The following is a 72,089-nucleotide window of genomic DNA, read 5'->3' as shown; positions in this document are numbered from 1 at the left end:
ATATGGGTCATCATGTTCTGCTGGTACAGGTATGGGACCTGTTATCCAGAATGCGCGGGACCTGGCGTTTTCCAGATAAGGGATCTTTCAGTAATTTGGATCTCCATAACTTAAATCTGCTAAACATCATTTAAATATTAAATAATAAACACAATAGGCTTGTTTTGGCTCCAATAAGGATTAATTATACCTTAGTTGGGATCAAGTACAAGGTACTGTTTTATTACTACAGAGAAAAAGAAAATAATTTATGGGTTTCCAGATAAGGGATCCCATACCTGTAATTGTTTCTCCTAGCATTTGCCAGTCTATCCTCTCCTGTCTCCCTACTTGTTGGCAGTTCAGCCATGGTTTGTTCTAATTAAAGCTTGTTCCACCATCAGCTGCTGTGAACCTCTTTTAAAATACAGAGTCCAGAATATAATAACAAAACCCTCAATAAAACTGAATTCCTAGTGGAATAAAAGAGGTACAAATCCCCAGTCCTTCAGGTTACCATATTACAGATTTAGTGGCAGATTTGTAATACCTCCCGGCCTTGGCAGGTTTTTTACCAGCTAGGCCAGTAAAATATCGGCCGCGTGGTAACCCTATTCAAGAGGAAATAGTGCATGTGAATTTATACTAAAACTCATCTGTTTTAACAATATTGGTAATAGCTGTTCTCTGGAATTGTTATTTCACTTTTATTACATGAAACTATTTTCATTGTTGGCTCCTCACTAACATTCCATTCTAAACCATTGTTTCTATTTTAATGTAAGCCTCTATAAGGATTGCAGGGCTTTTGTTTCTGGATAATTCCTCTGCAGATGCTATACATACAAGCAGTCAGCTTCCTTCTCATATTAAGAGGAGGAATGATCACATTTCTTGATAATTGTAGTTGTTCTTAGGTGCCGCGGATACAGTGCTACTGCCATCTAGGGACAGATGGGAATTAGTTTCCTCAGTACAGGACATTGTCTGGATATGTAACCTGGAAACCTTGTAACCTGTGGTTTTATAGACAATCTATATCCATATATATATATATATATATATATATATATATATATATATATACATATATACATATATATATTTCTTTTGTATCAAGTCCCTGTGTGTGCGGCACCCTTTCTATTATATATATATATATATACAGGATATAGTCATCAAAAGGAATTTACTGTATGCTGAAGTGGTTTACAGAAAATACTAGTATGCTTAATTTATAGCAGAAACATAGCACAGCAGCTTACAATCTAAGTTGCCTATAACGAGGCATAACTATAGAGGAGCAGACCCCGGGACACAGGGTCAGCTTCATTTATAGTTGCAGACATATCCCCTCCCTAGCCACTCTCCTCCTAAAAGTGAGCAAAGTGTAAAAAACAGGTGCAATTCTCCATGATTTTTGCACGTTTTACTCTCTTCAATCTGTTTTGGACTGTGCTATAACACTGAGGGTAGGAGGAATGCATTTAGGTATCCCTCCTCCTTCATCCTGAGTCTTCCCTTATCTGCCCTTCACGCAGAGGCACATATTAGAGAAAATTACCCTGATGAAGTAGCCAGAGCGAAATGCGTGTTGATCATGTTGATGAATGGAAAAGGAGCATAATGAGTGCCCAGCAATGAATGGAAGGAGCGGTAGGAAGGTGGAAAGGTTGTGATAAATCATCACCATCACGATAAGGACAGCACTGGCACCTACAAGCTTGTGTGTGACTGGATGTGGAATGGTGTGGAACAGGGCTGGAACTAGGGGTAGGCAAAAGAGGCACCTGCCTAGGGCACAATGATTGGGGGTGCCAGGCAGAAACCTCTCCTCCTGCCTACTCCTAGCCCATGCTCCCTTCTCTTGCCTCCGCCGGTTTGCAATGACTCCATCCGTCTGCCCCCCCCCACTCCCCCCCTTCCCGCTCAATGGAACTGCACATGCGTGCACACGTGAGTGAAAGTGCAGGCCCGAGGTGCCCTAGGCAAGCCGGTTGGCTTGGCTGGCCTCTGGTGTGGCAAGTATATTGCACACATTGACTTTGAAAGCACAACTTTGGGGTTAAAAGTGTGCATAGGAATATTATGATTTATGCAGCACGCATGGCCACATGGCCACACAGCAGGGGCGGAAGGCGTACTTGGTACTGTTGATTTATGCTGACAGTGGTATGTGAGAATATAGGACCTAGCTCCAATCAAGTTAAACTGGAGACCAAGTAAGGGGTCTGTTTCTGCACAGGGCACCCATTGATGCACTCAAATATTGTTAACTACTGGACACGGTTAAAAAAGGAGTCTCAGGGTGTTATCTCCTATTTCAACTTCAAGAACTTTGGCAACACATAGTTTGCAACATCTCATCTCTGCAGGGGTGCCTTATGCCTACTGATGCTGTGCTCTGTACCTCGCACTGGATATTTCTATCTGGCACAAGGTGCAGGGTACAGCCAGATGGGAATTCTGCTTGAATGCACCTTTTAGTGTTCTTGCTCTTCTGTCAGGGGTCTAGGTAACTGATCCATAATGTCTTAAGTTAAAAAAAAATTCTCATAAAAAGCACACTTACAAACAGCTTTCTTCTCTAGGTCCTATTTATATCCCATATGTATACACTGCTTCAAGATAACATATTCTACTTTAAGACCATTATGTCACCTCTCACGTCTAAGTTATGGCCATAGGCTTTGTATTTCTGTTTATGTAGAACTTTGGCAGAACTTTCTGGATTAGTTCCAGATCTATACCTAACGTAACAAAACACAAGAGTTTCTCGATGTTAAGCCCCATATAATGAAGGCAAGGAGACACAAAATCTTTCATGTATATATATATTTTTGGATTACTTCCAGATCTATAGCTAACATAAAATAACACCAAGGTTTGTCGGTGTTAAGCCCCATATAATGAAGACAAGGAGACGCAAATGCTTTCATGTATATATACAAATTTAGTTTAGAACATATTCCGAGCTTAATTTAATTTATATAGCAGAGTCTGTATATTTCCACCAAAAAGTGTAAAAAGAAAAATGCACCTATATGACTGTCTATTAATATAAAACCAGTTTTAATGATTGTACAACACAGTTGTCTATCTTTGTTACTGGAGATAATAATGACTATTTTTGAGCAATATAACTAAACTTACAAAGGAAAAACGCAGCTGTATGGTGTTTTTTTTTTTTTTGTTGAATCGTCAGATATGGAGGTAGAAACAATAGGATTTCTACCTCCTTCTGCTGATTCAGCCCTGGACATAGATTTTCAATGTTGCCCGATCAAAAGCTTTTAACCCGGCCGATTGGCGAGTCGTCTGATATCAGCAGCCTTCTGCAATATTGGTTGTCTCGCCGAGTTGCCATACACGCACCGAATATCGTACGAAATGAGGTTTCTTATGATATTATTGGTGCGTGTATAGCCAGCTTCAAGCACTAGTAAAGCAACAAACTTGTCACCTGATAACCAGGTTTTCTATCTTGAGATTCCCAGTGTCAGGCAGATATGTGATAAGTTTTGTGGCTGCCTTGCAACTGGCTGTAATAGAAAAGTGTATAATCAAACAATTTCATGTTAGTCTTTATAACCCATGACCAATTGGATTTAAGCCATGGGAGCTGAAGGAGTATAGGACTTTGAGAATAGACTCTGAATTAGGCATAAGGTGGGGGCAGGTTACCTGTAATTATTCCAGCCTGAGATACTGGATAAGGAGAAAAGTCAAATTGCTGTACAACATTTGTTTTGCCAGTTGAAAAAGTTCAGCATTTTGATGGAACAGCACACCCTGGGCCAGTGCAGTTTTCAGCAACCAGGGGTATCAAGCAAGCAACAACCTAGCATTTTTGCACCCTTCTTAATGATTTCACTTTCCTTCTCTATTAGGCTAATGCCACATGGGGCCCCTACACTTGCACCAGCCTTCTTCCTTGCCTGCACACATTGACCCATTGAGTTGGCCTGGTTGCAGGCACACAAAGCAGATTTCAGAGCACAAATGCACCCTGGCCGATTCAGTGGTTCAATGGGTGCAGGCAAGAAAGAAGGCTGATATCAGTGTATGGGCTGATTATCTGCCTGCATTTTTCTGCAGGCCAAAAATCAGCCCTGTGTGACATAAGCCTTAATGTAACTTTCAAAGGTGTTCAAAAGAGCACTCTGAGCAATTTTACTGTGTTACACTAGTGGGTATTAGTGACAAGCAAATTTTTTCGTCAGACATGGATTCTCAGTGAATTTCTGCGAAAATTTTGCAAAACTTCCGTGAAAATTCGCTGCTGAAAAGTTTGTTGCACATCAAATTGGGCGCAGTCACGTAAAACAGGCGCGGTCGTGTCAAAAAAGCACGGGCAACAAAAAATATACACGGGCGACAAATGCATTTCGATAATTTTACGCCAGATTCGGGACAGATTCGCTCATCACCAGTGGGTATATATCTCCTTTAATGTCATTCTGTGGCCACATTTACATGATTACTTCTTCAAACTTCTGCCTTCTTTCCAACACGTACATCCTTTTAATGAGGTTTTTCATTACCTGCCCTGTTAATTAGAAGGAGCATTTCTCACACACTGTAAAACCCTGTGTTCTTATACATTTAATAAGCCATGAACCAGTAAACTTGTGCAAGAATAGGATCTTTCTATTGAATGCAAAATATAAAAGGAACTCTACAAGCACTTAAATAATCAGGGAGCATTCTGTCTACTTATACGGCATGCATTTGCTTAATGTGTGCATTTGTTTGGAGCAGAATTATGTTAACAGCAGAACGTGGGACGGTGACTGATGAGTGATTAGCGTGGCTGAATATTAGACATCATGCTGCTCTGAAAGTTTCTTTATCGGTCTGAGAGAAAAGAAACCATTTCGTTTTGTGCCTGTCATCTAATTGCTATGTACAAAGCAGGGTTACAGTAAATTCAAAGCTATCTTCTATGGAAATATGTGCACTCTTTGCCAATTAGTGTGTTTTTTTTCTTTGCAGCTTTTGTGTTGGAAGGTGAAGGTGTTGGAGAGGCTGGTTGACTGTAATTTCTCCTTTATTTGACTAGTGCAGAATGCTAGTCCTTAATACCCTGGCACGTGGCTGTAGGAACATGTGATACAGAAAGTTTCTGTTGAAAATATGCAACTCTACTGGCAGAATTTGTTTCATTTAAAACTTTGCATTTTATCAGTATTTTATGAGAAAATAGTCCATAAGGAAGGTCCTTTGGCGTCCCCCTCAATGGACAGGCAACTAGAGATGTGCTTAATGGCAAGATTAAATGTATAAATGCCTATATATATATATAGATATACTGTATGTTTGAAATGGTTTATTTGCACTGCAACATCAAAACAGAATAATTGAACAACACACAATTCAAAATATTTTGGAGATTATTATATTATGGAGAAAATATGATTTTTTTACCATCTTAAGGGAATTATTAAATGGAATGTGGTTCTTTGTACATTGTTCAATACCACCTCCACAACCAAAAACATCTAAAATCTCCCTATTATAGTTTCCTAAATGTAATTGATATTATAGTGCACAGATCACACAAAAAACATCATGCTATAGCACAAGGTAATCATGTTACCTGCACTTTCCCCACCAATAATAACATTTCCCATAGTCAGTGGCATAACAATAGAGAAAGTAGAGCCCACGGTCATGGGGGGCCCGGGGGACACATTATTGCTTCCTCCAGTGTTGTATTTCAATCTCTGCTTACCGCTGGCTCTCAATTAGGAGATCAGCAGGAAAGGGGACTTAAATGAGAATGGGTCTGCGTGATGTGTCGGGGCAGGAAGATGCATCAGCGCAGGGAGAGGAGGGAGGTGGGAAGGGGTGTGGGTTTGCTACTCTGCTCTGGGTCCTTTCCAAAGATTTTTTTGCAGGGGGCCCGGTGCAGAGTAGTTACACCACTGCCTATAATGTTCCCAAAAGAGAAGAGCACTGTGCTGGCCAATGTACTCTACAGGACCTTGCATTGGCATCAGTGTGTTATGTTGATACTAGTGATGAGCAAATCTGTCCCGTTTGGCTTCGGCGAAAAATTCGCGAATCTTTCAAAAGATTTGCGAAACGGCGAAAATGTTGCGCGTCAAAAAAAAATGTCGCCCACGGCTATTCTTTTGTCGCACAGCTATTCTTTTGTCGTCCGCGGCTATTCTTTTTTGATGCGCGACTATTCTTTTGACGAGGGGGACAATTTTTGGATGCGTGGCAAATTTTTCCGCTGCAAATTCGCCAATGGCGAAATGAGGAAATTCACCGCAAATCCATGTCTGACAAAACGTTTCGCCCATCACTACTTGATACACGTACTAGTGCTAATACGTGTACTAGTGCTCCTTCTCTTGTGAAAACCCATTCTTACAGCATTCCTCAGCCTGCTCATCTATTAGCATTGTGCTTGATTTATATAGCTGAGAATACACATCATCCACATTACACTCCCTATCACATTCACTTAGACATTATGGTTAACTTTATCAGTTAACCAGCCTGTCTGTTTATCAAAAATGGGAGAAAACCAGAGTACTAAGAGAAAATCTACATAGACATGGGGAGAACATACATAGCACAGAGGTGTGTTTGCTGGAATCAAACCTAGAACCCCACAACAGCAATGCTATCCCTGTGCCGCCGTGCTGCTCAGCTACAATAGTAGAGGGATGTTGGTTGTTGAATTTCTATAAATAACATTTGGAGTTCTATAGGTAAGTGACCCTATTTCTGATTTTCTTTATTACTGGCTGTTTTCTTAGGAAAGCAGTAAGCAGCTTAATGTATATCACTGTATACTCCACAGCTTCTAATGGCTCCCAATAAATCCAGATCAGATATAAATGAATACTACAGATAAAACCTAAAGGAAATGTTTACAACCCTATATATTCTTGTTCCAGTTATTGCCTGCTGTTATAATATGAACCATCTCATTTTATCAACATTACTGCAGAGGGTATGGGGAAACTGTCCTTTTTTTACTTTTATAAAAGCATTCATTGTTTATGATTATCATTTACTGTATAAAAGGAAGATGAATTGCTTCTACTTCTACATAGCTCGCTAGAAAGATACCCATTGTTTCCTTTAGAATACCTGCCTGCAGAAACCAATTCCGTTTCTATTCGGCTCCAATAGCAGCTACTAATTTACCAGCATGGCTACAGCCTTTGGGAACATATTGGTTAAGAAGTGGATTGAAAGTGATAAGAAATGAATTTAATGGCTACATAAAACGTTATGTTCTGTCTTCTGTCTGAGATTCCTCCATATAAACTGCAAGGATCACGTTCAATCTGGTTTTTACTGAAATTACAAGATTACGTTTTTGTCTCCAGTTATTTGACAGTATTTATCAGATTGGCACAGTATAGTTACAAGGTCTGCAGGCAGGCACATTTATTTAGCTTCTGTGTAGAAAGCAATCGTTTCTCTTCTGTTGGATAAGAATCTACGCAAAGCACTAAATATGAGATACTGTATAGTTAGTGAATTCATAAAAAATAATGCAAACTTCCTTCTATTTTTGGCTTTATTCTAATTCTGTTGGATTGCACATATAAATAAGCATGACATACAGTACGCTAACATGTAAGGTCAGGAGATGCAGTCTTTTTATTGGATACAATATTAAAAAGAAAATGAAAGCTGAACCCTTTTATAGAACAAGCAGTATCATAGACCTCTCAAATATAACTGATGTTTTAAAATGTCATATTTCAGTAAAATTAGCTTTTTTTAACCTCCATTGCACTTTACATAAGGACTGAATTATACGCTTGAGTCCATTTGCTTTCAAAAGTTCGTAGCAAACAGTCTTCTGGTCCCAAAAGTCATCAGTCCATCAGTCCTCTGCCCCCAGTACATATCTGATCTGCCCCAATCTGCCCAAATCCCCTGCCTGAGCTTCCTTTAACACCCTTCACTCAGGGTCGAACTGGGCCACTGGGACACTGGGAAAAAACAGTGACTGGGCCCAGTCTTGATCCCTGCCCCCACTTCCCCTGATGCGTTTCACTGACGGGCTCAGGGGAGGGCATCGGGTGGGGGCACCTGCGGGCGGTTAAGGGGGACGTGGCTGGGGCTCCTAGGGGGGTATGGGGGACATGCCCGGAGGGGGCACCATTGTCCAACCCTGCCTTTCCTCACACAATTCTCTTCCAATTAGGCTGGTTATGTCATGGCTCTGCCCCATTTGAGTCATTATTCCAAACCTTACGTCATGAACCCACCCCCTCACAGACCCACCCCAGGAGGTATTGTACTTGGCAATTCTACATCGCCCATGCCGTGTAGTAGCGCAGTGAATGATGAAAGATTATATTGTGCATACGAGACCTAGAGAACTAGCAAGGAGCCTATATCTTGGTAAGATAATATCATCCATCTTCACTTCACATCACATCATCTTCACTACCATACAGCAGACCCAACAGTCACAGGGGACACCAGGGGATCTGTATGTATGTATAACTATTTATATCAGTGCTACAAGGAAACACAGTGCTGTATAATCTTATATACACAATATAATATACGCAATTACACACAGGGAGGGCAGTGTTATAATAAATACAATAAATAAGTATAAAGACACAGACATTAAGTACCATGAGGTATGAAACACAGTAGGAAGGAGGTCCCTGCCCCATGGAGCTTACAATCTAAGTGGTCGAGTAACATAGAGGCATAAATTGGGTAAGAGTGCACAAGGTATGGGCCCTTAGTCACAAGTCTAGACAAAATAATGTTTAAGTGCTCCAGAAGGTAGCATCTGCCTAGCCTCTCCTACCCCTTAAACTGCGCTGCCCATTGCAAATTGCGCTGTGTTTCTCAAACCCCTCTGAAGATTTTCTTTTTTTTGGGGGGGGGGGCATTATATTTACATTACACCACTGAGGATTCAAACACTGTCAGAACCTGCAATGAATGGACCCCTTGAACACACTTCAGTTGATGGCCCTTCTGTATTGCAGCCGCTGTATAAGCATATTCTGTGCAATGTATCATATATGGGTCTGGGTACACCTGTGTGTGTGTGTGTGTGGCCGTGCTCCCCCATCTAGTTTTGAAATAGCATTTATTTTCTCACCAACTGTTTTCTTACTGTTTTTCTAGGCAGCAATGAAGAACAGAAGTTGTGTTTCCTAATGAAATGCTCAAAACCTACAGTGAGGTCATTTCTCACAGCAAAAGCAAACTGTTAGTAAAGATTATACTATCCGTAACATCATGTTTTCATTACAAGACAAGCACAGACTTAGTTGTTAATCAGTTTGCTAGATGGCTGGTTACTGGGAATTCATGGATCTTGTGTATCAAAACAAAGATATTGCGATATTCGCCTCTGTGAAGAAAGCAGGCAGGATGAATAAAACACTTATTAGTAGGGTTCAAAAAGATGATAGATACCACAAAAAACTGCATGCTTTTTATCATAGGCAGCATTAGATGTCCTCATTTACTGAGAAATAACATTTTCTCAAAAGCCACTTGAACCAGTGGCTTGTGAGCAACATGTTGCTCACCAAACCCTCGGATGTTACATAGTTACATAGTTAAATAGTTACATAGGGTTGAAAAAAGACCAGAGTCCATCAAGTTCAACCCTCCCAAGTAAACCCAGCACCCACAGCCCACACCTACCAATCCATACACCCACATACATAAACTACAGTATATATACAACCACTAATACTAACTGTAGATATTAGTATCACAATAGCCTTGGATATTATGATTGTTCAAGAACTTATCCAGGCCCCTCTTAAAGGCATTAACAGAATCTGCCATTACCACATCTCTAGGAAGGGCATTCCACAACCTCACTGCCCTCACCGTGAAAAACCACCTACGCTGCTTCAAATGGAAGCTCCATTCCTCTAATCTAAAGGGGTGACCTCTGGTGCGTTGATTGTTTTTATGGGAAAAAAGAACATCCCCCATCTGCCTATAATCCCCTCTAATGTACTTGTACAGAGTAATCATGTCCCCTCGCAAGCGCCTCTTTTCCAGAGAAAACAACCTCAACCTCGACAGTCTAACCTCATAGTTTAAATCTTCCATCCCCTTAACCAGTTTAGTTGCAGTCTCTGCACTCTCTCCAGCTCATTAATATCCTTCTTAAGGACTGGAGCCCAAAACTGCACCGCATACTCAAGGTGAGGCCTTACCAGGGACCTATAAAGGGGCAAAATTATGTTCTCATCCCTTGAGTCAATGCCCTTTTTTATACAGCACTTTATTTGCTTTAGTAGCTACAGAATGACACTGCCTGGAATTAGACAACTTGTTATCTACAAAAAAACCCTAGATCCTTCTCCATTAAGGATGCCCCCAACACACTACCATTCAGTAGATAGTTTGCGTTTATATTATTTCTACCAAAATGTAGAAATGTTGCAAATGTTGCACCCAGTGGCCTCAAAGCAGGTGGTTATTTTTTAATTTCTGGTAATAAGGCAAGTTTTGGTTGCATAAAACCCCAATATAATGCCAAACAGAGCCTTCTGTAGGCTGCCAGTCCACATAGAGGCTATTAAATAGCCAATTATAGCTCTTATTGGCACAATCAGGAACTATTTTCATGCTTGTGTTGCTTCCCAAAATTTTTCCATTTGAATGTGGCTCACGGTTATGAAAGGTTGGGGATCCCTAATCTAAAGGAATTTATGAGGTTGAAAAGGACTTACAAACAGTAGAGGAGTGTACTAGACACAGAGTGATCAGTAGCAAGCAGGCCCTGACTGGCAATCTATGGATTCTAGCAAATGCCAGAGAGGCTGCAGATTTGGGCTGGCGGGGGCCTCTGTGAACTTGAAATGCCAGGCCTATTTTGAACCCCAGCCTAGACCTGGTAGTTAGTGATAGGTGAAATAATTTGGTAGGCATGGATTTGCGGCGAATTTCCACATTGGCGGATTTTTTCACGAAACAGGCAACGAAAATTTGCTGTGCATCAATATTGTTGCATGTGTCAAAAAAATTGTGGGGTGCATAAAAAAAATTGTCACGTGCATCAAAAAAATGATGAGCGCAACAAATTTTTTTTGACCCACAACATTTTTGCCGTTTCGCAAATCTTTTAAAAGATTTGCACATTTTTCGTCGAAGCTAAATGAGAGATTGGCTCATCACTACTGGTAGTAAGATTTCTCTAGAAATTGGCCATATTCACCAGTGACAGTAGACCATTTGGTGGTGCATTGATAACTGATGTTCCAGTTAGTGGTATTGGTTTTTTATTTTCTATTTTATGAAAAATGATTTTTTTTGCACAGACATGAGTATGACCAGTTAAAAGGTAAGACAATATTATTTTTTTACAATAGTACTAATTATATACAAAATGCACTAAAGCACTAGGAGATTAAGCTCCTCACCCAAAATCAGTAGAAGGTGACACAGGAATCAAAGCCAAGAATCTACTAATTAGTGTCAAGTGAATTAACCCTTCATCTGCTCCTCCTTATTTTGATTTGCTCAGACAGTGAAATAGTTCTTATGTATATAATGCCATCTGATTCTTGGAAATGCCTTAAGACTCCTTAGTTCAAAAAACAGAGCTGTACAAATCTCCGAGTTGGATTTTTACAGCTAACAGACATCATATGCATTTGCTTTTTTAGATTTTTATTGTTTTGTGAACCATTATCTCTGCAGGATAAAATCATAAAAGACACATCATAAATTCCATATGGTATATTAACCAGGCCTCTAGCTCTACACACATTACATCACTTGCACATATCAGATTAACATAAGAAGGCTTTATTTTATGATAACAGTCTGTTTTATAAAGCATCTTAGGGCTGTTTACTAATGCAAACGCAAAACAGTAGGCACAAGGAAGCATGCGCACTGGCATGTCTCTTAAAGGAGAACTAAAGCCTAACTAGGGCAGAAATGTACAATATGTTTTGGGCTTCTGTACCAGCCCAATACAACACAGCACTTTAGCAGGGAAGATCTGTGCCCCCAATATACCCCCAGTAGCTCCCCATCTTCTTTTCTGCTGATTCACTTGCTCTGTGCTCGTCATTGTTCAATTAATTATCAATGTGTATGGCCACATTTATCAACAATGCAGTGTTTCCATCTTAATAGTGTTCAATTGCAAAACAGCAGGCACTGCAACTTGGCCACAACTGACCACAGTGTGTGCCATACTCTGCCTGCCCTATGCTGCCTGTGTGCGCCATACTCTGCCTGCCCTATGCTGCCTGTGTGTGCCATACTTTGCCTGCCCCATGCTGCCTATGTGTTCCATACTCTACCTGCCCTATGCTGCCTGTGAGCCATACTCTACCTGCCCTATGCTGTCTGTGTGTGCCATACTCTGCCTGCCCTATGCTGCCTGTGTGTGCCATACTCTGCCTGCCCTATGCTGCCTGTGTGTGCCATACTCTGACTGCCTATGCTGCCCTGTGTGTGCAATATTCTGCCTGCCCTATGCTCCCTGTGTGTTCCACACTATGCCTGTCCTATGCTGCCTGTGTGTGCCATACTCTGCTTGCTCTATGCTGCCTGTGTGTGCCATACTCTGCCTTCCTGCCTGTGGAGGGTGAACCTGGTGGAGGTTTGTTCTGGGAGTTTGTTAGCATTTGGAAATAGTTGTTAGGGGGACACCAAGGGGACTGGTCAAAACTGTCCTCCATTATCGTGCCACCACCACGTAGGCCAGAAATATTCCACACACAGAAGTTCGAAAGCATTGGTCTTTTTATGCCATTTGTTTTAGCATGAAATATTCCAAAATGTTGCACTAATTCTATGATGTATGCTTTAGCAGTAGCTGCTGAAAATTAGTTATTTAATTATAAATGTGTTAAATGTGGGCTGGTTCATGGTTCATGTTTTAATGTGTATAGAACCCTATCTTGGTGTTAAAGTGATTTTTCAGCTAGTAATAAAAGAACATGGGTCTCAAATGCAACAAAAGTAGTATTATTAAAACCACACCACAGGGTTATTACTCTGAGAGCACCCCTTTAAAGCTAACAGCTAGTGGTCTGGAGCAATGTTCAAGGAGCAATATGCTAAGCTGAATCCCTTCAGCACTGACGCCCCTTCGCTTTATTCCTAAGGAGACCTACCTTCAGCTAAAATACATTAGTGGAGCATAAAGCTACTCTGTCTAGCTTACCAGATTTACATCCCTAGAATTTAATCCTGACAAAGTTAGTTCTATATCTCATTGGTCCCTCTTCCCTGATTTTCTCTAGAGGAGTTGTCCGTCTATGGCAGAATCTAGTCGACATCATGCTCCCCAGACACAATCCACCTGGGTCAAGAGATGGAGGTCAAAGAAGAAGAACCACCCCCTTCCCATCACTATATTAAGGTGTGGTAGAAAGTGGTTATTAACATATGGGACATTAACAAAAATATGTATATAAGATATTTCAGGCACAGAGGCTTCTGACCTCTGAATAGAATAATAGGGGAGTTCCATTCATGGGGCATAGGGACTGTTAACCTTATGGGTCCCTACATGTGTGTTCTAACTGCTTTACTAAAGCTGGCTCTATCTACATACTGTAGTCCTAGCTTGTACTCTTCGACTGCTGATAATTCTGGGCAATAACCCACTGACACAGTAAATTGATATTATTATATTTCACAGCTCATTCAAATATCAATTACACACAAACATACCTAAACATATGATTTAGTCATATACAGCCATATATAAATAATGAATATTTGATAATTTGATTTGAACACAATAATAGAAGCAGATACATTTCAGCTTATATACTTTATGATGTTGTGCAGCTGTCATTGGGATTACTGCCCTGTACAGGCATTTGTTTTGCTTTACGCACCACTGAATGCCTAGTGCAAAGGTGCTTAGTGCTCAGTAATCTCTAAAGTTAATCTGCAGTTTCAGTTCTATTTTTATATACACAACTTTGTGAGCTGCTTGGTTGGTTGCTTAGCGCCTCACATATCTTAATTATCTTAATTTAGTATCCACAGTTTTATGTTTTGGAAAGAATTTAAATTATTCCAATGAATATCATAGTTGTCAAGGTGTTAATCTAGAGCAGTGCTGTCCAAAAAATCTGAACTGAAAAAGCATGTGTGAGAAAAGTCACATAAGCTTAAATTTGTTGACTTGGCACATGATAACTGCAACTTTTTGGAATTATCACTCAAAAACCAGTTTGAAAAATCTGAAAACCTCTAAAGTTTTGAACCAAAGGAAGATCTTCCAGGGAAGGAACAGGACATCTTCCATTGACTTCTACATGATCTTGACAAGTTTTAGATGGCGAATTGTCAGATTCGGAATTTTCACAGTATTGTTGCTTAGTAAATCTCTGCATAGTAAATGCTCCCCTAAGACTTTACAGGTTTACTGGGGTAATTTTTGAGGTGGAAGGCAGTGGAATTACATTGTTTTTGCACTTTGTTCCCTGCTTTCCAGTCTAAATGAATTGCTGGAGGTCTCTGATGAGTGATGAGCTAAATTTTTTGCCAGGTATGGATTCGCTGTGAAATTACGAATTTTGTTTTTGGCGAAATTACAAAAATTTTGTCTTCTGAAAAAAAGTCATGGTGTCATCGAAAAAGAAAGTCACGGTGGCATCAAAAAATATTGCAGTAACCTCACAAAAGTCACATGCATCAAAAAAAGTCACACAGTAGTCACATTTTGCAATACTTTTGCAGTTTCATGAAATTTTCGTAAATGAAAGTTTCGCAAAATCTTCGGTGAAGTAAAACGGGACAGATTCACTCATCACTAATCTCTGTGCTCCAATTGGGGACCTCTTCCCTGATTTTCTCTAGAGGAGTTGTCCGTCTATGGCAGAATCTAGTCGACATCATGCTCCCCAGACACAATCCACCTGGGTCAAGAGATGGAGGTCAAAGAAGAAGAACCACCCCCTTCCCATCACTATATTAAGGTGTGGTAGAAAGTGGTTATTAACATATGGGACATTAACAAAAATATGTATATAAGATATTTCAGGCACAGAGGCTTCTGACCTCTGAATAGAATAATAGGGGAGTTCCATTCATGGGGCATAGGGACTGTTAACCTTATGGGTCCCTACATGTGTGTTCTAACTGCTTTACTAAAGCTGGCTCTATCTACATACTGTAGTCCTAGCTTGTACTCTTCGACTGCTGATAATTCTGGGCAATAACCCACTGACACAGTAAATTGATATTATTATATTTCACAGCTCATTCAAATATCAATTACACACAAACATACCTAAACATATGATTTAGTCATATACAGCCATATATAAATAATGAATATTTGATAATTTGATTTGAACACAATAATAGAAGCAGATACATTTCAGCTTATATACTTTATGATGTTGTGCAGCTGTCATTGGGATTACTGCCCTGTACAGGCATTTGTTTTGCTTTACGCACCACTGAATGCCTAGTGCAAAGGTGCTTAGTGCTCAGTAATCTCTAAAGTTAATCTGCAGTTTCAGTTCTATTTTTATATACACAACTTTGTGAGCTGCTTGGTTGGTTGCTTAGCGCCTCACATATCTTAATTATCTTAATTTAGTATCCACAGTTTTATGTTTTGGAAAGAATTTAAATTATTCCAATGAATATCATAGTTGTCAAGGTGTTAATCTAGAGCAGTGCTGTCCAAAAAATCTGAACTGAAAAAGCATGTGTGAGAAAAGTCACATAAGCTTAAATTTGTTGACTTGGCACATGATAACTGCAACTTTTTGGAATTATCACTCAAAAACCAGTTTGAAAAATCTGAAAACCTCTAAAGTTTTGAACCAAAGGAAGATCTTCCAGGGAAGGAACAGGACATCTTCCATTGACTTCTACATGATCTTGACAAGTTTTAGATGGCGAATTGTCAGATTCGGAATTTTCACAGTATTGTTGCTTAGTAAATCTCTGCATAGTAAATGCTCCCCTAAGACTTTACAGGTTTACTGGGGTAATTTTTGAGGTGGAAGGCAGTGGAATTACATTGTTTTTGCACTTTGTTCCCTGCTTTCCAGTCTAAATGAATTGCTGGAGGTCTCTGATGAGTGATGAGCTAAATTTTTTGCCAGGTATGGATTCGCTGTGAAATTACGAATTTTGTTTTTGGCGAAATTACAAAAATTTTGTCTTCTGAAAAAAAGTCATGGTGTCATCGAAAAAGAAAGTCACGGTGGCATCAAAAAATATTGCAGTAACCTCACAAAAGTCACATGCATCAAAAAAAGTCACACAGTAGTCACATTTTGCAATACTTTTGCAGTTTCATGAAATTTTCGTAAATGAAAGTTTCGCAAAATCTTCGGTGAAGTAAAACGGGACAGATTCACTCATCACTAATCTCTGTGCTCCAATTGGGGACTGCATTAGGCAGCACTGTATTAATAAGTGAAACATAGGACATCCAGCACACCGGACTCGTAGAACTGCTAAAAACCAAAGTTTATTTCTTCATGTTTAAAACAAATAAACGCCTGACGCGTTTCGTGTCCTTTAGGACACTTAATCATAGGCTATGATTAAGTGTCCTAAAGGACACGAAACGCGTCAGGCGTTTATTTGTTTTAAACATGAAGAAATAAACTTTGGTTTTTAGCAGTTCTACGAGTCCGGTGTGCTGGATGTCCTATGTTTCACTTTGGAGAATTTTCCCTTTAGCTGCGGGTTCGGGGCCTCGAGCACCCGGACCACCACGGACTTTTGGTGAGCTATTTGGATTTCCTTAACCCCATATGATTGAGTGATCGTTTTGAACCTTGTGCCGGGCTCGGGGTTTGAACACCCGGGCCAAGTTTGATATTGGGTATATATATATAACCTTTATTGTGTTAACATATAATGGGGAATAAGTTCTGAGTTAATTATTGAATATATTCTAATTACCCTTTGAGCCAGCTAGGATAATTGAATTACCGAATTCATTGAATTCACTTATTTTTGGAATCCATGTGAGGTTTGTTTAAACTACATTCCTCCCTTATTTCTTTCTTTTTTATATACTGTATTAATAAGGGAAGGAAGGGGAAGGCATGAAGGCACAGGTAGGCCCGGAACAGAAGTCCTCTCTGTATGAGCGCCATGGGTCTCACTTTTGCACCCCTTAGTGCTCTTGCACTTTTTCGCCTTACTTCTTAAAACGTAACAGATTTAAAGAAATGAAATGATGCATATCAAACAAAATATATCATTAATAATTTAAAATGATTAATTGGCTGATGAGCACCAAGATGTTCACCCTAACTTTGCACCCAATACCACTGCTGCCAGTAAATCACCCTTGCAACTCTGCAATGTGTCATGGGGTTTCAGACTAAACATAAACTACTTTTAGGATAGTTTTTCTTTCTTTTTTTTTCATTAAAGCTACATAAAGTACTGGGATAGCAAGCATTAGGCTGATTCCAAACAGCGATATCCTCTAGATAAAACAAAGGCATTCAACGAGATCTGTGCCTAGTACTTGCACCCTGCAACTATCACTAAACAGCCCAAGCTGGCCGTGCTTCTCATTAGTAGCAGACACTTTTATCTCTTCTTTGTGCTTTTCCTTTAGGTGTCTGGATTCCACCATTTGTATTTGTACGATTCACTCAGAATCTGCTGTCTCTGATAATCAAAAGAATGGAGCCAGGCAGTTGGCTAGGCTTTCTTCCTTTCTGGTGCCAAGTTGTTATCTAACAACTGACATAATATCTGCTGTTTCAAAGTCTATTTAAGTCAGATGCTGTTATATAGTTAACCCATTTGGTTTCATAGAGGTCCCTAAGACATTTCTCTGTGAAATTTGTGTGCTATATGTAGTATAAACACCATTGCCAGCATTTCTTTAAAATCTGCCTATGGTAAAATTAATTTATAATTAATAATACATATACATAAGTAAGTAATGTGAGACCTACTAAAGGTTAAAAAATAATTTAGAAAATATACTTTCTGTTGTGCTATTGATTATATGAACAGCAAAAATAATTAAAAATTGCCACTGACACATCTTGAGCAATATGATCTTGCCTATGTATTGTTTATGGCGGCTAAACATCAGCAGGGTTCCTTCGCCCGCTGCATGGCAAAATATGGACCCTACTTTACATATTAAAATTTGAACAAAAAACAGAATGTTGTATTATGTGAAATAAGTTCGACATCAGTCACATGACTGTATGGGGTTGTGCTTCAGGTTACACGAACACCAAGGATTTAGGCACATCTAAATCTTTCAATAAGTACAGGTATGGGATCCCTTATCCGGAAACCCATTATCCAGAAAGCTCCGAATTAGCCTGTCTCCCATAGCCTCCATTTTAATCAAATAATTCAGATTAAGATTGATTTCCTTTTACTCTGTAATAATAAAACAGTACCTGTACTTGATCCCAAATTAGATATAATTACCCCTTATTGGAGACAAAACAGTCCTATTGGGTTTGATTAATGGTTTATTGATTTTTTAGTAGACTTAAGGTATGGAGATCCAAATTACGGAAACATCCCTTATCCGGAATACCCTTGGTCCCAAGCATTCTGGATAATGGGTCCTATACCTGTATTAGTATTTGGCTAAATATTCAACAGAATTCTGGTCCACTGACCCTTAAGCATTTGTACAGAAAAGGAAGATGGAACCGGGACACAGAGAGGACAGTGCTTAAAAAGATGATACATGTTTTATTATTAGTACAAAGAGGTAAAGAAAGCCATCTTTGAACAAGCAGGATAAAAGAAGTAAAACTGGTAGGCAGTGACAGGGGTAAACAGGTTAAAAGTCCAAGTCCTGGCAAATCGTCAGGAATCAGAATCAGGCCAAAAGTCTAAACCAACCGATCAGCATCAATAATAGAGCAAGTACTCACACCAAGCAGGAGAACCTAACATATTCAAGGCTACCAACTATTGTCATTGGTGTCAGTGAGCCTTTAACTTACTTAGAATATTACAGTACTTCAATGCTGCACTTGTCATACCATATAACCAGTTTTGCCCAGAGTTGCATCCCCTAAGGTAGTGATCCCCAACCTTTTATACCCGTGAGGCACATTCAAATGGAAAAAGTGTTGGGGAGCAACACAAGCATGAAAAAGGTACCTGGGGGTGCCAATAAGAGCTATAATTGGCTACTTAATAGCCCCTTTGTGGACTGGCAGCCTACAGAAGGCTTTGTTTGGTATTATTCTTAGTTTTTATGCAACCAAAACTTGCCTCCTTACCAGAAATTAAAAAATAAGCACCTGGTTTGAGGCCACTGGGAGCAACATCCATAGGGGCTGAAGAACAACATGTTGCTCACGAGACACTGGTTGGGGATCACTGCTCTAAGGTTTGTTTTCGGCCTCTAAATTACATTTTCCCCTCCTCTCCTTCTCTTCTCTCATTCCTTCTATAATTCTTTTAGTGATCAATTTCTGTTTATTTTTTATTATTTTCTCTGTTTTTAATTACATTCTACAGACCTTGAAAATATATGTATAAGGGTGTATGTATAAGGGCAACTCAGAATTGCTGTAACTCTTTCCCAGGCAGGAATATTTGGCAGTTGTAGCACATGACACGGTTTATTCTAGAATCAGTACTGATTAAAGATACACAGTGGAAAATACTGAGTAGAAAGAGGAAAAAGATAATGAGGGAAGAGCTTATCAGCTCTTTGTAATGGAAATAAGTCTCAGTTCATGTGGTTAGTTACTGTTTAGATCCAGTTCAAAACATGAAAGAAATATGAAGACCAAGTAGCTGTTTTTCCTATTTTGTGATTAAAAAGCTAACATTCAAGAAATGGTCTTAATTTTATGTCTCAGGGCACTAAGTCCAAGGATTTGGTTAGGTAAAATAATCTTCTTTAGAAAATTCCAGGGAAAAGAAGTTTAGTTAGAAAATCGGAATGCAGTAACATTTGTAAACTGCATGCACTGCCAAAAACACAGAAACAATTAATCTAAGATGTGCAAATCCAAAAGTAGAATATAAAATACTGTTGCAACAGTTTGGGAAAAAAAGAAAAGAAAAAAAAGCTGTATCTTCAGCTGTAACTTAGAGGGTTTAAACTGGAGCAAGCCATATGCTAGGCCACCATGTTACTGAGCATTATAGACAGGCATGGGTAGAGAGTGGAGTAGGGGGGAATGCTACTTTAGATGATCTCCCCTCAGGACATAACTATTGTGAGACTGCAGCCATTTCCTAATGCTAGGAGTGCAAGCACTGTACATTTATAACAAGGTGGAGCTCTGTGCCAGTTACTTACTACATATTCCACGGCTTTTGTAAATAAATCATTAATATTGATGAAACAATATATTACATATATAGGTAACATTAATCATTAATTCATTTCTCTTTTATTATATAATAAAACAAGTCAAAGTAACCAGAATGTCAAATATGACCCATAAATGACTGGAATGCACTGTCTACACAATACGTTATACCCTAAAACATTCCATTTGAATTGAAGATATTTTAAAAGAGTAAGAAGACTAAAGACTAAAATGAGGGGCATGGGGTTGGTCACCATGCTGACTGACCCCAAGCTTAATTAAATGCCCAGACAGCCTGGCTGCATTTTGTGCAAACTGGTTACCATATCTGGGCTTGTATTACATTAATAACTCTTCACTACCTTGGTCGACGGACAGACGAACGGACAGACAGAACAATAAAAAGGGTCCATACCGATGAATATGTGCCAGTGTATGGCTGCCTTTAGTCTTGTGTAAAAAGGCTTTCCACAGTTAACTGATGACCTAGGTGTATGGTTCCATAGCTTGCTGGGGTTTAAGATCACTTTACCACTACAGTAAAAGGAGTAGTTCACCTTTACATTAACTTTTAGTATGTTATAAAATGCCCTGTTCCTAGCAACTTTTCAATTGGTCTTCATTATTTATTTTTATAGTTTTTATATTATTTGCCTTCTACATCTTCCCAGCTTTCAAATGGGGGTCACTGGCCCTGGCAGCCAAAAAAAGCTATTGTTCTCTGAGCTTACAATTTATTTTATTATTTGCATTATTATTGTTACTTATGTTTCTAATTAGTCCCTCTCCTATTTATATTCCAGTCTCTCATTTAAACTAACACCTGGTTGCTAAGGTAAACAAGACAGCAACCAGCTAAAACTGAACAAAAAGCTAAATAACTAAAAAAAATAAAATAAAACCAATTGCCAATTGTCTCAGAATATTAATTTCTATGTCATACTAAACATTAATTTAAGGCCAAACAACCCACATTAATTAATGTTTTTTCTACATACAAATACATTTTCATGTAATATAAAGATTTGAGTGACTTTCATGAAAATGTTATTTTGTACATGATTTGCATTCAGTCTGTGTTTTTGTTTAGGTTAGGGGTCCATAAACAGCTGGTAAATCTTGGATTGTACATTCTTTTCCCAAGTGTATAGTGTATTTAAACCATATAAACTGTTCTAAACACAGAAACATGTTCAGCTTACCAAGCTCAGAAATAACGAGTTACGCAAGAGCTCCCTATGTTTTGAATATGACTTTATTTGTTCCACTAACCATGTCCACAGATTTGACGAATGCAAAGAAGCAACCTGCAGAATAAGCCTTGTATTGTACAGAATGGCATTATGGGCTGTGTAGGTTTGTTATAGTGCTTTCACCAGTTACTTTTAACACCAAACCATAAACAAATAAACGTATTTATCATAGGGCAAAAGTGATAGAAAGAATGCAGTGCATTCAGTGAGTGTTGCATGGTTCGCAGTGACATACTCCATAGCCTGGTGGCTGTGCCTGTATGGTGAAGTGCCTCATAACTATGTGTATATAACATAGCTTATTGGCTTGCGCAAGGTAAGGGGCAGACAAGGGAGGACTGCAGTACTTGCCTCTCCGCCCACCCCTCAATAATACAGCATTGACTAACACAGTGCAGAGGAGGTCCACACAGGCAGCATAGGGCAGGCAGAGTATGGCACACACAGGCAGCATGGGTCAGGCAGAGTATGGCAGACACAGGCAGCATAGGGCAGGCAGAGTATGGCATACACAGGCGGCATAGGGCAGGCAGGGTATGGCATATAGGCACTGTAGGGCAGGCAGAGTATGGCACACACAGGCAGCATGGGTCAGGCAAAGTATGGCACACACAGGCAGCATAGGGTAGGCAGAGTATGGCACACACAGGCAGCATGGGTCAGGCAAAGTATGGCACACACAGGCAGCATAGGGCAGGCAGAGTGTGGCACACACAGGCGGCATAGGGCAGGCAGGGTATGGCATATAGGCACTGTAGGGCAGGCAGAGTATGGCACACACAGGAAACATAGGGCAGACAGAGTATGGCACACACAGGCAGCATAGGCCAGGCAGAGTATGGCACACAGGCAGGGTAGAGCAGGCAGCGTATGGCACACACAGGCAGCATAGGGCAGGCAGAGTATGGCATATAGGCACTGTAGGGCAGGCAGGGTATGGCACACACAGGCAGCATAGGGCAGGCAGAGTATGGCACACACAAGCAAGGTAGGGCAGGCAGGGTATGGCACACACAGGCAGGATAGGGCAGGCAGAGTATGGCACACACAAGCAGGGTAGGGCAGGCAGGGTATGGCACACACAGGCAGGATAGGGCAGGCAGATTATGACACCCACAGGCGGCATAGGACAGACAGAGTATTGGACACACAGGCAGATTAGAGCAGGGCAGACAAAGTAGGGAAAGAGACAGGCAAACCTTTCATGACTACGCAAGTAACTGATCCTGACCACGCCAATATGTTTAATGTTAATGACCAACATGATTTGGACTATAAATTTTGAGACATAGAGGTGTGCAATAACATGGAAGTGGAGACCTGCTATGAAAAAACAATGAATTATAATAAAAATAGTAAAATCTGTTTCTGAACTTTTTTTCCCATCTTTGTCTTTTTCTCCTTTAAAAGCAGGCAGAGCACATATCCCAATATAATGAAGTGCTAAAATCCTGCAACACTCAGACAAGATTTACTGGTTAGTCAGGTCCAGCTCATACTTCCCTAGAAGAAATATATTTACTGCTTTATGGGTTATTTTGGTTTTCTTTGGTTTTAGGACTCAGATGCCAAGAGGTTCTGTAGAAATGTAGTCACACTGGAATATGTTCTTGACTGCTCATTCTTATTTCTCTTCTATTATCACATCTTCATAATATCATTATTCCCATGGTATCCTTGTTTTAACTTATCTGGCCTTCCACCAAAGAAAATATTACCTTATCTTTCCTGTACTTGTCATTTTATTTAGAAAAGAGCCTGGGAGCTGAATAAATATTGTGTTTGTGGTTTATTGCTTACCTCCCCTCTCACATTCCTAGTTTAGCAGTTCTCCGAATTACTTTCCAACAGACTATAAACATGCACAGTAGCTGCAAAACACAATATACTATATGCAGATATGTTGTGGCAAGATTTAGAGAACCAACTGCATTTAAGACCATAGTTTTAGGAGCAATGTCATGACACATCTGTTTGCAGCTATTTTTTTTAAACATAAAGTGGCTATAAATCTTAAGACATTTGAAATAGAATATTTTCTATTGCATTTGATACATTCTTAGTCTAATTCAATTTTTGTTTTAGATTTCAGGTATGCATTACTGATTTAATAGATCAGTCAAATGTAATTATGGCTATGTGACGGTATGCAGGATCTGTACCAGAAATAAATAGAGAACCAGAGGATAGACTGCACCAATGGTATAGTCTATAATATGTATAATATTATACATCTAGTGGATCACTGTTAGGGAAAACTAGCAATTTGGTTATTAAATGTTGTTTTGACATGTATCTTTATGGCATATGTCCCACAAGCTAAATTTGAATAAACATTTAGAGGTAGTGATGAGCGAATCTGTTCCGTTTCGCTTCGCCGAAAAATTTGCGAATCTTTCAAAAGATCTGCGAAACGGCGAAAATGTCGTGCGGCAAAAAAGTTGTCGCCCGCTGCTTTTATTTTGTTGCACGGCTATTCTCTTGTTGTCCGCAGCTATTATTTCGTTGCCCGTGGCTATTATTTAGTCGCGCGGCTATTATTTCATCGCACGGCTATTATTTTGTTGCCCGCGGCTATTATTTCGTCGCCTGGCTATTCTTTTGACGCCCGCGACTATTCTTTTTTGACGCTGGCGACAATTTTTGGACGTGCGGCAAATTTTTCCGCTGCAAATTCATGCCAGGCGAAACATTTCACCCATCACTGTTTAGGGGAGGAGATGTGTGAGCTATTGACTGTAACTGTATAACCCTGGTGGTAAAAAATATTTACAGTCTGATCTATGGTCTGGAGACATATTAGGCCCATTTATGTCCGTAAGTGCAGTGAGAAACTTTTTCTTGCAGTGAATTGTGAGCAACACCACTTTCATTAAAGATTCTTGCATTAAAATGCACTCCTTGCACTTCCATATAATTGTGTTCTGTGTCACTTAGTGCTTCCTGCCTTCCGTTCCAAATCAGGCGCTGCTGTGGTTATTGACGCTTGGACACTATGGAACTATTGTCATCTCCAGACCAGGCTAAAACTAAAACCCATTGACAGAAACCTCACACATTTGTTTTTAACACCATATCCTATTACTATTATTTACAAATACTTCTAGTGAATCTTTCATCAGTACATGTTGGACAAACTGAGATGGACATAGGTAAATTAAATTGGTTTCTTCTACATAGAGTGAATATAAAAAAAAATGGCAATGTCTGGATATATGATGCTCATGAAAATATGGTACGTGCAACTATGCATGCCATTTGTGGAGATGTTGTATCTATACAAAAAGGGGCAAAGTGGGAAATAAACAGGCCCATAGTGCCACATTTTTGCCCATAAATCCCTTTTCTGCCCCCTGTTTGCACCTTCTGTTGTCCAGAATCAGGGACAAAGATGTGTGACTGGCCTTAAATGATGCACAAATGGACACAAGTTAATCCAGCTACATGAGAAATGAGAATAGAAAAGGACAGGCAAACACTACTTTTAATAGCAATTATATATACAAATAAGTAAAAAACCATTGTAAATTTGTAATGAATGCATATTGTAAAGTTGCTTAGAATTGGAATATTCAGCAGTCCTTTGTGCAGGTGAGTTTTCGGCACAAGAGAGCAGAACTTCATTGCACAGCTTTGCGTGACTTTGGCAATGACCTTCGCCCACTGATGATAAAAATAATACACATGTGATGCTAGTAAATTTGCTATCTAGCACAATATGATGGGAGACGCACCATGGAATCCAATTATTTGCAGCCAAATTCTGATCATCTGAATCTGATCATAATGAATTCTGATCTTTATTGTGTGGATAATTTAATGAAGAATCACTCACAGGCTCTGGCTTTTTAAAATAATAAGAAATGTTTTGGTTTAGAATTTGGTCATTGTTCATGTGAATGGATGAATACTTAAATTATACATTTGTAAAAAAAAGCAAGATCATTTTATTTGGCTAAGGCCGCTCCTTAGCATTTGTTTCCATTGCTTTAAAGAACAGTTGGGGACAAATACTATTATTCTATATTCCTGCATTGTGTATTTTAAGTGTTTTTAAAAAGCAAAAGAAAAATTGTATCATTTTGCCAGTGCTTTGGTAAGTACACGGCACAACTTGCCGTATCACTTCCTAGGTGCCGAACCCTTGTGCTACCCAAGATACTCCTTCCCTTCTCTCCAGCCATGTTCCTTATACATAGGATCACAAGGTTTCTGTAATGGGCAAACAGACATTGTACAACAGGGTCTAAGTCTATCTTTATCTAGATATTTGCAAGGTTTTACATGTTTAGTGTACACAAGTCAGGGTATTGATGTATTTGGGGAAGTCTGGAAAGACCAAAGTCAGTATGAAAATACCATGTTCCTGTTTTAACTGCACAAACATGAAGTGGCTTTTATGATGATTCATTAAACTAATATCTTGCATTTCCACAGTAGTCAAGCCTTGTTGGATTAGAGCACTTGAAAGCACAGCATCTAACCTAAAAGCTACAAGAATAGAGGTGACTTCACTGTAATGCTTTATGGGCAGCAGGCAACTAAATAAGCACAGAACAGGATGCCACATTCTTTGTATGAAGTTCAGTTAAGATGAACAGAAACACTTGAATATACATTTTGAGAAGTGAAACACGAGAGTGGTATGTGGATGTATTTGTATACTTAGGTCAAATCAGGTCTTTCAATAATCTCAGTGTAGGTTCTGTTTGTACATTTATTTAGTACTTAATGCTTTATAAAGTGAACATATGTGAAGGGGATGAACAACAGCCTGCAAAATAGTGTAAAAATATATTAACCAAATATCAGGTTAAGTTATTGCCCCAAACATCTTATAATCTGACTTATTGTGTACTTATCTTTTCCACATGCTGCTGGTAGACCCTTACGCTACCATATTAACTGCAGTGCCTATTGGCTATGTCACTTGGAAACATGCATTTCAATCATTCCAAATAACAATCACTTGCAGCAATTGCACTGGCACTTGCAAGTGTCATTGGGTGGGGGACAGTTTAGTATGTTTTATCCCAGACGCCAAGCTGTTAATCACATCACATGACCCTTGTGCCATTACACTTAAAATGACATTTAAATCTTTTATAATAAAACCTCTCCCTAATTCTCATCTATGATCTCTGAAAACACCCCCTTTTACTCCCTATGTTCTTCTTCTGACTTTTGCCTCACTTCTTCATTCTTTACCTCATCCTTGGATGAGGACTTCTCTCCAACTACTGCCTGACTGTAGAAGTCTCCATCAATCAATAGTTTTTGGATAAGGAATTTTTCTGTAAGATGGATATCATGCCCAAAGGCTGCTAAAACATTTTTTTGCAAATCGTATGCAATTGGGTAGAAGTCCATCTGGCATAATTTTTGGTGTTCATGCACATTTGTCATCTGTGACTAGTTCTTTAGGCACAAATGTGCTGTGCCTATTGACACAGGGCATAAAGTGAACCCTGAATCTACTGCCTGGTTAGGAGTTGGCTCCATGGTCCCCATGCGGAAGGCCAGAAGGATTTGAGCAAAACTACATGGAAGCACAAGAAGTGAATTTTGATGCAAGAGTATTTAATTTAAAACACAAGTTTTCCACAATGAATGTAAATGAGCCCTAATGTGTTTACAGGCAATAGATCAATACATCTAATGAAAGAGATGCATAACTTATTGGTACTATAAAAATAAATGGAAACGATAAACACATTGCTGGAAGAGAGCTGGTTTATATACTCATGGGATCAAACAAATTGAAAGCACTAAAGATAGAGATGATCATTCCCACTGCTTTGGCAGTTGTTCAGTTTTATAACATGAGGGGGATAACATTTTTATAGGCATTTTCTAAAAAATTCTCCGCAAAGCCTCAATAGTAGTGATGAGCATATTGCTTGAACACATCATTAATGTTCTTGGATATGTTGGTTTATGTAAAATAACTAGTAAGGTAACAAACTGGTCTGTTATCTCATGGTTTACGTGAAAACTCATGGACAAGATTCAATTCAAGAAGAAAAAACGTTTCTCCTAATTCAGTTTTTTCCCATAGACTTCAATTGTGTTTTAAGTGATACACTCTGAGATACAATTTTTTAAATTGAATTATATCTCAAATTGCATCTCGTCCACGAGTTTTCACATGATAAACCTTTTCCTCACTGAATTGAATCTCTCCTATTGTGTGCTAAGTTTCATAACTTGCTAATGTCATGTATCGCAATTGCAGATATTGTAGTCTATGTACTCCCTCACAAGTATGGATTTCATATCCGGGCGCCCCTAGGCCTCCCTTAGTCATCGCCACCCCCCCTCCCCCGCGTGAGTGCGCATGCGCGACCCATCCACCCCCCCAACCCGCGCTGGCGTGAGTGCACATGGGGGCATTTAAACTTACATACAGATCAGTGAGGAGAAGTCCCAATTGCTCCGTATTTGAGGTAAATTTCAACATTTTGTTGCGGCGGGGAGGCATGCCCTAGGCCCGGGCCTTTGTGGCCTCACCACAAATCCGGGCCTGCTTTCATCATTCTTTGCCAAGTGAGCAACCAAACACGTTTCAAGTTCTAGTTATTGATTCATTTTGATCTTAGACATAGACACTACTGACAAATTGTTACAGTTTACAGAAACTGAGTTAAACATGAGTAACATTTGAACATTAGTAAGTGATCCCAAGAAGAGATTCAAGCATCTTTGAACTCCTTAATTAGTAGCAAATTGGGAATAAGGAAAGAGAAAAACATTCAGTTTTGTTTAGATTTAGAGATTTTGGAAGGAGCTCTTAATGAGCTTCCTGTCAACATTTATTTGTTGGTGTCTTAAACTAGAAACCTTTTACAAATGTGCATCATCTGGTGGGTAAAAGATAACAATAAATGTTTCCTAAGAACATGTGATGATAATCTCACTAAGACTTGCATGTAAAGACATTTCCACATACTTTTCAGCCTGTGGTCTCAAGAATGGAAAACAAGATTAAGCTGAAGAAGTCCTGTTGGAACTGGACTGAAACTTTTTTCAGTTGTGGATTGTTAAACCAAAATAATTTATGGCCCGAGCATTACATTCTATTGAGAAAATTCAGCTTTAGCTACTTTGACTAGACATTCCACTCTATAGTGCTTATGTGGGACCTGTTATCCAAAATGCTCAGGACCTGGGTTTTCTGGATAAGGGATCTTTCCATAATTTGGATCTATATACCTAAAGTATGCTAAAAATTATTTAAAGATTATGGTAGAATTTATTAACATTTGGATTTCCATGGTTTTATATTAACTCATTTCCACAAATGGCAGTCATTTACTAAAAAATCAAAACTGAAAAAGCACAAAGGAAAAAAAAAATGCTCAGAAAAGTTGTGAAAACCTGCAACTTGTTGCATGAAACCGCAACTTTTTGAATTGCCGAACAAAAGCCAGTGGCAAAACCCCTAGAAAACCTCTAAAACCACCAAGCAAAGAAAAATCTTCCAACTATAAAAGGGCACCTGCCATTAACCTCTACATGATCTCGACAGGTTTTAGCTGGTGTATTTTGGCATTCAGAATTGTCATAGTTTAATCGAATAATAAATCACACAAAAAAAATTTCTGCGACAAAAGTGAGTTTTCGCCAACAAAACAACCCAAACCAAAAAAATCATGTAAATGCCCCCTTAAATTGTTTTGCCTCCTATAAGGATTTATTATATTTTAGTTGGGATCAAGTACAAGGTACAGTTTTATTATTACAGTATACAAAATGTAAATTGTTTGATTAAAGAACACACACAAACACACACACAATATTTGGTGGTGTGTCCCTTTGTGATAATCAGTGTGTTGTGTATTTTTGGAATAATAAAGCATGGGTGCTAGTCCCCATTTTGGAAGAGCTTTGTGTGCTGGTAACTTTCAATAATTGGTTGTATGCTTGGGAGTCTCCCTTGTTACCAAGCACCAGACTATGAAGGCCTGGGTTTGCTTGTGGGAAAGTTGAATGCACCATGTTACCCAAGAACAAAGAAATGTTTTGAGAAAATCTTAGCTCCTCGCACTTTTTTCAATGATGGTGACCAAAAACACAACCTTTTACGACAACAGCACGAGAAAGTTGTCTTACCTGGAGTAAAAGGAAAGGACAAGTGAATCTGAAGAATAAGAGGCATATGCCAATGAGACAGTAAGGTCATTTTGCTGGAAGTATACTGACATTAGCATTGATGACACTACCTATAGTTTGTGTTGAACCAACCTGGAAGCTGGGAAATCTAGATTACTCTGTTTGAGAGACACTGAGTCAACAACTGTGATGAACCAGATTCTTTTTGTTCAAGCTGGTGCAATGCAAATAATTACACTTGATCATCTGTTATTTTATTAAATATCCATCACAGCATCAGGGCATCCACTAGCAAGGCTGCTTTTACTGACTCAAGGGATTTTATTTGGAAGTTGTAGATCCTTCCAAGGTGACCTGATGCAGAAGCAAAATTTGGCCTGTTGCAGGCCCCTAAGAACAAGGGTTGAAATATCTAAATGACTCCCAAAAGACAGTTGAAACACTGACAAGTCTTCCAGATACTAGATCTTGATGACTATCCTTTGGAAAAATGGAAAGGGAATTATAGGTTGATGGTGGTCCTCATTCCTCAGATACAGAGACAGCTAGATCTGATTGATTCACAACAAATTCCCCCTTGGGCAAGCACAAATTAACTGACCTTGCTTAGACATGGAGGCTCCATTCAATACTTTAGGCATATCCTCCTTATCCTGCTAAATCTAGGTTTGGCTATCTGAATTTAGATTTCTGAATCATGAGGGAAAATGACTGCTGAGAGACCAAACTGGCACAGGTTATTATCTGTCAACATGAGTTCCGCACAACCAATGCAGACCTCCTTAGCATCCTATAAAGTTGTTTTTCTAGACGCTTTTTTCCCTTAACCAGGGGATGTACATGCTTTGGGAATGGCATCTAGGAACACTCAGGTACAATATAAATGTACAATACAATTCTATAGAGGAAGCCTTATTTATCAATATGTCTGTTTAATCAGTAGGACGAACTTACCAAATGTTATCTTTTAGACACAGAAGTGTTCTTGTTATATACAGAAATAGAAGCGAAACATTTAGAAGTGGTTAATATAATGTCCCTGTAACCAATGCTTAGTCAGAGGTATGAAAGTACTTCTTGACTTTCATCTTGATCTGAATTGTTTTGTTATTAGATTACTCCCCATGAATGAATATGGCCCCATATGCCTTGCATTTTACAAGGAATTTTTATTCCACATAATTTACATTATCCACATTTTACTCTACTTTGCTTAACGGATAAGAAATGCAAACATTTAGAATTCAGTCTAGCGCAAAGTATTTTTTCTGTATATTCAATGCTATTGAGTGAGCTAAATTTATAAAACAGCCAAATATGTAGTGTAGCATAGCAAACGTTTGCATGCAGTCCTCTAATTGTGTAAATAGGCATTTAAATGTAATCACTTTTCCCTAAATTTGTTTTATTATTATGACCGTTACATAAGATTACATCTGGGCAGTGCATAGTTAAAGGTAAGCTATTATTTTTAAAAATGTCCTTTTCAGAAAATATTTCAGTTTCATTTTTAATCTTTTCTAATTAGTACTTACAGGTTTCTGGTACTACAGTAACTATATGGCGTTCCTAAAATGACACAGAATCATAGGCAACTGTGGTCCAAATGCTGTTATTGGGATACTGAGTCCTGGCATTTGTGCACCATATAAAAAAGATAGGAAGGAATGCACATTCACAGTTTTAAGTATATTCTCATTTGTATGCAAGTTTACTAGAGAGATTATTTTATAGGCATGACAGTTTCCAGTTTCTTTGTGAAAGATTTGTGATTAGTTTGGAAGGGCTTGACGCTTGGGTCTGGATTTCTTTGGGGAAAAAACTACAGACAAATGAAGCATTACAAGAGATGAAGAAGGCAACAAACAATCCCCATAGTAGCCTCTGTTTACAACTGTTCACATTGGCCAGTTTTATCTAAATGTTTGTCCTTGAATCAATGCCCTTGCAAATGTAAGAGAAAGGTAGGGGAGCTAAGATGGAAAAGGAAGGTGAGAGTCTTTCAGGCAGGGACTGGTATTGTACAGACAGGAAAAGGACTGACGAAAGAACAGGAGTAAGATCTGGGTGACCAGGGAGAAGAATCAATAAATGACAAGAGCTGGGTGAAGTGAATGAAGAAATGGTGACTGGATAGAGAGGGTGAAGAATCAGTGATGGACTGGAGCAGGACTAAAGAAGGACTGGACTAAGGCAGCAACAAGGACAGAAGCAAGAACAGGATAGATCAAGAACAGGAAATAGAACAAGCAGGAACAGGGACGAGAACAAGGGCAGCACAAAGGCAGGAACATGATTCAAAGCAAGGGATAGAGAGTTAGGGTCATGCCACAGTGCTCAGCACATAAGCCAATGCTCAGGCACATGATGTGAGGAGGGCTGGGATTATATAGGACAGAGTCAGCCCTGATTGGCTACTCTACTCAACCAATAAGGCAGCTGTGGTGGTAAAACATAGGCAGGGCAGAGCCTTACAGCAACACAGAGAAGGTATTCCATAAAATAACCTTATTAAAGGAAAACTATACCCCCAAACAGTGTAGGTTTCTAAAAATATATTTCATAAACCAGCTCATATGTAAAACCCTGCTTAATCTAAATAAACCATTTTCATAAAAATATACTTTTTTAGTAGCATGTGATATTGGGTAATCCTAAATAGGAAATTGCCATTTTAAGAATTAAGGGCCCCTCCTGGGATCATAGGATTCATAGTGCACACAAACAAGCCAAGGCACACATACATGCTAGGCCCCATCAGCCAATGAATGGACAGAGTTCTGCCTTTGTCTTTCACACTACTTCCTGCTACTTCCTGCATTATTTCTGGTCATGTGATCTCTGAGGCTGCGCACAGCCCATCAAATGGTGGCTCAAGGGAATGGATGTAAAAGGGCAATATTTACTGATATATATATATTCCAGTTTGGCGAGATTCTTTAATAGGGCACTTAACATAATATAAAGTATCTGTTGGTTAAGTATTCATTCTGGGGGTATAGTTCTCCTTGAATGATTCCTATATCTTCTCTTATTGCTTCAGCTGAATAATTCTTGATGCATTAAGTAAACTTGTTGAATCTGTAAGTTATCTGTGTTCTTTTCCTTCACGTTGGCTGAATGGAAATATGATATTTGATATTTAATTAAACATTTGCAGTCTGATATTCAGAATAATATGCCTATTATTATATGTTTAATAGACCTTATAGGAAAATATAGGAATATTTAATCGATGTTTGTATGTTCACTTTAGTTACTAAAGTATTTCTGTAACTTTCTGATATGCAGGCCTAGCGCTAGGACATGTGCACAATACGGCACGTGGAGGGAGAATTCTTTTGTGCTGTGCTTCAGCTTACAGAACGTTATAGCCATTTAATGAAAAAAGAAAACAAACAAAAGCCCAATTTGCCCTCCTGAGATACCAGTCATTATATAGTTTGATTGATAACGTACCTTCCTGTGGTCAGAGAACAATGCTTCTCAACCTCTGCTACTGGTGAAAAGACACATTGTATTTACAAGCAGCTCTTCGGCTGCAAAAAACCCCAACAACACTGAAAGTCTATGTATGTTATAGCTGTCGGCATTCCTTCACAACATGTTTTATTTTCAATCAATAACAACTATTCACCAGAAAATGAATGCTGTGCTGCTTGGCTGTGGAGATGGGTGTTTTGCAGGTTCTTACATTGCAGGTGAATTCACACTTTGTAAAAACTTTTATTGTATTTATTAAACATATGATTATGCAAACAATTATTAACTATATGAGACGAGTTTCCCCAAATGGTGTACAGTTATAGTTATATAGTAAATAATGTACAAGAAAAAAACATACAGATCAAATGCAGCCTCCCAGCATGCAGATCATTCAAAAAAATTCCACGACTGATATACTGTATACAGTATGTGTGCTAGGCATTTACTCTATCAAATCCATCTTTATGGTGATATTATATTGGGAGAGAAGGAAAGGCGGGAACCACACAGCTCATATTTAGTATGAATTTTGTGCATATTTATATAGCTGGTTCAGAGTATTGTGATAATTACACCAAAAATTAATAAATGTCTTTTTAGATTTTCATCCATGTCATGCCATACAGAATTTACTATAAATAAGTTTAAAGCAACTGGAATTTCTGAGTATTCTTGAAAACATTTCACCACTCATACAAGTGGCTTCTTTAGTTCAACTGGGTGGCAGGAAATTCCCTAGCACTAAACCCTTAGAGCAGTGATCCCCCCAAGAAATGGCTTGTAAGCAATGGGAGCTTTTGAGCAGCCAAAGTAGGTGCCCTTTCATAAAATTCTGTCTTGAAAGCAAATTGTGGAAGCATAAAGATGCTGTTTTACTCCAAGCAGGAGAGCCTCCTGCAGGCCAGCAGTTCACATGGGGCTACCAAATAGCCAATCACAGACCTTAATTGGCATCCCCAAAGAACTGTTTTCATGCTTGTGTAACTCATGATTAAAAAAAAAGGTTTGAGATAAAGTCATAAGAACATTGTGAATGGTGCACACTTTCACACCTCTGTGAGTTTTAGCTAACACTTAGGGGCTGATTTACTAACCCACGAATCCGACCCGAATTGGAAAAGTTCCGACTTGAAAACGAACATTTTGCGACTTTTTCGTATGTTTTGCGATTTTTTCGGATTCTGTACGAATTTTTCGTTACCAATACGATTTTTGCGTAAAAACGCGAGTTTTTCGTATCCATTACGAAAGTTGCGTAAAAAGTTGCGCATTTTGCGTAGCGTTAAAACTTACGCGAAAAGTTGCGCATTTTTCGTAGCGTTAAAACTTAACGCTACGAAAAATGCGCAACTTTTCGCGTAAGTTTTAACGCTACGCAAAATGCGCAACTTTTTACGCAACTTTCGTAATGGATAGGAAAACTCGCGTTTTTACGCAAAAATCGTATTGGATCCGAAAAATTCGTAAAGAATCCGAAAAAATCGCAAAACATACGAAAAAATCGCAAAGTACCGATCATTACGAAAAAAACGCAATCGGACTCCATTCGACCCGTTCGTGGGTAAGTAAATCAGCCCCTTATCTGAATAGTTCAATGAAACCATTATGATTGGATGTTGGTGACTGGCTTACCCTAAGGCAGGGATCCCCAACCTTGTCACATTTAAATGGAAAAAGTGTTGGGGAGCAACACAAGCATGAAAAAGGTTCCTGGGGGTGCCAATAAGAGCTATAATTGGCTACTTAATAGCCCCTATGTGGACTGGCAGCCTACAGAAGGCTCTGTTTGGCATTATACTTGGTATTTATGCAACCAAAACTTGCCTCCTAACCAGAGACTCAAAATGAGCACCTGCTTTGAGGCCACTGGGAGCAACATCAAAGGGGTTGGGGAGCAACATGTTGCTCACGAGACACTGGTTGGGGATCACTGCTAGGAAATTCCTTGAACTGAAAAAGCTGCTTAGATGCATTGTAAAACGTAAAAGTCCAGTTGCTTTAGACTTGATTCAACTCAATACCAATAATAAAAAAAATATGAAAACAGTACCTGTACTTTATATACTTTTGAGATCATACAGTGGAGATTTTACTTAAGGGTAGTAAGAATAAATGCAAGAATTAAAAAAAAAAAATAGGACACTGTAAGATAAAAAAAAAAAAGAAAAAGATTTTTTGGTTTTTGATACTATAATAATAATAATAATAAAGTAAGAACATTTGCAAAAATATTAACTTTTTTTTATTTTACTAGATGATACTTAAACTGACTTATTCTTAGTGGTAACATTTATATTTTATCATGTAAATTGCTCACAATGTTTTGGTAAACATTGGAAGCCAAAAATCGTGGGTATGAATCTCTTTCCATGTGTCGTAAAACGATTATCTGGGCTTCGTCAAAACTCTTTGGAGTTGGCTGCTGAATTTCTTTTTCCAGTGCTTCTCTTGTTGGGCTGTCTATGTTGATCTGTAACATAATTCAGAAAGGAATCTGTAATATTACTATTAAAGAAATGCTTTCATGGGAAAACATGTTTTTTGTTTTAGTGCATCATTTAATAGTGATGCTTCTGTAGAACTCTGAACTAAAATCCATTATTTAAAAAAGCTAACAGATTTTTTTATATTTAATTTTGAAATTTGGAATGGCACTAGACATATTCTTACTTTCCCAGGTGCCCTCAGCCATGTGACTTGTGCTCTGATAAGCTAAAGTCACTCTTTACTGCTACACTGCAAGTTGAAGTGATATTATCCCCCTCCCTCCGCCCTAGCAGCTGATCAGTAGAAGAATGAGAAGGTAGCACAATAGCAACTCCCTGACACATGCCTTGCTAAAAATGCTCCCATGCCCCACCTAGTGATAGATACAGTATGAGAATAGCACTTAGTAAAAATACAAGTCCAGCCATGACTTGTCCAGTTACACTGAGTATGAGAAACAATAGGTTATCTGAAATCAGTTCTATTGTGTAGTGTGGCTCCTTCTGAAAGCTCAGACTCAAGCACAATGCACTGAGAAGGCGCCTACACACCATATTACAACTAAAAAAATAGATTTGTTGGTTTAAGAATAAATCTTATATGGCATGTCCACATTTTATTAGACATCTATATAGGACTACTAGTCTGGACAAAGAAAAGAAAGATCACAAGCAGCACAAGCACAGGTAAATCTATAATTATTCACACCTCCCTGGGAGAATTTGGTTTGATGTATGTTTTATAGAGCTTCTTGGCCTTTAATGTTCGTCTCCACCTGGAAGTGATATTTTTATATCTCTCACAAGCAAACCAAAATTCAATGTTCTCATCACTGAACTCAGTTTTTAGGTAGGCAGCATAAACAGCTGGTCCATCTGCAATACAGAAGAAAGATAATATGAACACGTTTAAAGAGAATTTTTCAAATATGAAAAAACAGACTTTAAAAGCTTTAATTTGCTTAGCCTAATATTTGGGCCCGAATCAATTCAATGAGAAAAACGTATGGTTTATCTCATGATAACTCACTAGACATCTATGAGGAAATTTAAAACTGAATTAGGAGATGTTTTTTCTCATCAAATTGAGCCTGGCCCATTATATTCTAGACAAAAGGAAAAAAGAAAGAAAGATGTCAAAATGTCTCCACAACTTTAGAGGCTAAAAGTAATTTTATAATTAGTGATGAGCAAAATTTTTTTAATTTTTATTAACAGAGGTGCAGTCCACTGGAGGAAACCCATTCAGCAACTCCAAAAATGAACACAAAAACAAGAAAGTGTCTGCACACTCAAAAAATACAAAATAATTTTTTTTTTATTAAATACAAAACATAAAAATTACAGCCCAACATGTTTCAACCCTACAAGAGGGTCTTCATCAGGGAAAAAAAAAGTTAAAAAGGGGCAGGGCCTTTTTTGTTCTTATAAACACAACCTTTTTTACTCATGAGCCACACGCAGAGCCACACAACCATAACAAAAAGTTATTGGGGATGCTAAATAAGGGCTGTGATTGACTATTTGATAGCCCCATGTGGACTGCCAGCCTGCAGAAGGCTCTGCTTGGAGTAAAACTGTCTGTGTTCTTCCAAAACTTGCCTCCAAGCCAGAAATGGGCACCTGCTTTGAGGCCAGTGGGAGCAACATGTTGCTTACGAGCCACTGGTTGGGGATCACTGCTATAGATAGTGTGCGTGAATATGGGACTTATAATTAAAGCTTTAATGAATAATGTATAATCTCTGTAAAGTGATGCAGAATATGTTGGTACTATATAAATAAATAGTAATACTAAATAACAACAATCAATATTATATACTATATTGTAATAACTGCAGAAATATATAACCTTATTTTGTACAAGCACTGTGCTTCCCCTATATAGCTCAGTATTTTAGTCTGCTTTTTATATTCTGAAACTTAGTAGCACTGCAGTGTATATTACATGGTACATCTAAATGCTATATGGCATCAAACATCTGGAAGTGGTGAACATAAGTTAGGAATATACAGATTCACAAATATTGTTCTGTTTAGTAGAAATTCCATTAGCAGACACCGGCAGTCTGGAGTCTAAAAATGTAGTGTGTGTGTGTGATTAAATAGGGAGATGTTTTCCAGCTGTTTGTAACCTTGGAGGGAATAGAGTCCCTACTATTCTATTTAGTCTACCTTATGCAACACACCTAAGATGATTGGCCAGTCATTTTAAACTAACTGCCAACCAATATGTTAGAAATTTTGGAGAAGCTGGTACATCATCTAATTGCAGTAGGCAATGGCCCTTATTAGCACAAGTGGGAGGCCAGTGGCTGGCAGTAAGTGCAAGAGGGTCACCTCTGGCCCCTGTACAAAACAAATGGATGTAAGTGTGTACTGGAAAAGTGAAATTGGCCTGTGCTATCAGAATATTCCACAATTTTACTACTATATAGAATAGCTATATGTCCTTCTGTAACAGCTGCAAGGTACTGTTTTGCTTAGGCCAGAAATCCAGCGAATCACCTGCAGATAGACAGCTAGTAAAGATCTGAGCATTGCTCCCTTGTGAAGGGAAAGTAACAATAAATTCAGTAATACAGTTTTTTATGTTCTTTAGGATTTACATATTTGTGGTAAATCTTAATCTGTAAAGAATCTTCATTTTTAGCAATAATTTTCAGATGTTTATGGAATAAAAATGGCTGCATTATTATGCTCAGTAATTTGGCATTCTATGTTATTTATGTTATTTAGGCTTCACATATTTTGTGGTGAATCTTAAACTGTAAAGAATTTTCATTTTCTAGCAATATGCTCTGTAATATTATGCTCTGTAATGTGGTATTCTATTTCAGTTTCTTCCATCTGCAGTGCATTATTAAACAGATGTACCATCAAACCTGCATTCCAATGAAGCAAGAGACTTTGGTAAAAATATATCAGTCTATAAACATGGACTAAGCTAAGAAAAATGTCTTCATAAAACCATGGAAGTCTTTGGGTAGAAGATCTTTTGAAAGCAACTAAATCTAGCTAATGTTTTTTTTATGCTGCTGTGCCTTTGAGAGGCACTTTTACCTGGTGGCACTGATAAAGTACAGCAGAAAATATTTAACCCTGTTAATAAAATCAGATTTTACCTATATAAACCTTCCTTTTTACTTAGTAATGGCTGTAGAGATGCATTGAGTTTCAAACATATCCTAACTCCTGTTCTCTAGATCTAAGGGGCACATTTACTAAAATTTCTCCCATAGGGCTCAATGGCACTCTGCAGCTGCAACCTGGCCCAAGGTAAGTCTCCTATAGGGCTCAATGGCACTCTGCAGCTCCAACCTGGCCCAAGGAAAGTCTCCCATAGGGCTCAATGGCACTCTGCAGCTCCAACCCGGCCCAAGGAAAGTCTCCCATAGGGCTCAATGGCACTCTGCAGCTTCAACCTGGCCCAAGGAAAGTCTCCCATAGGGCTCAATGGCACTCTGCAGCTCCAACCTGGCCCAAGGAAAGTCTCCCATAGGGCTCAATGGCACTCTGCAGCTCCAACCCGGCCCAAGGAAAGTCTCCCATAGGGCTCAATGGCACTCTGCAGCTCCAACCCGGCCCAAGGAAAGTCTCCCATAGGGCTCAATGGCACTCTGCAGCTCCAACCCGGCCCAAGGAAAGCCTCCCATAGGGCTCAATGGCACTCTGCAGCTCCAACCTGGCCCAGGGAAAGTCCCCCATAGGGCTCAATGGCACTCTGCAGCTCCAAACTGGCCCAAGGAAAGCCTCCCATAGGGCTCAATGGCACTCTGCAGCTCCAACCTGGCCCAAGGAAAGCCTCCCATAGGGCTCAATGGCACTCTGCAGCTCCAACCCGGCCCAAGGAAAGTCTCCCATAGGGTTCAATGGCACTCTGCAGCTCCAACCCGGCCCAAGGAAAGTCTCCCATAGGGCTCAATGGCACTCTGCAGCTCAAACCTGGCCCAAGGAAAGTCTCCCATAGGGCTCAATGGCACTCTGCAGCTCCAACCTGGCCCAAGAAAAGTCACCATACTGAAGCTTGAATGAATCCGAACGCTACGAAAAAATCGCAACATTTTGCGCAACATTCGGAATGGCAATGAAAAAGTCGCGATAATTTTCCGAAAAATCGCCAAATACCGATCATTATGAAAAAAACGCAATCGGACGCATTCGGCCCATTCGTGGGTAAGTAAATGTGCCCCTAAGCCTATTCCTCTACTAAACATTAATAAATCACAAATTATGGGCATTATTTTCGAAAAACTTGAATTTTTCAGGGAACAATAACCCATTTATAAATCATGAAATTATCTAGAAGTTATAAAAAATCTGACTTTATCTCAAAATTGCTTAGTAAATGTGAAGCTAAAAGAATTACCCATAAACTTGATCTTCCATCTGTGCTCCTGTGTATAAAGTATCGTGAAAATGTACACTGTTGATCTTCTTGAGAATAAGGGGCCTGATTTACTAAGACACGAATTCCAACCGAATTGGAAAAATTCCGATTGGAAAACGAACATTTTGCGACTTTTTCGTATTTTTTGCGATTTTTTCGGCGACTTTACGACTTTTCGGAAATTATCGCGACTTTTTCGTTACCAATACGATTTGTGCGAAAAAACGCGAGTTTTTCGTAGCCATTCCGAACGTTGCGCAAAATCTTGCGATTTTTTTCGTAGCGGTAAAACTTGCGCGAAAAGTCGCGCCTTTTCCGTAGCGTTAAAACTTAAAAGGCGCGATATTTCGCACAAGTTTTAACGCTACGAAAAATCGCAAGATTTTGCGCAACTTTCGGAATGGCTACGAAAAACTCGCGTTTTTTCGCACAAATCGTATTGGTAACGAAAAAGTCGCGATAATTTTCCAAAAAAAATCGCAAAATACCGATCATTACGAAAAAAACGCAATCGGACGCATTCGGCCCATTCGTGGGTTAGTAAATGTGCCCCTAAGTGTATTAGAGGCAGGTTCATCAAAATGTGACATAAGAGCTTACCACAGAAAGATTCATCCAATTTCTATTCATTCGTATAATACCTACATTGTGTTGACATCATTTTCTGAAAAGATTCAGCCCACTGCAAGGTTTCTTCTAAAGAAATGCTAAAATGGAAAACAAAAGAAAGAATATCATTTTATAATTAAAGGATAATAGAAGATGTTTTTGCAGTTTCATCTGAATTCACTTGACTGGATGTGTCAGGGAAGTATACATTTACTTGCAACATTGTAAGATTGTAAAGTGTGTCCAACAACTCACCATAAAGGAAGAGAGGCTTTGGTATGCCGCCCTGAGCCTTCATGTAGGGGAGCGTTTTTTGAAGAGCAGGCACTCAATGAGCAAATCTTCAAGTATATTAAATCTCAAATATGATAAACCATAAAACAACACTTTCCCATTGATCTGGCCCTATATCAGTAGAGGTGCATATTGGCAAAAAGGATAATACGGACATTGTATAATGTAGTAAGGGTAGTCATTGTGATTAGTTCATGCTTAAAAGAACTGCCCACAATGGTCAGCCACATTGAGATCTATAAAGGTCATGCCATACAGAAATACCAAATGCCTATGACACAGTGAAGTCTGATTTTTTTTTTTGTAAGTCTTTATTTTCATTTTCCAAGTTTACATGGGGAGTACAGAAGGGAAGAAGGATGAGGAATAACAAACAAACATTAATTACAGTACAGCAGGTCCTGTATCATTGTTACACAGTGAATCCTGATTTGAGATTCACTCCATTAATACAATACCTCCAACCCTTTCAATATTTCTCAGCAAGTCTAACAGTTTTTTTTTACATTTTTGGGAATAGTTGAGCAGGAGTTATGGATAATAAGCAAATGTTAAGGGGTGGGTGAGGACTGCTAAAGCATCACTTACTAAGCTGCTAGCAGTACTTTCTGGTGATGATACACAGGCCTCTACTTGGCAACACTTCTTGCAGATCTGACTTGTTGATATTCCAACGACACAAGGGCTCATTTACTTCCTAAAGTACAGTGAGCAAAATGCAATTTAAGCACAATGGCCATGTTTTTTCCCACAATGCAGTGTTTTTTTCTAAAATTCCAGTGGTTACAGAGGTTACAAAGGTGCATTGCATCTGATGCAATTGTGTCCAACTTGCCAAAATCAATGCAACTGTGCACACATTTCATTACAAATCTGACATAATTGCACGGAAGTCTGGCATCATCTTTGGTGTTTGATGTGTGAGGTACTTCTGCATCTGATTCTTTAGGCGCAAGCGTCAAGGGTGCTGTGTCTATTGATGCTGGGGGTGAAGGGATCCCTAAAGCTACCATCTGGTGAGGAGGCAGCCCTAGATTTACAATTCATGCGTCGCTAGGCCAGCCACCTTACTTTGCACCCCCACCGCACATGCACAGTTGCTTTTTCCTCCCAGACACTCCCCCACTGCCCATGTCACTTGCGAATACTGTATCTCTTTCTTGCTTGTGCTCCTCCTCAGGCCCTGGAGCACTGAGGAACTGGTGTGCAGGGGAGTTAAACAAATCTCCTATTTCCTCAGCACTCCAGAAAAAACAAATGCAACTGGGCGGCATGCTCTAGGGTTCCTCTGCGTCAGTAGGCGCTGCAGCTCTCAATTCAAAATGGAAAGCAGGAAGGACTGGGCGGCGCTAAGCACAACTATACGAAAGAGCAAGGGGTGCATTTTGTCACAAGTGTTTTTTTGTGCAACTGGCTGTAGCGAAATTGCATGGACCTCAACTGTACTTGCAGATGTAAATAAACCCTATAAAGTAATGGCCAGGAACCTGGGAATAACACCTGACAATGGCTTAGGCTAGTTCATGTTGCCACAGGTTCTGTAACCTGCAAGAGATGCTGGATGGCATGACTATGCAGACTGACCTGTAATTCATCCCCTCACAATAAATTTAGTCTGACTGGCTATTTGCTTGGTATTCTTGATTTGTGCCCTCAATTTTATATGTGGTTACCTTTTCACTAGGCAAAAGAAAAATATATAAAGCACCAGTGAAATAAAACCAGACATAACAAAGGAGGTGTCAGTTTTTATACACAACAATATTTCAGACAATGGGAAGCTACTCAAAATCAGAATCAACATGCTTTCAGCTGAAATAAAGGCAAAGAATGGAAACTTACTGTAAACTGTTCTTTTTTGTTCCTGAGCGGGACCCTCTTGAGGAAGACTGTTTGCAAACCCAACAAACCATTTCCTTTATTACCCTAAAAGGCATAACAGGGAATTCATATACAGTATAAACACATTTAATAATGTTCCGATTTTTTTCTTTTGCGGTTGTTTGAGCAAAAAACTTTTATTTTGCATTTTTTTTATTATGTGTCAAAACAAGTGATGAGTGAATCTGTCCCTTTTTGCTTTGTGCAAAATTTGCGAAACTTTGAAATAATTCATGAAATGGCAAAAAAATTCTCAAAACACAAAAATGACGTGCGCAACAATTTTTTATGATGCATCATTTTTTTGTCGCAAAAAAATCTGACATTCCGAAATTCATCGCAAATCCATACCTGGAGAAAAAAATTCACTCATCACTAGTCAAAAGCACAAAAAACGCATATGTCAAAATATGCCATATAAAAGCTGTCAGAATCATGCAGAACCCAATGGGAGCTGTCCAGGGCAACAATTTTTATTTAATTTGGGGTTTTACAGGTTTTTTGGCTTTTTTTTGTAAGCTCAAGAAAATTCTTTTAAAAACAAAAAAAATGTTTATGTTCTTTTTGTTTTCTTTCTCAATGGCACTAGGCAGTCCTGGTGGAAATGAGTTTAGTCATGGTTTCAAAAAACTCTAAAATCACGAAAATATGAATGGTGATAAATGGGCCTCGTATGAGTGTGTGAGTGTTGGGTTTTATATATTAAACAAGGCTAAACACTCGTATTCATCACAAAATATGAAATAACTTCAGCTAACGATTTCAGTCCAAATAAATAAATGAATGAAATCAAAATATAGAGATGTATCCCATGCATTCTTTGGCCAGTAATATTAGGGGAACATATAAAATACTAAAGCATGAAACAAAAATGAATGTTACAACAAACAATAAACTAGTAGCTAAAATATACAGTAGAGGCACCTGTTGGAAATCAGCTTCCTAGAATGCTTATGAAATGGCTTTGGAATTATTGACCAGACAGAGCACCATGAAAATATTGTATAAGACCACATCTAGACTCCAGCCAGATTCCAAAGGAGTGGGTAGGGGGACACGCATCGGCATTCTTCCCTCCAGCCCCTACCATGTAAACCAATCATACAGAACATGTGAACTACCCCTTATAAGCCATATTTAATGCAATGAGATTTCCCCATAGTCTTCAATAGAGATTTCATGTAGAAAACCATGAGAGAAGTTCTAATAGATTTGAAATCGGCCCTATATCTGTAAACCTTTAGACCAGAGGTACCCATAGTTTGTCACCCTGTGATCTACTCTTGCCACCTGGCCTCCATCATGAGATCTACTTTAATAAAAATAGTTGATGTTTAATACCTAAATACACATAGCAATATATATAAATGCTGTTAACATTACATTACATTATACAAGTGTCAACATAGCAGTGTGGCTGCAGTAAAAAGCTCTGTTATGTTGGGGAAAAAAGAAGTGGTGGGATGTCACTGGTAGACTGCGATCTACCTCTTGGCCACCCCTGCTTTATATGTATATTCCAGGGAATGGCACTAGTGAGCCTTGTTGGGCAGCAGCCATGGAACTGCCGATGCCTTCAAGTAATATAGATTTGGTGAGCTGTACAGACAATTAGCAGGATTAGCAGGAATCATTTTTTAAAAATGTGAATTATCTGCTTAAAATAATGTATTCCATACCTGTATTATTGTAATCATGAATGAAAAGTATTCACTGTATAAGTGCACCTTGCCGAGACTTATGGAGTTATGTAATAAAATACACTAAGCTTGTCCAGAGGCAGTAACCCATAGCAACCAATCAGCAGGAAGGCTTTACTGTTCACCTGTTTAAAAACAAACATTGTATTGGTTGCTATGGGTTGCTGCTCTTGGGCAAACCTAGTGCCTTTTATTATATATGGGGGTCTGTGTTCTAAAATCAGTGATCAAATTCTTACTAGATGGATAGAATTCATATAATTGTAGTTATACTTCTCAATAACCGCTACATATGGGGGTTTGTGGGGTATTTGGGTCCTTAGGGCAGAGACAAGCTGCATACTGTGCGGCAGCCTTTGTAGATTACATTTGTAGATTATAGTAAATGACACTATGGGGAAGGGAATTGGCTGAAAGTGAGAAACTGTGCAGATGTTAAGTGCACACAGCGGTACTTACGTAGCATGCTAGGCGCTCACTGTGCTCCTTTTGTCACTGTCTCTCTTGGGACATCATTTCCATTGCAGATTCTCACCAGAAAAGATCTATGTTTCACTTAGAGTGCTGCTTTCCAGCCGCCTATGTTCTCTCTCTCCCAAATTCAAAAATAGAGGTAATTTTGAAGATAATTATTGAACATAAAACAAAATGGTAAAATGCACAGTTGTCTCCATGACATTAAATAGTCTTTAAGCGCATCTCATGCTGTGCATGTCTCAGGACTAGAAAACTAAAAATGCTCCTCTTTCCCTGATAAATATCAATTTCAGTGTGTGGTTGGGTTTCATCCGTCCCCATAGTCTAATCAGTGGGAAATAAGTGAAGAAGAGCGCTTATCTGCTCATCGGGGCAGCAACAGCTTTTAAGTCACACCAAGTTTTGCATTATTCTTAACCCTATGTGTGCTGGGTGAGAGCACCAACAAACTGTAGTGATATATTTTATTGAGATAGGACAGACATGCATTCGCATCACAACCATATGGGAATAAATATGCACTGGGCACAGTTTATAATTAACCCCCCTGTGAGTATAAGGAGGTGGGGAACTGGTCCAAACAGACCATTATGGTTTCCCATTAATATGTGGAGGTATGTCTGTGTTAAATAAAATACAACTAAATGAGCTCATGTCAAAAAGGGGGTAAACAATGTGCTCTTCACACTTCTGTATAGCTGTATTTGGCGCTGCTAAGCCGTTCCTGCCTTCTGTTCCAAATCAGACATGCTGGAAATGATGGCAGGTGGTGAAAATATTCAATGCAACTGAATAGCCTATTTTGGAATAAAGCGCATACATGCAGTTGTGTTCATTTTGCTGAATGAAATTAAACAGCTGTACGTGCAGAGCAGTTAAAGGAGGAGGAAAGTGAAAAAATGCTATATGTATATGTAACACCTATTTGGCTATAAAATGGCCAACCCAGGCTAGTAGCGTGCTGTAGAGCATGTGTTACATGCGACCTTAATGCACAGGAGTGGACCTCCGCTATATGGGAGCTATGTCAGGGCTAGATGATGTAGTTGAACTACAACTCACACTGGTGTTGTGCAATATATTGAAGTAATAGGACGCCAGAAGCTCTTGAAGAATAACTGGATGGTACTTTATTTGTCCAAGACAAAGGTAATCAGGGTATTTCGATACTCACTTAATAGATGGTACACAGTATGCAGTTATACAGTTGATGTAAATGGATTAATAGCAGAAATATGATGCTCCCCTGTGTATCCCTTCTCATCAAGAGGATTGGGCAGGTAGAACAACAACAGCGTGGTAGGTAGGAAAGCTCACCGGCATAGTCCCATGCTCTTTTGGAGGTTAGGGCAAGGCATATTTGCTAACCTATTTCCCTAGCACTTCTGTGTCCCTAATCTAAGGCCAGTAATGCCTGTTAGGAAGACTACTCCTTTGCTATTATCCTGGATGGAGCAAATGGCTGCTCTTTCTGTATAATTCTGTCTGAACTCACCACTTCTAGAGGGTGCTATGAAATATGCTGCTATACTGTCTTTTCCTCATTCACGGGGCCCTGTCCCCGACTTAATTTGGATGGATAGTGGCTTACTGGGCCAGATCTGTACCCAGGCTCGATGGAGCTCTGCTTCAGGTAGCAGATCAGCAGCCAAAGAGGAAAACACTTCCTTGTGCAAGACACTATATAGTCTGCCAAGGGGAGTGGTCAAAGGGCTAAACCTGTAAGGGATAGCTTAAGAAACTGTAACCTGAGTATAGAGGGGTCTACCCTATAACAGTACAGATAAGGAAAAAGTAGGGAAGTAAAGCCATAGGGAGCTTAACCCTATGGGTCCCTACATTCACCCGGGGGAAGAATCCATTCCGACCCGGCAATGGTAAATAACCGTAAGTACACTTTCAAGCAATAAACATAGTGCAAGAATTCAGTGCAAAAATATAAACAGTACCAACATCCGCTTCTGGTATCCTAGCCAGAGGTATACCTGGATACATTGGATAACTGTAAAGAAAAAGTTAGGCACATACAGCAACTTTTACTGACTTACATACACCTTGAGTGTCCGGTTGGATCACTCCGGTGCACACATGGGAAATACTCCTGCTGTTCAGGTTCCCAGGCCCATACTTGGCTGTAAAGAAATGTTGCATTGGGTTAACATTCAAACTGTGACACAATCCCACCCATCAACTTTATTAAATCCAGGCCTTCCACCCAAACCCAGTGTTCATGGATCTCTCGACATGCACTTCGTGGTGTGGATTAGGCAAGGGGTCCTACCCTTCAGGCAGGTGAAAATAGAAGTTGTAGTGGGGTGGGGCGCAGCAGTCTTTTTGGTTACACCCAACTATTTACAATACATAACTCTTCTCAGCAGTGCCTCCTTTGGAGGTGAACCAACCCACCACTGAGGTTAACGAAGAATTTTCTCTGTATGCTCAATAACATGAGTCCAGAGAGGGAATATATCCCAAAAACAGATAAAGGGTACTGGTCAGTTGCTCAGTCCCTAGGGAAAATTACTCACAGTGCCCAGCCGGTGCCACTGTGGAAAAGTCACTTCCGTACCCCAAACCTCTTGAGGGTCTCCTCGTAGGATAGGTAGTAGTTGGGGTGCGGTTTGTCCGTTCTTCCCCCTTCAGGCAGCCTTGCACTTATGGTGAAGGTCTTTGGCTCCTGGAACTTTCCGCAGCTCTTTACGAAGTGCTTTAAGGTAGTACGGCCGTACCACCACTCGTGGATGACATTTCCAATAAACTCCACATCTTGGGTTTGTTTTCCAACATCATTGCTGAAAACTCCGGTGAGTCCTAGATCATTCTTTCTGGTAACCTCACCATACACCCACTCATGGACCTTTTTTTCCACCTCGTCATAGATCCACTCTGGGGCATAGGGCATGCAGTAGCCCCAGAGTTCTCTCACACGAGTGTTTATGAGTCTTTGCACCCTTGATAGGGTCCTCATTTTGGTGGGGTCTCCCCGGCCGGGTAAGACCCAGAAGCTCTGGTCCAATCCAGGCGCTGCTCCGCGGAGAGGTACTTTTGGTACCTTAAGCTCCCTTCCCTGTGGGAAGTTTTCTGGCTCTGGTATTGGTTTAGGGTTATCTATGGGATCCACCCAGGTGGCAGTGGACCCATCTGTGATCCACTCCTCGCTCTCCTCTGGAGGGCTCTCTGTGGGTGGAGAGGAAGGCTTGTTTGCTAAAGCCCGTACTCGGCCCCTCCCCCTAGCAACAGACTTTCGCTCCAAAGTGGCTGGAGGTTCCTCCCCCGAGCTGGTGCCACGGGGGCTATCTCTCACGCCTCCCATAGGTGGGGAGGTAGGTCCCTCTGTTAGGGCCTTTGAAGAAGGAGTGCTGCGTGCTCCTGGTGAAGAGGTGGGGGTGAACGGCTCCGCCTCCACGGAGAGGTCAGATTTTACTGACAACTTCCTGATCCCTAATATCATAGGCTCAGGTACTGGACGACCTCTGGGTGGCCTTTTTTCTTGGTATGGGCCCACCCAACACTCATAGTAGCAGTGGCTGCAGTAGCTCTGAAAGTCCTTAGCCTCCTCAATAAGAGTGCTACCACACCTCCCACAGAAAGGAACTATTACTTTGTCCCCCTCACCGTTCAGTCGTTCCCCATAGGTGCCAGCCCAGATGTAGCGGGCATCGGCATCAATTATTGGGGGGTCTTTAAGGGTAAAACCTTTGGAGGGTCCCTCCTCCGGGTCTTCCCATCCATCCCATCCTTTATCAGCCATGGTAGATGGTAAATGCAGCAAAATAACAGCCAAGTGCTGTACAAGTAATCCGGATGCAGCCGCAGTCCGGTAAAAATGTGTAAATCAACAGCAGCCTCACTCGCTCCAATAGAGCCGCCCCACTATGTGGCTTGGCTGGGCGCAGTGGGTTTATTGCTGTTCCCTATACACTAGCCCGCAGCCGCGGGGTCTAGGCAGGGTAGCGGTAACTTATTTGAGTAAAGTTCAGGCACCTTTGGGTCGCAGCCGCGGACCCACTGAGGTGATGTCCTTTACCTTCAGCCCGCACGGTGTTCCGGAAGGATCCCCTGTACCGGTGGTGCGTAGCTGGATAAGCGAGGAGTATGCGCTATTACTACTTAGCAGCCGCTTACAGTAGATGCACAATCCGGCAGAGCAGTTTCAGATGCGACCGACTCCTACCAACGTTCCTCACAAAATGGCGGCGGTGACGTGCCTCTAAGAGCCGCCCCTTGGAGATCTCGCGTCTGGATCTTTCCTTCACGCGAGAGCTCCCCCTTCGCGCCAAATACCTCTCACGTCACTTAAAAAGTGCGCGAAACCAGTAGGGATTGATTGACAGCGCAGGGGACCAATGGGAAAACGGTTTAAGAGCTCCAGAAAACCGAACCCACGGCCAATTACAATTCAGATTTTGCGATGCAGGCTAGCCTTTTGCCTCTCGGGTCCGGCTGTGCCTGTCAGCGATTTTTAAAGGCACAGTGCACACAGTGTTTCCTAGCCCCACAAATACGTTGGGCGCCAAATGTAACACCTATTTGGCTATAAAATGGCCAACCCAGGCTAGTAGCGTGCTGTAGAGCATGTGTTACATGCGACCTTAATGCACAGGAGTGGACCTCCGCTATATGGGAGCTATGTCAGGGCTAGATGATGTAGTTGAACTACAACTCACACTGGTGTTGTGCAATATATTGAAGTAATAGGACGCCAGAAGCTCTTGAAGAATAACTGGATGGTACTTTATTTGTCCAAGACAAAGGTAATCAGGGTATTTCGATACTCACTTAATAGATGGTACACAGTATGCAGTTATACAGTTGATGTAAATGGATTAATAGCAGAAATATGATGCTCCCCTGTGTATCCCTTCTCATCAAGAGGATTGGGCAGGTAGAGCAACAACAGCGTGGTAGGTAGGAAAGCTCACCGGCATAGTCCCATGCTCTTTTGGAGGTTAGGGCAAGGCATATTTGCTAACCTATTTCCCTAGCACTTCTGTGTCCCTAATCTAAGGCCAGTAATGCCTGTTAGGAAGACTACTCCTTTGCTATTATCCTGGATGGAGCAAATGGCTGCTCTTTCTGTATAATTCTGTCTGAACTCACCACTTCTAGAGGGTGCTATGAAATATGCTGCTATACTGTCTTTTCCTCATTCACGGGGCCCTGTCCCCGACTTAATTTGGATGGATAGTGGCTTACTGGGCCAGATCTGTACCCAGGCTCGATGGAGCTCTGCTTCAGGTAGCAGATCAGCAGCCAAAGAGGAAAACACTTCCTTGTGCAAGACACTATATAGTCTGCCAAGGGGAGTGGTCAAAGGGCTAAACCTGTAAGGGATAGCTTAAGAAACTGTAACCTGAGTATAGAGGGGTCTACCCTATAACAGTACAGATAAGGAAAAAGTAGGGAAGTAAAGCCATAGGGAGCTTAACCCTATGGGTCCCTACATATATTTGTTTAGGGCATCAGCCCCCCTCCTGAACCGCCCCATTACCAACTCACCCACTGCTTGTGGATCGGTGCACCATCCAGACGAAGAATCTCCTGTTTTCATTCCTTGGCGCCGACATTTTAAAACTGCTTACGTCACTTCCCCCTTGCGCTTGCTTTTAATGCGCATGCGCCGCTTCATGACCCCGGTACGGGCCGGCTCAGAGGGAGATGAATGGGGATCATAGACATGTGCATGCACCGCCTCAGTTCCTTAAGTCTGCGCAAGAGCGAGGCATCATGGGAACTTTCTTCACACAGCTCAGCTCTTTTTTTCCCAGTTTGGCTTCTGAACTTCTAAACCATCGCTATATGGGGAGACTTAAGGGCACTATTGAGAAAACAGATGGTAAACCTGCAGATTGAGATTAACTCTTATGTAGCCTTTCCTTCTCCTTTAAGAGAATCGCCTGCAATGATGCTGGAATTCTGGGAAAAACACTGCCTTGTGGGCAGGGTCGGACTGGAGGGTGCAGGGCCCTGCAGGTGCCCCTTCCGGCTGTGTCCCCTACCCCCCCCCCCCCCTCCGCAGGGTTCCCCATCCGATATCCTCCCCTGAGCACGCATAAATGTAATGCTTCAGGGGAGAAACGGGTTGGGCAGAGGGAGCATTCTGGGGGTTTATCCACCCTGTGGATAAATAACTATATTCTGTAATGTATTATTTACTTCATTTGATGGGTAGTTTAAGTTGATGACATAGTTTTCTACTGTCCCCAGTTCCAGAGGCCAGACCAGATATCATTTCTGCTAGTGTGCTCTGTAATTGTGTAAATGATGCATGGCATATATGTTACATTATATCCCTTTTTAACATGCTGGGATGTTAACATGCTAATTATTTTTAAATGATGGTGACTATTTAGTTATAGCATGAGTATTGCCTGCATGATCACGGGAACATTTTGAAGCTCTCACTTGTAAACCACCAAGGCCCCCTAGCGGCTGAAATGAATAATTCTGTTTTTTCAAGATAAACACTGCTCTGTGTTTCTACAGTAAATAAAAAATGTACCATATAACAACGAAGGCATTTAGACTATAAAAGTTCCTAATGACAAGGGGTGCTGATCATTAATTAATTGATGAGCTTTTAAAATAAGTACTGTTTGGTAGTTTATTATTAAGTATTATTAATAAGTAATATTAATAAGTAGCTTTTATACATGGAGCTATCTGATTTTCCTTTCAGGCTGAAAAATTAATCTGAAATAATTGTAGTTAATAATACACATATTTTAAATCCTCCATTCAGAAATCCTTCATTTGTGATGAGAACAAAAACAAGAATTAAAAAGAAATCACTTCCACTGCAGGGTCCAAATGGATATGGCAAGGTTGGCTCCAGAGCATGCTTATAGCGCTGATTGGCCATTAAAATGACCTAAATGTGCTTTCTGATCTTATTCTATTGTTGCCAACATACGCACCAAAGGTGGCCATACACAGGCAGATTTCAGCTTCCAATTCTGGTCTTTCAGACCGATTCGACAGCTTACTTGCCCGTGTATGGGCACCCCCCACTGGCCTACCTGATCCATATCTGGCCTAAACTTGGGCAGATCTCGATCGGGCAGGTTTGATTTTCTTTTGTTTTGCTGCTCGTTGATGCGGTCCCCGATCTGACGGCACTTATGCCCCTAGGGCCAAACGATCAAATTAGCCCAATATCGCCCACCTTTATCAGGACAAGATCTGTTTGCTTGGTGACCTTGTTAAATGAGCGAATCTTCCCATGTGTGGCCACCTTAACTGTATAAGACCTCCAGCAATACTGTGTGAAGGATTTGTTGGTTTTTAACCATTACTTTTTTTTGACAAAAATTTTTTTCCAAGATTCAAATTTTATTTGTTCCACAGCTCATAATTTCATAAGGGATTCCAAGAGTCAAACGTTGTATTTATGTGTATAAATACGTTGTATTTAAGTGACAAAAATTTGAAAAACTTGTGTGTAAAAATTTAGCATTTAAAAGCTTGTGAGTTTGTATAGAAGCCAAGGGGAGTTGCCCTAGCAAAATGTAAGCGATTTTTAAAATTCGTGGGTTTTTTGCATTTTTCAAACAAAGTTTGCAGGCACATTAAAAATGTTAATAGAATATGAATCTGAATAAAATAGGTGATTGAAGTAGTTCATGATTTTAGCCCTGTAGATCTGGCAACAGAATTTGCAAACAGAATTTGCAGTCATTTTTAATTAGTAGAATCTCACATGATTGGATCATAAATAATAAGAATGAAATATACCATCCCCTTTTCACACCTATCTTGGGCCAGGGGGAGTGAGAGGGCAGCTCAGGGACTTAAAAGGTGAGGATGGGAGGAAAGGGGCCAGGTAACTTTTTTGTTTCAGTGTTTTTCCCCCATTCCCAACACCCTTTTTTAAAGGAACAGTAACACCAAAAAATTGTAAAAAATAAAAAAAGTGTATAAAAGAAATTCCAATATAATGTACTGCTGCTCTGCACTGGTACAACTGGTGTGTTTGCCTCAGAAACACTACTATGGTTTATATAAAGAATGCAGCTGTGTAGCCATGGAGGCAGCCATTCAAAGGAGAAAAGGCACAGGCACATAGCAGATAACAGATAAAACACTTGTATTCTACAGAACTTATCTGTTATCTGCTATGTAACCTGTGCCTTTTCTCCTTTTTTCCAGCTTGAATGGCTGCCCCCAGGGCTACACAGCAGCTTATTTATATAAACTATAGTAGAGTTACTGTAGCAAACACACAACTTTTACCAGTGCAGGGCAACAGTACATTATATTTCTTTTTGGTGTTACTGTTCCTTTAAGTTATACAGGTACACTATTCTTCAACAGGCCAGCGGTAACTAGCAGGAGTTACCTCATCGGAACGCAAAGCAGCAGAATGCAGCAGGACTGAGAAAGCGCCAGAGGGTGGAGCTATGCGCTGGCTAGTAGGCTGTGATCATATGGTCAGGCTTGTTTGGAAACCTATGGTATGGACCAGCATGGGGTGCATGGAGAAGAGAGGAACCATGGAGGGCAGGGTAAAGGGCTCTAGGCTTTTCCTTCTTGGATGCTCTTAAAATGTAGGTGTGTGTTAACTGTTCTGCATTTTGGTGAAGGGGACTTACTCTAAATGTTGCTTAATAAAGCTGTTACCTCTGGTCCCTTGTATTTACCACAAGATTCTGTGTTCAATGTGGTTATTTGATTACTAGGATGCCTTGGTTGAGGTTGGTTATGTTTGTGTAGGAGCAGTAACAGATAGGGAGCATAGGACATTTAGGCATCATGCCCCCGTGTAACATTGGGTGACTCAGGTGACTTTCTGGCTGGAGGGGAGTTAGCAGCTAAGAAGTGCGCCTAGCCTAGAATATAGGCAGTAAAAATACGAGCAACAGTGTACTAAAAGGGACAGAAGGGAGCAAAGGAGAGAAAGATATACCACAACAAAATAGCTGTGATAATAAAACAAAATATTTCTCCTACTTCAATTTTTTCGTATAGACTTCAATAGAGTTTTCGTGTGATAAACAGTAGAGATGTAGCGAACTGTTCGCCGGCGAACTAATTCGCGCGAACATCGGGTGTTCGCAAGTCCGCAAATTCGCGAACTTTTCGTGATGTTCGCAATTTGGGTTCGCCGGCACCGAAAAAATCGCAAAACTTACGATAACGGTACGAATTCTCCGAAAAAATCGCAAAACTTACGATAACGGTACGAAAAAGTCGCAAAACTTACGATAACGTTACGAATGATCCGAAAAAGTCGCAAAACTTACGATAACGGTACGAATGATCCGAAAAAGTCGCAAAACTTACGATAACGGTACGAATGATCCGAAAAAGTCGCAAAACTTACGATAACGTTACGAAAGCTCCGAAAAAGTCGCAAAACTTACGATAACGTTACGAAAGCTCCGAAAAAGTCGCAAAACTTACGATAACTTTACGAAAGCGCCGGAAAATACGAAAAAGTCGTAAAATTACCGATCATTTCGAAAAACGGCGTGTGTCAATTTTTCAGAGAAATGTTTGCCCTTGATCCCCCTCCTGCATGCCACTGTCCAGGTCGTGGCACCCTTTAAACAACTTTAAAATCAGTTTTCTGGGCAGAAATGGCTTTTCTATTTTTTAAAGTTCGCCTTCCCATTGAAGTCTATGGGGTTCGCAAAGTTCGCGAATATTCGCAATTTTCGGCGGAAGTTCGCGAACAGGTTCGCAAACTTTTTTTTTGAGGTTCGCTACATCCCTAATAAACAGTGACAGTGGCATTTTCTCATTGAAATGCATCTGACTCTATGGGAAAACCTGGAATTGCATTAGGAGATAAGCTTTGTAAGCTCATCTAATTGAATTTGGCTCTAAATGAGGGAAGAAGTGTTAGCTTAAGCAGTGCTGCCATGGATGCCTCTTTAAAACTCAGGGCCTAAAGGTCCCCATACACTATAAGATCCGCTCGCTTGGCGATGTCGCCAAGCGAGCGGATCTTTACACGATATCCCCACCTACGGGTGGGCGATATCGGGTAGCAAGTTGCTTTAAAAAAAAATAATCTGATCGTTTGGCCCTGGGGCCAAACGATCGGATTACAGTTGCGGCCATGGGGCAGTCGGTTCAGGGACCGCATCAACGAGCCGATGCGGTCCCCGATCCGACTGGATTTTCTAACCTGGCCGATCGATATCTGGCCAATTTCAGGCCAGATATCTGTGGGCCAGGCCGCTCGTTTCTGCCCATACACGGGCCGATTAGCTGTCGAATCGGTCCAAGGGACCGATATCGGCAGCTTCTATCGGCCTGTGTATGGGGGCCTTAAGGTGACTGCCTCAGTTGCCTTGCCCTTAATTTGGCCCTGTAGGTTCTAATGTCCCAGAGAAATTCAATTTAAATCTGATATACTCTGATATGACTGTGACCTGCTCTAAATACACTACTACTTGAGTATGTAACACACTGAAAACTCAGAGTTAAACTTGTACAAAATACTGCTGGTGAGCAGATTCTCATTGCATGTAAACATTTGTTAGAAGAAAAACTAAAATAATGAAGTGAATTAAGGATGTTGAGAAGTTCTGTATCAGCCAATTCTTTAGCTGCACTTCTGTGTTTCTCGCAGCGCTACATGCAGACTCCAGCAAATGGGGAACACCACTGGGGCAGTAAGCAAGTCCCACTAATTAGGAAAGGTATAACATAGGAGCCAGATAGAAACAGAAATTGCTGTGCTCGCATTATCTTTTATGCATGATTGTGAAGGATGGAGCCCTCGGTTACTGGGCATTAAACCAGTGGCCAAAATTTGTGATTTGGAACCAAATTTTATTATAAATAACTAGAGGACTGTGTTAAAATGAAAACTTTTAGAAGTTATAAGGTACAGAACTTTTACAGAACAATTTGTTGGACTTAAAAATACACAAACACAATCTGGACTTCTGAAAACAATGGCCGCCCTTATGTGTATTCCCACCTCCTGCCCCCTAACTTGTGTGTCATTTAGACGTGCACATTAGGGAGCACCCCCTAACTTTCCAAGGTGTTATAACATCTTATTCAGTCCTGACATGTATATAGCAATATTTCACCCACTGTAAATAGCACTTATTAAACTTCCATTCATGCCTGTGAACTAAACACGTTTGTAGACAGGGATATCCTTCTTATTTTATCACTTAATCTTCATTTTATTTTGTATATTGTATATAATAATTAATGTTAGCATGACACACACACACACAAGACCTATTAATATATTAACAAATATATATATAAATGTACTGAAACGCGTTTGTGAATAGCATTTGAATGGATGCAGTTTTGCACACAGTTTTGTGCTTTTACTAAATAAGTCCTATGAAATGCATGTTCCATATGTAGTACTTTCCTAATTCCTTGTAAGAATCCAGGCCTACTAATTACTGTAAAGAATATTCTGATAAACACCTGTAATAATAATGATAAGCAGTCAAGTCCCCACACTAGTATAGTCCCAGTAAAAATGATCTTTCTGAGTTGTTTCCCATGTTTAAAATAAACATTACAATTACTCATTTTAAGCCTATAATTGGTCAGTATTTTGTCCCTTTAAGATCTAATAGGAAACGACCCTAAAAATAGATGACCTTCAGTCTAAACTGATTGAAAAGTGAAGTAAGATATATGGAATATTCATAAGTATGTAATAGTTTTATGTCTGTGGCAGCTGAAGCCTTTGAAGACTGCACTTTTGTCTCGCAGCCCACGCATCTGTCTCTATCTGTGTGGATGCAATGAGAAAGAGGCACAGAGGAAGTGGGTGATGAGTAGAAAAAGGAAACAGACAAAGGTTAAAATCATCCTGGAACATAGAGAACAGTGACATAGTTTTACATTTTGAATTCTCTTGAGACATAGAAAACAGTGGAGATTTGTATATTCTCTGCTTGAGGGCAGTGGAAGCTCATAGCAAGAAACATCATTAAAGAGTATTCTCTATTTATCTTGGTTTGAAGGCCATAGGCAATTAGTATTTGAAGAATGATGTGTATGAGTTCAACTTGAGCAGTTTGTTTTTAATATTTTATTTTAACAAATCAGGGTTGGAGGAGAATAGCAGAATACTGGGAGTACAGCATTTGGCCCCAGTCACTGTGGCAGTGGTAAGGAGTAGGGGGAGGGGCTGTCTGGCTTGGGGGGGGGGGGGGCACAATTTAGAAATCCAGGCTTGAGTTCAATAACAAGTAATGAACAGTCTTGGGTCAAGGAACAGGGAGACGCCATCCTCCACTTGTATTGCCACATAGGCTTTCTCAGGATCTGAGTGATTAGGCAGCAGCAAGCCCTTTCAAGATCCTGTGGTTCAGCAGAGGAGCATACTGGCTCTCGTCAACAACATTATAAGAACCTGCAATAATTCTGGGGTTGCACAAAACACCTACATTTCTGAAATCTATTTTAATATACAGGCAGTTTCTTGCCTAAAATGGTCCTTTACGGCCTCATTCAGAGATCCCACAAGTACTGGAGCCCTAAAAAGTGCACTGAATCCAGAAGGTGCAAAGTGCAGCATAGTGTATGTAGCGCATCCAGTACTTAAAGGACATACAAACCCTCACAAAAAATCAGTGAACAGCCTCTTTGAAATCCTTAAATACCTCCATTCTGGTTGTTAAAAGGTTAATAGTAAGGCTGCAGAATCCTTTAAATCACTTGAGATTCCTTCTCTAACCCACATGGCCCCTCCCTTTGGCTTTGGCTGTTAGTTACTGAGCATGCTCAGTTCTTCTCAACTCAAGTTACCAAATACACCCTCCAGTCTAGCAGCCAATGAAGAGATGGCCTTGCTGCTTTCCATAGAAACTCTGCTCTAGCTGTGCACTCTGCTGGAGAAACATGTTTTTTTTTCCTCCTCTCCCGAGCTCAGCTTAACCATACAGTGCTTAGTCCAAACAGGACTGTTATCAAAGTAAGTTCTGCCTTTGTAAGCCTGCATTTTTCATTGCATGACCTTTACAGCATATGTGTGCTGTATTCAGATGTAAATGTTACTGATGATGTGTCAGAGAGAAAATGGCGGCCAGTTGAAAGCTGCTATTTGTTTTAGGAAAATGTGATGGTGCTGGCAAATGGAGGTGATATATTCAATACAAATGGTGTAGTTTGGGTGGGGGAGATGTGCCCAATTTATATACTGTACATGGTAGGAAAATGTAGGCTTTACATGTTCTTTATCCCCTGGCAGGCACTAAGTAGAGGGCTCTGCTGCATCTTGCACCTATAATGGTCACCCGAATAGCCCCCTCCCAGCCCTTATGAACCCAATGCTGCTGAGTGCAGACATCACTGCATTTGCGCCCTACCCCAAAGTGTTATATTTTAAAGTTGTAAAAATGGTCAGATTCAAATTGATTCCACATTTAAAAGAATGTAAATGCACTGCATGTTCAATTGTTTTTTTCTTCTCAACAAAAAATCAGATAACTGTGATAGGAAAATTAACAAAAGAACTGATATATACTCAAGTATAAGCCGATCCGAATATAAGCCGAGGTACCTAATTTTACCTAAGAAAACTGGAAAAACTTACTGACTCGAGTATAAGCCTAGGGTGGCAAATGCAGCAGCTACTGCTAAATTTTAATAATCAAAATAAATACCAATAAAATTACATTAATTGAGGCATCAGTGGGGTATGTTTTTCAATATTTATTTAAAATAAAAACAGTAAACTAGCTCTGTAAGCGGAGAAGAGGGTCAACAAAAACAATATGAGTACTACCCCACGCTCATTGCACACTGGCAAACTGGCAGCTGACCCAGTCCCGGAGGAGATGTAAGGGGAAATAAGTATTGCTAGTGGGAGTAGGCCAGGGCACTGGAGGGTCTGGTTTGCACACAAAGGAGAGAGGGTGCTAGTCTAGAGGGACCCATGGCACCCGACTCGAGTATAAGCCGAGGGTGACTTTTTTCAGCACATTTTGGGTGCTGAAAAACTAGGCTTATACTCGAGTATATACAGTACTTCAACAAATTATACTTAAATACAAAAACAAATTTTCCAGCTGCTAAAAGAAGACCTATTTGTTATATCAGATACAGAGTGCATCAGTACTGCAGACTGCTCCATATGGTGCTGTTCCTTACTGCTCCCCTTATCAATGTTCCCATGCACTAAAACAGTAGGTTGAGATTTGCACACAATTCTAAATTTCATGGACCCGAGGGCCAAGTTGGTAGGGGACAATATAGGGGACTAACACCAGGACCAGCCTATAACCTTATTTAATCTGAGCTGGATTTGAAACTTCAGCTTTTTGTAGGGATGACATGTGTTTGTTTGTCAGGGCTCATACTCTTTTTAAATGAATGTGAAGTACTTTTAGGATAAAGGTATTACAGTAGTATGGATGATAGACATTGAACCTTCTCTGCTTATGTAACTCTATTTATGTAAAGATTTCCATTGAGCAGAAAAAGGAGGCAAGAAATTATAACACTGTTTCATATTATCCCCTTACCTTAAATATGTTAGAGCAAGGTTAAATATTTATTTTAGTTTCTTAAGGACAGTTATGATCACATAAAACACTTCTTTCCTAGTAACATTTAGATTCTATTGTGAAATTAAGGTGACTGCTCAGATGCACAATACAATGACAACTGCAACAACATCTTCTACTTTCCACTCACCTTCCATTGCTTAACCATGGCCTTTACTTCAACACAATGAAATAAACCACAATAGTTTTTTTTAGCAAAGTTCTCATGTTTAAAAGGTATATTTAAGTATGGGTGTCAATTGAAGGTGCAAGCCACAAACATTTTTATATAGTATTGTTTCCTTGACAACTGGGTAAGAAGTAAAAGTATTTTCCACTGCAGTGAATATAAAGGCAGTGGGCAAAAAATTTGAAGAATAATCCACCCTTGTTATTGTAGGGTCTATTTAGACAAATGGTAAGGAGTAATCATTGGTGTTCCTATGGACACCCTAACACTGTCCTGTAAATAGAAGAAGCTCCCTCCTTCCACATGCGTATGGTGGAATATGACAATGTGACGGTGTGGAGCAGCCAGCCATACATGGGAACCTTTGGTACATTCTGTTAGTACCATCGACCCACAGCCGATCAGACATAGGCTTCATGAGGGGGGTCACACATGGCAAAGAGCATGAATAACAAGAACAGCAGAGCTGCGGCTTCTCTTCACTTCCTAATGTGCCAGTACGTGGCATACTTTATGTCAACATGGTGTGTCGCAAATACTGTAATCGTCTTTAAGGCGTCTGTGCCGTCAGTCTAAGCTGTTGCGTAAGCTCTCATAAAGATGCAATTGAAAAAAATAAAAAAAAGAAGTGGTCAGAAACCAATAAAAACAAGACGTGACTGATGTAGCCCTTATGTGTTACCATAGAAAGGTTTATAAATACCACTAAATTCTTCCTTTATGCCAAATGTATGTTGAAGTAAATATGTTATGGCTTGTTTGCAATATCTAGGCAACAGAAATAAAACTATGTATTGTATCTGCTACTATTAGCCTATTGCGGGGCACCTCTAGTGTTATTATACATAACCAATTAATTGCTCCATTGCAGAAAATTCTGAGAATAAAGTGAGACAAAATCAAGATATCAAGTCTTTGTAAACATTGTTTTGCCCTATACAAGTTTATTAGAATTATTAGTTTATTATTAGTAATAAAATAAGGATGCATCCTTCTTATTGTACAGTGCATATTAAAGCATTATGTTTTGTAATAACTACCTCTAACTTTGCTGTACCATAGCCTTGATGGATTAAAAATGTCCTTGTTTCACCTTCTGTGAATATTACAATTGCATTAACAAGTTATTTACCATTATGGTCATAAGTAATCTATTCTTCTAGTAAAGATTTTTCAAAGAATATTTGGGCAGTCCTGCCTACTGATCTGATTTGATAGTGCACCTTTCTCTGTAATTATTGTTACCAAAGTATTTTCCAGTAGGCCCTAATCCCAGTGGCGCCTAAATCCTCGACATACGTTTATTATAGATGTTATGCGACTAACTTTCGGTTGGTCGGTTGGTATACTGTATATAGGTACTTGTGTGTATGGTGCCTAGTTGTGTGTGTATATGGGTGTATGGTATGCATGTAAGTTGGCTTTGGGGAGTGGTGCTTGTGTGTGTTTGATGGTATGTGTAGCTGTGTGGTGCATTTGTATGTTAGTAATGGCAATATCTGTGTTGGGCCTTATGCCATCTGTCTCTTTGTTGGTCCCAGTCTGCACTAGTCTGACACTTAAATAATAATTGGTAATAAGACACTGCCCACAAATTTTGGGTCACATTTACAGATTCTATTTCCACTGATAAAGCAATGCATCAGTGCATTTATACTCTACTTGGGGTAAATTCATATGATTTAATTTGCTGATCATGTACAGTATGATGTTGAGAAACATAGCAAAACATATAATTGTCTCTTTGACTGTATAGGAAGATAATGTCTGTTTATAATATGTACTTGGCATAGAAGTACGTTCTGAATGCAATCATTATGCAGGCACCATAAAGCCATTACACATTTTGTAATTACCCCGTTTCAAACATTACCTTTGGTTAGAGAAGTGTTAAATTCTTTTCTCTCCTTGTTCTATCCCAAATTCTTATTGCATTATAATTGCAATTATATACTCCACTAACATAATGGTCTCCTGTGGCCCATAATCCACATTTGTACTGATTAGTAGGATGACTTGTGCACTTTGGGCAATTTATACACTTTCACTGTTATACAAATAGGTAATTATGTTTATTAACCATTTTTTAACCATTGTGATTGGGTTTAGCGTGGATCTATACTTCTTACAATGACACCTCTATTATACACCTTATGATAGGAGACTAGCTGCCTCCTGCTAATACTGTGTGTCTCACCCATGCACTGCTTTCAGTACATGGATAGTCCAGCCCAGGTCAGCAGATTGGCTTTTGTATTAGATGTGTGTTACCAAAGGAACACAAGTATGGACAGTTGTGTTGAAAAAGTAATCATTTAATTGTTGTTCTATATTATAAAAATGGTACACAGCATATGTGTGGAAACATAAATAGAGCATTTAAAAAGAAATATAAATAAATATATAAAATATTGGAACAAATGCCTGTTTTTCAAAGTAAGACATATACATTTATACAGAAAGTAGAATAAACAAATAGAAGGGAAATATAAATCCATCACATTTAGAATAACATTATTTATAAACATTATTTAACACGAGCACATATTCACAGTACTAAATCTCACATTCCAGATTGCATGGTATTATTGTGAATTTCATTTGTAAGGAATGAAGAAATGTAACAACCTTCTTGCTTTTATTCACAAGTAAATTTATAAATATGTGTTTGTTCCTGTTTTGTGCTTGACAACTGAAACTTCCTTTTGCTACTTCTCTATACAAACAGCTTCTCTGTTCTTTTAGCAGGAACTTGGTATACAAGCATTATCTTCTCCTTCCATAGTGCTGTCTTCATGGTCCTAGTGCCAGCTCTCAGGAGGGCAGTTTTTGCTCCTCCTCTTAGTACAAGTAAGACACCTGAGAAGACCCTTGGTCCTCCTGAGCATTATCCTCCAGGATTTGTGACATGTGACATGTAAAGTGACATGTAAATATATATATATATGTGTGTATATCTATACATGTAGCCTTTTTATCCTCTCACATTATTTCCATGGTGCCTTTCTGCAAGTCTCAAAAATATTTCTGATTTTAGAAATCTTGGGTATGAGTCTCTTTCCATGAGAATGAATATCATCTTCTGAGCATCATTAAATGTTGTTATTGTGGGTTCAAGAAGATCTTTAGTAACTGAATTTCTGGTAGAGAAGTCAATGTTAATCTGAAAAAGAAAATAAAGTAAACTTTTTAATTACAAAATTATGATCTGACCTTTAATACATAAGTCGTGCATTATGTATTATGTACAATGAGCTAATTATTAAGTACAGGTATGGGATCCATTATCTGGAAACCCATTATCCAGAAAGCTCCCGTAAACTCCATAATGAGCAAATATTTCTGTAATAATAAAACAGTATCTTTTACTTGATCCCAACTAAGATATTATGAATCCTTTTTAGAAGCAAAAAAATCCTATTGGGTTTATTTAATGTTTAAATGATTTATTAGTAGATTTAAGGTATGGAGATCCAAATTAAAGAAAGACCCCTTATCTGGAAACCCCAGGTCCTGAGCATTCTGGATAAGAGGTTCCATACCTGTAGTATGGTAATGCAATAGTAATGGAAATTGTTATCCCTCATCAACACAATGTTCTTGCATCTGCTTGGGCTAATCTATACTAGTATCTGCTGGTTGCAATTAATTTGGTGCATGAGGCCCAAGATCCTGTGTGCTCTCTGGCACCAGTGAGTCCTCCAGCTAATAACTGCCCGGACATAGCCATATGTCCAATGATATTCTTATCTATAGGAGTTTGATTTTGGCACCATTTGCATCACAGCCAATTGAAGGCCAAATAAGTATAAGCTTGCGTCCCACCCATGGATTCTACTGTACTTTACTTAAATTCAAGTTAAATTCTAAAATGAAATTCTAACTAGAAAATATTGCTGTTTTCAGTGGTAAAATTTTGATCCTATTTCGGTTACTCTACTGCATTTAAGTAAATATGTACAATATCTTGATTTTTATACTACTTATTTTATGTTTTATCTCTAAAATATGAATCCAACTTGCTTTTGCCTAAAAAGGATTAGTGAAATGCATGTTTCTGACGTACTTGTTTGTTTGCATTTGGTTGTATGAATTCTTGATATATAACGTTAGCTTTGCAACGTAATTCCTCTGAATCATTGGTTGCCTTGTAGTCTTCACAGGCCAGCCAGAACTCTATATTTTCTTCACTGAATTCAGACTTCAAAAACTCTCTGAAGACAGACTGCCCATCTACAAGCGGAACAGAAACATGATTATCAGTAAAATTTTAGATAATATCTGAAAAAGAAGAAGTTCACTAAATTAAGTTTTCCTGTGTTGTTAAGCAACGGCGATTGCTTTGGCACAGTGCTGAAGACTGTTACATGATAAACAGAAGATACAGATGAAGCAACTTTATTGCATCTCATCCCTTTCCAAATATCTCTTCTTAACCTAATTCTGTATATAACAGTGGCTAAATGATCCATAAGCTTGCAAAATATTACTGATTGGGTCTTGCAGAGAGGGGAAAGAGTGAGCAATATATAAGTAATTCCATCGTGTGAAGGGAAATATCATGAAGAAATAATTGGAGTTCAACTAAGGATCAGTAGCCATATATGACTTTCTGATGAGATACTTGCAGGGAAATGTATCAAGTAATATGAATATTGTTAAAATAGCCTTTTATGTCCTTAACATAGATAAATGATTGGCTTATAGACTGGTTGTTTTTCCCAATAAAATTAAAGTTGTTCATGGTATAAATCAGATGCATTATTACATGTGGTATAAGAAACTACTTAATGGCCAAAAATGAGGTATGGAATCCCTTATCCAGAAACCTGTTATCTCCCATAGATTTTATTTTAAGCAAATAATTTGAATTTTTGAAACTGATTTCCTTTTTCTCTGTAATAAGCACATCAGTTACTTTGTACATACACTGCTTAGATCCATATTGGTGGCAAAACAATCCTATAGGGTTAATTTAATGGTTAATGGTTTTTCAAAGAGAAAAAAAATCCTTCTGGAAAACTCCAGATCCCTTAGAGATCCCATTCATGTATTGCATAATACACAATATGTAAAAGCAGAAAGCAAAGCTGTTTGCTATTTACTGTTGATGTTTATTTCCATAAAGATAGGTCAGACAGATGGCATTTACTTCCTAAATCAGGCTGTTAGGATAAATATATGAATGGGACCTGGTTTGCAGAATGCTTGGGACCTGGAGTTTTCCGGATAAGGGGTCTACCAGAATTTGGAATTCCATACCTAAAGAATCTTGTAAGTATTAATTAAACCCAATAGGATTGTTTTGACACCAATATGGATTAATTATGTCTAAGTTGGGATCAAGTACAAGGTACTGTTTTATTTTTACAGAGAAAAAGATACATTTTTTTAAAATTTGAATTATTTGATTATAATGGAGTCTATAGGAGATAGGCTAACCATAATTCTGAACTTTCTGGACTACAGGTTTCCGGATAAGGGATCCCATACCTGTAGTAGGCCATAAAATATGCCATCTACAAATGGACGTATCATTGAGGGCATGTCAGTGTGACCATTGCCAATTGGTTACTCGTATCTCTGAAAGAATGTATAATTCTACTGTTAATTGCCAAGTGTGGGTTTTAGGAGTAGTAAATTGCAGTGTTTAATGACAGAGATATTATAATATGATTTATTAGTCTGTCAGGCCGAGTGCATCATGGAAAAAGACTGTTTACTTTGTGTCACAGTTTGAGAATTATCAGTATAAAGAATGCCAGCATTACTTAGATTATATTAGTTACTCATCGTCAAGCCATAATCAGCCATCCAGTAGCTGTGATGCTAAATGAATTCAATTTACCTTCACTTATGAGGAGTTTCTCCAGAGACATTGTCCACTGAATAATCTCATCAGGAGTAAGCCTAGGATAGCAAGAGAAAAGCATTGTTATTCATATTGCTCCCATCTCAATAACTTATGAATCTTTTAAAATCACCTTTAATTCACACAATTAATATAATATAATATAATATTTATTATTAAAGAGTTATTAAAGGTTTATCTGGCAACAAATAAATACAGAATCTATTTGATAAATTCTATTCAGTGATATGAAAGCCTTCAATCTGAGACCATGATTCTACATCGATGCATAATTGTTATGCTTAATTCTATACATCGGATATGTATTAATACAAATACTGCGTTTTACAACATATTTTCTATTAATAAGACTCCTGAGCAATTACAAGATCAAGTTCAAGGTGCAATACTTACTTATTTTTCTCTGAATCTGATGAAGAAGTTGATGATGATGATTTCATTGTCTCCAGATGGGGCAACATAGATTTCAAGTAGTTTTTAAGATCCACAGCACTGTGTAAAACAAAATAAAAAGTTGATTCTTTAGTTTTCTAATCATTCAAATAATGTTTTTGGTTGAATTATTGTTCTAAACTGCAGCTAATGTTTATTAAACATAATGTATAAAGTTAACAAAGTATTTAAGAGTATTATGTTCCCATGCTAGCACATTGTGCACTTGGACAGTAAGCCTTAGTGACCAATTATCATTATCATTATTATTATTATTAACTTCTTATTGATACATCAATCCATATTAAACAATAGCAGTGTTATGGGATAGCACCCAGGTATAAATTTGCTTTTGTTGCCTATTAAATTAGCCTGTCTGACTCCCTCTGCCACATGCACAAGCAGTCCTATGTAAGGAAGAATAATGCTCCGATCCACTATTGGTAGCTTTGTAGGCATTTTAGAGATAGTTAATGAGACACATTTCCATCTTAGACACAGTCTCAAAACTCAAGCAGACAGATTCCATTCTAGATCCCAATTATGCCTGATATGTTGCCAAATACATTCAAAATAAATGAGACTTTGCAAATGCATTGGTAGTTAAACCTTCTTGAAACCTTCATCTCAAAACAGGTAACTGTATCTTTAAATGCATGTAATCCAATGGAAATAGGCTTGAAACAACCCAAATGAAGAAATTAAAATCCAAAAAGCATCCTTACAAATTTTTCTTTTTCTGAGCCATAACTTCGTCGGGTTTGTTGTCAACTTCTTTCAGAGCATTAGCATGAGAAAAAAAGATCCCGGGCATTTTGTAGAGAGCGTTTACGTTGATGTCTGCTGCAATGTTGAAGCTCTTGGAACTGAAACACCTCTGCTGGCAAGTTGTGCTATTTATTGTCGTGAGACACAACGCCACAGTCATGTGAAGAACGGGCTGGGAACCATGTGATCTCACCACAGACACTGGAAGTTCCCCTTTTTTAAAACATGCAAAGTTAGTCTCACAGTGTTGTAGGGGAAGGAAAGAAAGAAACATTATTATAGCTTTTAAGTTGGTTCATTAATTGCAATAGTACCATACACTGTACAAATATATAGCACTGAAAACACAACAGGGGTCATTTACAGACTTAGCGTTCATGCAGAGAGCACTAGCACCCAGGGTTTGGCAATGCTCTGTATCTCGCAGCATAAGGTGCAGACTGCAGACAAGCCCCTTTCTTTCACAAGTAACAGCTAAAACACTAATCCATGCCTTTATCCTTTCCCACTTAGATTACTGCATTCTCCTACTAACCAGCCTTCCAGACTCTGCTGCCAGGATCCTCCAGCTCTCTCCGAAGAGGGAACCTGTTCAGCCTCACTTAAGCTCCCTAGCATGGCTGCCTGTTAAGCAAAGGATAGCTTACAAAATCCTTCTGCTAACATTCAAAGCCCTTCACTCCTCTGATCCTCACTACATTTCTTCACCGGTCTCCCTGCATGTTCCTGGTCGTCTCCTCCGCTCCTCTCAGAGCCTCCGTCTTTTTACACCATCCACACCCACTGCGCTCTCTTGGCTTAAACCTTTCTATCTCGCTGCTCCTTACCTCTGGAACTCTATCCCAGAATCCCTCCATAGGGTACACTCACCCACTCTCTTTAAGATAAAACTCAGATGCTACCTTCTCGAGCACTAAAACATTATTTTGCGCTTAAGGGCAAATGCCCATACCTGATGCACTCTTACCTTCCAATTTGTGCCTGTATGTTACCCAACCACTTAGTCTGTAAGCTCTACGGGGCAGGGGCCTCCTTCCTACTGTGTCTCATACCACATGGCACTTATTCCCTGTGTATATATACTTATTTATTGTATTTATTATAACACTTGTCCTCCCTGTGTGTAATTCTGTATATTGTAAGTTTGTACAGCACTGCGTACCCTTGTGGCGCTTTATAAAAAAAATTATACATACATACAGTACATACAAGCCCCATCGTTACTGCCCACCATATGGAAGGTGGTATTTACAGGGCCTCCTGGTGGCCTGTATTCACAACGGACGGAAGGGGGGGCACCTACATGCCACCCCCCGTATGAAAACAGTGCTCCAAAATGCAGGCAGTGCTGTATTCATTGGGGCAACCCCAGGTCTCTGTGCTTTGAAATAGAGTGCAGGGATTCACAGAGAGTGGGAGGTAGGGTGCAATTCTACTTAGCAAGTTATCCCAATATGTTTTTTAACCCAAATTACATACTGCAAAGCTTGGCATAGATGAAAACATACACCCATTTATTGAGATTGGAAAACCAACCTTTGCCTGATTTGCTTACCCACATACTGGGCCAAGCAGTTGTATCATAATACAGGCCTATACTGACAGGTCAGGAGAAGGAAACATCTGTGGCCATTTAGGTACTTGTTTGAAGGTGTTTTCTAACCTGGACAGTTTATGAACAGATACTTATTAGGAAAGCCGGCATAAGCCCTCATACTGATATATACACCTCCAGTATCATCAAGGTGATGGCTTTTCACAACCATGATATGTCACACAGATACAAATATGGATGTTTTCTTGGAAATGGTGAGCATTATATGGTCTTTGATCCAGGTAAATTTCCCAGCAATGCACAGTTAGCCTGCACACAAGTTTAGGGAAAGCGCTTTTGCGCTTGGATTTGTTAGGAGAGCAAATATACAGGTAGATTTGGTACAGTTTACTTGCAAAGCAGCCACGATCCTACAAGACTTATGTAGCAGTCAAGTGTAAAAACGTATGTATGTTTATCCATGCTTATAGTGTTACACTGACACGCACTGATTTACAATATTTATTTTCTGACTTGCAGAGTATAAATAAATCACTACTGTTCACTGAGTTTGTATACACTAGCTTGCCCTTTCCGAGATTTGGCCCTCAGCTACTAGTAAAGCCTAACGTGGTCCACAAATGAAGGCATACACCACTGCTATAGAGTGCAGTATGCATTGCTAGTAGCTTATTGACAATGTACGTGTTGCCAAAACAGTAGTCATGTTGCACACTTCTCCCATGATATCATTTGTCACGATGGAGCTTTCTCCAGTGCTGAATTAGAATCAAAAATTTTTAGATGGTGACACACTGTTACTGTGCAATACCATATTTTTTGTTTCCATTCTTACTGGAAAGTATAAACGCATCAAACAATATATTAAGATTTGAATAAACCATTGCAAAACATCTTTGGAATTTTAAGAAATTATTATTTCTGGTAAGCAACCATGCTAACAAAGTTTATTAGAGAACGGGGGTCTCTTTAATTGTCTGGGATTGGTCCCCAAAAGCTTCCAGGACCCAATAAATAACAATGTGTATAGGGAAGTATGCCAGTATATGCACTAGTATACACCCCTGCTGACACCTGAGCAGGATATATAAATCTGGAGAGAAAAAGGTTTTATACATGGCTGAGACATTTAAAATATCTAATAATCTTAGAAATTCAATCAGAAAAAAATATTTATAATGAAATTCTTGTGAATTATTTTTCCTTTATATTATTATAACAGGTTAAAGAGAAGTTAGGAATGTATAATTCATCAATAGTCAACCTGGTAAAAGATGAAAGATTTATGGGTGCTGGGAAATGGAAAAGGCTTAGCGCACGTCATACTGTACAATCCGCCACTCCTCATGTGCCTCCCTTTTGTGACTCATTAATACAAGTTTGTGATTGCATCAGTGTCATTGCCACCATGCCTAACCATAATTAATAAAGACATTTCCTGTTGCTATAAAATAAAACTTTATCTTCTTTTAAATGATTTTCATTTTCTGGATGAGATCTTGTACTACTTTTTTGGTGTCATTTGTCTCTGTATGTGTAACATTTGACGCAGACACACAATATACACAATGCATTTGCTATAGACTCCATAATATATACTATATTTGAGAACTGGGCCTCCTATTAATTAACAGGTTTGATTAATTACAGGTTGATGAAATCAAGAATACAACAATACTATCTATTTAGACAATTCTATGCAGTGGAGTGGGTCATACTGAAGAGAACTGGGCCTCCTATTAATTAACAGGTTTGATTAATTACAGGTTGATGAAATCAAGAATACAGCAATACTATCTATTTAGACATTTCTATGCAGTGGAGTGGGTCATACTGAAGAGAACTGGGCCTCTTATTAATTAACAGGTTTGATTAATTACAGGTCGATGAAATCAAGAATACAGCCATACTATCTATTTAGACAATTCTATGCAGTGGAGTGGGTCATACTGAAGAGCTGCAGCACTGTCGTAGGACACCACCTGTCTAAAAAAATCAGTTTGTCAAATGTTTGCCCTGCTAGACCTGCAGCCAGCAATCAGTAGTTCTGTCAAAAGACAATGGTGCTCCTTTATAAGAGCAAGTGCAGTGTGCACTTTGGAAAAGGTTGCCATCTTCTTTACCTATAATACAGTTTTTTTTCACACAATCCCAGCAAAATTGCAACCAGAAGTTGGAAATGCGCCTGATACAACATCGTATGATGTCAAAATTAACACAATTGCTCAAACGTTTGAGAATAAGGTGCAAGTTTTGCATAAAATTTTTATATTGAGGATTCGGTGTTAAAGCGGATGCGGTACAGTTAGCGTGTAATTCTTTGGGCACATGTCTGGTGCACTTGTCGGCACAGTGAGCTGAGAGAAATAGAAATGCCTTTTTGTTCAGGGTGGCTGTAGCCGCAGGGCTCCCCAGCATCAATAGGCGCACTTGTGCAAATGAATGGACTTCAGCACTGCTGTGTGGAAGTACAAGATACAACTTTAGACACAAGCATCTTTAATAAATGGAATATATTTGTGCAACAGCTGCAGGAAGCCATAAGTTAACATAAATGTGATAGGGGTTAGTCAGTGACCCCTATTGGGTTTTACATCCTTCTGGGGTTTAAAGAACTGGATTTGCGATGGTTTGCAACTATTGTACTGACTCCCAGTAGACCCCATTAGTAGCACTTGGAACTACTAGTGGGATACAGCAGAGGGCTATTGTGTCCTCTCCTTACTACCAACATTTTTTTGTAAATGAAATCTTTTTTTATTGCAATTAATGTATAGCAAGTTTAAAGTGGACCTGTCACCCAGACATAAAAAGCTGTATAATAAAAGCCCTTTTCAAATTAAACATCAAACTCAAAATCATTTTTTTATTACCACATCCATACCTATTATAAAAGCATTTAAAAATCCCAGCTGTCAATCATATATTGCCTGCCCCGCCTCTATGCCTTAGGTATAGGGGTGGGGCAGACAGTTACTTTCACTTTCAATTCAGAACTTCTTAGATGTTGCTGCTCTCCTCACATTCCCCCTCCCTCCTCACCATGTCATTTTGTAACCATTGCATGGACATGGGCATTAGGTCCCCCCATACTGGCACAGAAACAAGATTTTGGAAGGATGCAATGCCTGCTTTGATAACAGTGTCCACAAAATGGCACCTGCCTGCTTGCTGCAATTGTGAATTCCAAGGCTGAAGAAAATAAGATTCAAATAATTTATATAGTGTAAGTAAAGTTTATTTTGCTTGATAAACACAATAGAAAACAATTTGGAATTATTTCTTAAGGTGACGGGTCCCCTTTAAGCTATGAGCATTTGCTTGTTCTATATCTTAGAAATTTTCAGAACCCAATGACATTTTATCATCAGTTTCCATTCCATCCTCATAATCACCATTATCTCATGTGTATAGTGCTACATGGGAATAGGATATTGTGAGGATTCTCCTATTGTATGTTGTGACTATGCATCATCTTAGTCTGTGATGTATATTTTTGGGGACTTTCCACATTCATCTTTCATTTTTTTTATTCTGACTTTTTTTATTTCTCCACTTCAGGGCCCCAGTATATATTTATTTACTTTTACATTGTTTAAGCAAGTGATAAGTATTTTTTAGAGCTCAGACCTTATTTTCTTCTTCTCTTGCAGGCCTCTTGGGCATCATCAGATTTTTGCTTTGAGTATTTTTGCATTACATATGGTATTATAACAAACCTCAGCTCACACAAAAATTATCCACAATGTCCAGTTTGTTCACTTGCTACACTGGCACAGTTGCACTAGGCTGGCCAGTGAGAGTCTGCATTAGGCACATGATACTTAAGAAAGGTTAAACTTGATGGACTCTGGTCTTTTTTCAACCCTATGT

The 72,089-nt window shown here is 39.4% G+C and overlaps 2 protein-coding genes across 2 annotated transcripts; both read right to left on the bottom strand.

Moving 5' to 3' along the window:
• Nucleotides 1-35,301: 35,301 nt before the first annotated feature.
• On the bottom strand, nucleotides 35,302-45,814 carry rgs13 (regulator of G-protein signaling 13). The gene is made up of 5 exons (XM_002939079.5): nucleotides 44,902-45,814; nucleotides 42,704-42,787; nucleotides 40,604-40,665; nucleotides 36,278-36,444; nucleotides 35,302-35,552 (listed from the first exon to the last, which is right to left on the bottom strand). Exons 2-5 carry the CDS (start codon nucleotides 42,772-42,774, stop codon nucleotides 35,373-35,375), a joined length of 480 nt encoding a protein of 159 aa, XP_002939125.2. The 5' UTR covers nucleotides 42,775-42,787; nucleotides 44,902-45,814; the 3' UTR covers nucleotides 35,302-35,372.
• A 16,069-nt stretch (nucleotides 45,815-61,883) lies between these two features.
• On the bottom strand, nucleotides 61,884-66,836 carry rgs1 (regulator of G-protein signaling 1). The gene is made up of 5 exons (XM_002939078.3): nucleotides 66,619-66,836; nucleotides 65,855-65,953; nucleotides 65,438-65,499; nucleotides 63,656-63,822; nucleotides 61,884-62,752 (listed from the first exon to the last, which is right to left on the bottom strand). The coding sequence occupies exons 1-5, from the start codon at nucleotides 66,819-66,821 to the stop codon at nucleotides 62,564-62,566; spliced, it is 720 nt and encodes a 239-aa protein (XP_002939124.3). The 5' UTR covers nucleotides 66,822-66,836; the 3' UTR covers nucleotides 61,884-62,563.
• Nucleotides 66,837-72,089: the final 5,253 nt, after the last annotated feature.

The sequence above is a fragment of the Xenopus tropicalis genome, chromosome 4 (assembly GCF_000004195.4).
Source record: "Xenopus tropicalis strain Nigerian chromosome 4, UCB_Xtro_10.0, whole genome shotgun sequence".
Taxonomy (NCBI): domain Eukaryota; kingdom Metazoa; phylum Chordata; class Amphibia; order Anura; family Pipidae; genus Xenopus; species Xenopus tropicalis.
Note: the sequence above shows the minus strand (reverse complement) of the source record. Positions and strands in the feature narration are given on the sequence as shown.

Coding starts and splice junctions, on each gene's coding strand:
- rgs1 (XM_002939078.3), bottom strand. CDS start 66,821: ATGACTGTGGCGTTGTGTCTCACGACAATAAATAGCACAACTTGCCAG. Junction 65,500..65,854: donor TCAGATTCAGAGAAAAATAA/GTAAGTATTGCA, acceptor TTGCTATCCTAG/GCTTACTCCTGATGAGATTA. Junction 63,823..65,437: donor GAAACTCCTCATAAGTGAAG/GTAAATTGAATT, acceptor TTCCGCTTGTAG/ATGGGCAGTCTGTCTTCAGA.
- rgs13 (XM_002939079.5), bottom strand. CDS start 42,774: ATGGTTTGTTGGGTTTGCAAACAGTCTTCCTCAAGAGGGTCCCGCTCA. Junction 36,445..40,603: donor GAAAATGATGTCAACACAAT/GTAGGTATTATA, acceptor TCTGTATTGCAG/ATGGACCAGCTGTTTATGCT. Junction 35,553..36,277: donor AACCAAATTCTCCCAGGGAG/GTGTGAATAATT, acceptor ATTATGTTACAG/ATCAACATAGACAGCCCAAC.